Genomic DNA, 59,494 nt, shown 5'->3' on the forward strand with positions numbered 1-59,494 from the left:
ATACAGAATTTTATTCTACTAAATGCAAAAGCTTAATGTAAAATTTACAATCAAACAGCTTTACAATCATTTTCAAAATATATATGCTGGAAGTACATATATGTACGACTCACAGGCACTTGTAAATGCAGACATATATTGCAAAAAAAACAAAATTGCTAGAAAGAAAAAGTATCATACCTTGGCCTTAAAAAAAATTAAGCATGGGATCGTAATACAATAATTTACTCGTCTACAACATAACATTTTCATAAAAAAAAATATAATCATGTCCCACAAGTACCTCTGCTAGCTGTCTCTGAAAAGATAAGAATATTTTGCCAAAGTGTCCATTATTCATTATATACCTTCCAATTCTTGTCAAGAAGTCCTTCCCTTTGTCCGTTGTCTGCCAACCATCTGTCCACTTACATTCTATCTTTGTTTTTACTACATACAAAATGTATACTTCTTGAGAAGTATTGGAGGGTTTAAGTCTTCTGACCAAAACGGTCAAGTTGACCTATAGCCATTGTGCTTTGTCTGTTGTTGTCATCTGTCAGTAAACTTTTCACATTTCAAGCTTCTTCTAAAGTTCACCTGTGGGATTCAGCTCAGCCTTACCTGAAATGATCCTGGGTTCATTCTGACCAAATGTTGTTATTTTTTGGGTCAATCTGAAATCCAAGATGGCCACCTTGGCCAGCAGTGTTGGAGCTTTTTTAGAATCAGTTGACCATTAAGACTCCTGGGACTCACATTCTCAAACTTCATACCTAGGTTAATCCACTTCATCTCTATTTGTGCTCGTTTTAATTTTTAGTCTAATCCAGAAAACATAATAGCCAATAGGTGGCCATCTGCTCTGTAAAACAAGATGGCCGACAGAAGAGCGGTTCTAAATTTAGACAGTTGAAGACTGGTATTGCTATTTCTTGTTCACAGAAAGTGATATTTAGATCTCTCCCAGATTTCATGCATATAGGATCCCCTAGCTTGTAATGAAATCATTAAAATAGAGAAAAGATCAGTCTTCCAAAAAAAAACAATAACGATAATTCAATGCATTAATGCATCAATTCACTTAAGATGTTTAAAGGCTCTCTTGTCTTGTCAATGAAGTAAACCTTAAATCATGCTAGTAAACCTTAAATCATACTAGTAAACCTTAAATCATGCATAAAAATGTGAAAGCAAACATTAGGCAGTGAAAAAATGTATAATATATGTATAATATATATAATGCATATTTTTTTTATGTATATTTATAGGATTGGAGGGTTCCAGGAAGCCTTAAGGGCCGCTTTTTCACGTCCAGATGGAACATGCATTCAGCAGGGGTATGTTATTTTTTGTATTATTTTTAAACTCGTTCAATTATCAGGGCTTTTTTTCACTACTTTGGGAATGGGGCCTATGGCTTTGGGATTGGGAAAAATGCACGGCAACAGGTAACTTGGGGAAAAATGGACATGATGGTAAAAAGAACAAGTAGACACAAATATGGATCTATGCTAAATTTATTTAGACTCTTAGAGCATTATCTCCCTTTATCAGGCCAGAATAACCAATAATATGTAGACGGGACGTCACCATCTGGATTTTTAGCCCACCTGCCCGAAGCCGTGGTGCTGAGTCCGGCGTCCGTCCGTCCGTCCGTCCGTCCGTCCATCCTTCGGGCCGTCCGGCGTCAACTTTTTCATCTAAACAACTTCTTCTAAATAACCAAGAGGCCCAGGGACTTGATATTGGGCCTGTAGCATGCTGGGGTGAAGGGCTACAAAGTTTGTTAAAATAAATAACCTTCACCTTCATTGAAGGTCACATGGGTCAAATAGACTATAATCTTCAAACGACTTCTTCTCAATAACCAAGAGGCCCAGGGACTTGATATTGGGCCTGTAGCATGCTGGGGTGAAGGGCTACAAAGTTTGTTCAAGTAAATGACATTGACCTTCATTCAAGGTCACATTGGTCAAATAGGCTATAATCTTCAAACAACTTCTTCTCAATAACCAAGAGACCCAGGGACTTGATATTGGGCCTGTAGCATGCTGGGGTGAAGGGCTACCAAGTTTGTTCAAATAAATGACCTTGACCTTCATTCAAAGTCACATGGGTCAAATCTGCTAAAATTTTAAATCTGTAAATGACTTCTCAAACACCAAGAGGCTCAGTTACTTGAGGTTGGGCCTGTCTGTAGCATGCTTGGGTGTAGGGCTACCAATTTTGTTCAACTGAATGACATGACCTAGGCTATAATCTTCAAACAACTTCTTCTCAATAACCAAGAGGCCCAGGGACTTGATATTGGGCCTGTAGCATGCTGGGGTGAAGGGCTACCACGTTTGTTCAAATAAATGACCTTGACCTTCATTCAAGGTCACATTGGTCAAATAGGCTATAATCTTCAAACAACTTCTTCTTAATAACCAAGAGGCCCAGGGACTTGATATTGGGTCTGTAGCATGCTGGGGCGAAGGGCTACTAAGTTTGTTCAAATAAATGACCTTGACCTTCATTCAAGGTCACATTGGTCAAATAGGCTATAATCTTCAAACAACTTCTTCTCAATAACCAAGAGGCCCAGCGACTTGATATTGGTGCTGTAGCATGCTGGGGTGAGGGGCTACAAAGTTTGTTAAAATAAATGACCTTGACCTACATTCAAGGTCACATTGGTCAAATAGGCTATAATCTTCAAACGACTTCTTCTCAATAACCAGGAGGCCCAGCGACTTGATATTGGTGCTGTAGCATGCTGGGGTGAGGGGCTACAAAGTTTGTTCAAATAAATGACCTTGACCTTCATTCAAGGTCACATTTGTCAAATAGGCTATAATCTTCAAACGACTTCTTCTCAATAACCAAGAGGCCCAGGGACTTGATATTGGGCCTGTAGCATGCTGGGGTGAAGGGCTACTAAGTTTGTTCAAATAAATGACCTTGACCTTCATTCAAGGTCACATTTGTCAAATAGGCTATAATCTTCAAACAACTTCTTCTCAATAACCAAGAGGCCCAGCGACTTGATATTAGTGCTGTAGCATGCTTGGGTGAAGGGCTACCAAGTTTGTTCAAATGAATTGCCTTGACCTTCACTTAAGGTCATATTGGTGAAATAGGCTATATTCTTCAAATCACTTCTTCTTAATAACCAAGAGGCCCAGGGACTTGATATTGGACCTGTACCATGCTGGGGTGAAGGGCTACAAAGTTTGTTCAAATGAATGACCCTTGATCTACATTTAAGATCACAGGGGTGAAATCGGCTTAAATCTGTAAACAATAATTTTGCGATAGCCAAGAGCCTCCTAGACCAGATATTAGGCCAATAAAATGCTGGAATGAAGGACTAGGAAATTTATTAATACGAATAAACCTAGCTTACTATGATAATCAGCATAGTATCTGTAGAAATGAACTCAATCAACTTCAAAGTTGCTGTAGAGCCAGGTGAGTGATACAGGCCCATTGGGCCTCTTGTTACATATACAGACCTGTGTAAATTGACTGCCTTATAAGAAGATCTCATTATAGCGTAAAATTAAGGTCTATCGTCCTGATTTCAAACTTTTGATGCTTTTCATTTATTTTTTTAGATGTTATTAATATACATTTTATATTAATGATTAATTCTACCTTAGGCCTTGATGACTGTTAAATTTGTAGATTTTTTTCTCAAGTACACTGTATGTTTACAGTATATTTTAATGTTTATTATTTTATCAGACAAAATATTTTTAAATCTAATGTATGGTTACTTTACTAATATCTGTTAATTCAACCATGAAATCATTTCTAAGTACATAATCAAGAATCCGAAGTTTTGTATATTCTTATTTATGTTCTGTAAGAGCCATATAATATCTACACAACAAGTTATGTACATGTACCTGTATGTATAATTGGTACTCTCAGGACATGTCCGTTGACCTCTATAACACCTTACCTATATATATTATATGTATCAGATGAAGATCAGTCTAAGGGAGTGTAGAAACCCCCCCTGGACATTAGCCCCCTCAGACATTAGCCCCTAGGACAAAATCCCCTCCGAACAAAAGCCCCTTCTACATGTATATAAATGTAGTTGGTATACTTTATATAAATCTGTATATATATTGTTGTTTTTATCTCTGAAATTTGGAGAATAATTGTGTGGAAAATGAAGGTCCTTGGTTCAATGTAAGAGTATAAGCTTATATGTTTGTGGTTATAAACATCATAATTAAGTAACCTGAAAATTTCAGGAAAGCCAATAATTTAAAACAAAATGATTGAAGTTTGTACAATAAATTATGATGTTCTACCACAAACTTACTCAAAATTTCTGTCATATATGTTGCATACAGTTTTTAGCTCACCTGGACCGAAGGTCCGGTGAGCTTATGCCAGGGCGCGTCGTCCGTCCGTCGTCCGTTGTCCGTTGTCCGTCCGTCAACATTTGCTTCAAATTGCTACTAGTCATAAAGTTCTTATTGGATTTTGACCAAATTTGGCCAGAAACATCCTTGGCAGAATGGGAACAGATTTTGCATAAATGGTGATTCTGACCCCCGAGGGGCCAAATATGGGAAATAGAGGTAATTCCTCTAAATCTCTACTAGTCATAAAGTTATGAATGGATTTGAACCCAATTTGGTCAGAAACATCCTTGGGGGAAGGGGAAGAGATTTTGCATAAATGGTGGCTCTGACCCCCGAGGGGCCAAAGGGGCGGGGCCCAATAGGGGAAATAGAGGCAATTCCTTTAAATCACTACTAGTCATAAAGTTATGAATGGATTTGAACCCAATTTGGTCAGAAACATCCTTGGGGGAAGGGGAAGAGATTTTGCATCAATGGTGGCTCTGACCCCCGAGGGGCCAAAGGGGCGGGGCCAAATATGGGAAATAGAGGTAATTCCTCTAAATCTCTACTAGTCATAAAGTTATGAATGGATTTGAACCCAATTTGGTCAGAAACATCCTTGGGGGAAGGGGAAGAGATTTTGCATAAATGGTCATTCTGACCCCCGAGGGGCCAAAGGGGCGGGGCCCAATAGAGGTAATAGAGGTAATTCCTTTAAATCACTACTAGTCATAAAGTTATGAATGGATTTGAACCCAATTTGGTCAGAAACATCCTTGGGGGAAGGGGAACAGATTTTGCATAAATGGTGGCTCTGACCCCCGAGGGGCCAAAGGGGCGGGGCCCAATAGAGGTAATAGAGGTAATTCCTTTAAATCACTACTAGTCATAAAGTTATGAATGGATTTGAACCCAATTTGGTCAGAAACATCATTGGGGGAAGGGGAAGAGATTTTGCATAAATGGTGGCTCTGACCCCCGAGGGGCCAAAGGGGCGGGGCCCAATAGAGGTAATAGAGGTAATTCCTTTAAATCACTACTAGTCATAAAGTTATGAATGGATTTGAACCCAATTTGGTCAGAAACATCCTTGGGGGAAGGGGAACAGATTTTGCATAAATGGTGGCTCTGACCCCAAAGGGACCAAAGTGGCAGGGCCCAATAGGGGGAATAGAGGTAATTCCTTTAAATCGCTACTTCATAAAGTTATGAATGGATTTGAACCCAATTTGATCAGAAACATCCTTGGGGGAGGGGGAACAGATTTTGCATAAACGGTGACTCTTGACCCTAAAGGGGCCAAAAAGGTGGGGCCCAGTGGGGGGGAGTAGAGGTAATTCCTTTCAATCGCTACTAGTCATAAAGTTATGAATGGATTTCAACTCAATTTGGTCCGAAACATCCTTGGGGGAAGGGGAAGAGATTTTGCATAAATGGTGGCTCTGGCCCTAAAGGGGCCAAAAGGGAGGGGCCCAGTGGGCGGAAATAGAGGTCATTCCTTTGAATCGCTACTAGTCATCAAGTTATGAATGGATTTGAACCCAATTTGGTCAGAAACAGGGGAACAGATTTTGCATAAATGGTGACTCTGACCCCCGAATGGCCAAAGCATTGTTAGAGTTTTACAAATAAAACAAATTGAATATGAACATTATTTCGACATTTGGTCTTATCCAACCAGGTGAGCGATACAGGCCCCATGGGCCTCTTGTTGTTTATAGACTATAAGATAAAACAGCTTAAACTTAAACCAATCAAAGTAAGACATGAACAGGCCTGATGGAAAGGGGCCAGATGTTGCGGCCCAAATTAGCATTGAGGCAATGGGATACTAAGCACCAAATGTAAAAATGTAAAGATGATTATCTGAAACAAGTCCTGTGACTTATCTAAATATAGATGTTTGTGTAGTATATCCCATTGTTATTTAAAACATCTATAACAATGATGACTTAAACTATAGATATATACATCCAATAGGAACATCAAAGCAAAATGACAAAATTCATAATTAAAAAGAAATTTTATTTGCCTTTTTAACAAAATGACAAAATCGGATTGGGCAGAAGTTCTTTGTTGTTTAACATTGCATGATTACAATGTACATAAATAATGCAAATATTTTTAGGACAATTTGTATATTCATCTAAAATATATAGAATATCTCCATTCATATAAAATCAAGGTGTATTACCTAAATTGCTGTAAGAATATATACATGATTGAAAATAAAATCATTGAAATCTAGGAATGATTTACATGTACATGTATATGATATAGTAATGTATAAAAAACATATACTAAAAACATGAATATCAAAAGCACTTCTTACATTTTTCAAATAAAATAATTCCACAAGTTTGTTGAGAATAGTGAAATTGTAATGGCATGAGTTTCAATAGTTTCATGAAATCTATTTAGTGTAAAACTCAAAAATAAAGAGCAATATTGTAAGTGGAGGAATATCATAAAATTAAAGAAACCTTCCATTGAATATAAATTTAAGATCAAAATAACTAATTTTGATGGATTTACAGATATGGTTGCTGTTGAAAGTGAAAAACAAAATTAATTTCAAACTAAATTAACAATTTAGAGAATCTCCTTATAAGTGGAAGGCAAAGTATAAGTTTGACTGTCAGCACAATGTGTTTTAGTAAAGGTCTCATTGTCAGAGAAAAACAACATTATTCTAACTTGTACTTTTTTCATTTCCTTATCCCTTGGGCGGTCGCTATAGACAGGTTTGACTGTATCTTGTAGGTATCTCCCTTTCAACAGTAATTTCTTGCCACGGATACTAAGGTTGTTCAATTCGCTTTTATTTCGTAAAACGGTACAACTACATAACAATTAAATTTTGATAGACAACACTTTTAGATCACAGCATGAATTACATCAATTGATTGCACTCAAAAACATTAGGACCAAAATTATCAATAAAAACAAAAAAATATCACTTTGATAATTTTGGCACTTTTAAAATAAGAAACAATAAAATATAAATGATAAATATTTACCTAGAAATAAATATGATGTAGATACTAAGCGTAATACCACTTTATTCAAATATCAGAGTAGACAATAAAAATATGAGCCACACTCGTGAAATTTATTTGGTATTACTGAAGACACTGTTAGATATCCTTCATTTAATTGATCACTTTGTGTTTATTTCCACAAACTATATTTTTTTTTGGCCAGGAACAGTCGCTTACACTTGTGACATCATATGAATTGGTCCCATTGACAGCGCAAAATTTGACTTTGGAATGTGATAACAATGTTACAGGTTGAATATAAAAACAGGGGGCCAACAGGGCATTCATCGCTCTCTTTGTTTTTCTGTTGTTTTTTGTTTTGTTTTTCAACATTAGGTCTCATTTGCCAAATAATGCTCCAGAGTGAATTTCTTCAAAATCCATTTACGTGTTCAGGACTAGTAGCTATAAAGGCAATGTTGACAGATGAGCTAAAAGATAAATTAAAAATGGAAACACATGCAAGCATTAAAGTGCCTTCTTTGGAAAGTTATTGTGCGTTATTCAATTTGTCTGTAATGCTATGAGAATTATAAAAAACTTTCTGAAGAAGGCAGTTTGATATGCTTAAATAGAGGATCTGTCATGAGTTTCCCTTCATATTAGATTTATGATACGAGTTTTGAATTTTTTATTTTTGCGAGCCTCTGGCGAGCAAAAATAAAAAATTCTAAACGAGTATCATAAATCTAATATGAAGGGAAACGAATGACAGATTCTTTTTATCATATGACGTTTTCTTTCATCGTTCCCCATCAAAAACTGATTTTCTCTTTAGCCTTGAATCGTCACATCTCAACCAAATCACCCGAACCTTCGAAGTAGGTCAATTATACCGACGAGAGAAGAAATAGTTCTAACACAACTGACTCTTGAAAAGGATTCATTTTATTAAATACACGTCTCAAAACAAAATTTCAGCATTTTTTCATTTAATCTATAATAGATAAATTGTCCTTGGTGTTTGAAACAATGAGGAAAATATTTTAGTTTGAAAGTTCATGAGCGACTGTTTTTGATGTGACGAAGCCGTGACGTCACTTGGCGCGATAATGGAGGCTTCGTTGTACAAATGTCTATTCGCTGTCGCTGTCGTACAGAACCATTGTACGGCGCCTTTTCACTGCTTTGTGTTTATCCTCGTCCTCGCGGGAGTTTTTGGAGATGTGAAATGTTCCACCGTGAATATTCCCAATGAACATTGTGTTCAGACTGCCGTGAAAAGCGACTTTGGATGCCGATTTGTTGGCAGTGTTGTTTGTTTTGACATAACACGTGTTTGTCGACGACAGTGTCAGCATGTTATTCTGAGTAACCGTTGAAGGCAAGTTGTAACAAACTACATTGCCGTTTTTCATGAGGATTTTATTAAATAATGTTATTATTTGTTTATTTGAAAAGAATCTAGACTAGATATGTCTCATCGGACAACGCAACCGCAATTTTCTATCGGAGTTGAAATATGTTACTAGGGGTCATAAAATAGATGTTTGCCAGGCCTAATTTAACATCTTATAGTATAAATTTTATAATTAAAAAACTTAGGATGTTTACATCTTGGATTTTATCTTTGATTGTACAATATGTTATGTTAATAGACCAATTTGTCGTTCAGTTGATTTTTTTTCAAAGTTTACAAGCACTAGTCGCTATTTTTACGAGTCGTAGTAAAAAGAAGTAGGTCGTTCCCACGCGTATGAATACAGTTCTCACGGAACCAGCCAATCAGCGTAGCGAAAGGTGTTATTACACTAGTGTCATAAAGAAAATTTATGTGATGGGTTTATGACACCGTATATAATATATATATATCAATACTATTTGATGTCACAACCTCATCATGAGAAATTACACATTACACGCAAACAAATTAATAAGTAACCAGGAAATATGAATTCATATGAAAATGGGAAATCCATACAAAATTTATATAAAATTGTGAATTCATATAAATTCATATCGCGATACTACAACAATGTCTTTGTACATACATATGTATGTAACATGATAGTAAAACAAATGACCAAGGGACTCATGCAATTTAATCTTGATTGCAGTGCATATACATACATGGATGGAAATTAATATCATCATCATCATCATCATCATCAATGCCATCAACAGCAGCAGCATTATAAATCAATCATCATCAGTTATACATCATTTCTAAATATACCATTTTCATCATCATTCTCATATCAAAACATCATTTTCATCATAAATAACACACTTATACATCATCAATATACTTATAGATACAAGACATAAGTACATAGACAACCATATATACTCATAAATAAATAAAACAAATAAATTAAAGAATAGATATTCTGAAAAGCATACACACCCTCAGACACACATACATCGACCTTGGCTACTGGCTACATCACACAGAGAAAGTGGACTTTAAGTTTAAGAGAGACTGTTGAACATAAAAGTGAGAGAGAGGGGGGGGGGGGGGGGGGGGGGGGGGGGGGGGGGAGGGAGAGTCCCGTAGGATTATGTATATTTTTTTTTTACATGCATATTTAAAAGTATCTCTGTATAGTTTAAAGAAAGGAAAGAAAAACAAGGGCGATGATTCATAGAAAAACATGAATCTTTCTGATTGGTTGAGATTTCTTTTTTTTATACCACTATTAAAAAAATTCTGAAAATGGCACGAAAAATGTAGGGTCACAATACAACAATTGACGTTGCATATTGGTGAGACCCCAGGGTCTCAAGGATATCTTAGGCACCAACCGAATGACATTCACCATCATGTTGGTACCTCAGGTCTTTGGTGATCTGTTTTCAGTTACACTTCCTGGTATATTGTTCATGGAACCTTCAGCAAAAGGTAACAAGAGATCCCAGAGGGATCTTGGCGCCCACCATTGCATGATCTTTATAGGTTCCATGTCAGATTGATCTTTTCTCTACTTTTTCCTTCATTTTACTAATCTGTGCAAATTGAGACATCCCTCCAGTACTTTTCAAACAAGGGAATCCTAGCTATATAAGAAATTTGAGATTAAGTGATAATGGCTGTTTGTTTGTTAGGTTGTTTTCAGGACAGACTGGTCCCAAAATGCAATACGAAGGACCAAGGGGAACCTACATATGAAATTTAACCCTTTGCCACATGCAGGTTATAACACTTCAGCACTCTGTGCCAATAGTGCAAAGATACATTGTTGCAATGCAACATTATTGCGCTGACTGAAATATACATATACCATCTCAATGGCAGTTTTTGAGAAATTAAGCTTTGTTTTGATTAATTTTTCTAAACCTAATTTTGAAAGTGAAATAGTTGTTTTAGACATTTTTAGTAAGTTACAATTATGTTCAGAATTTCTTAAATTTTAATTCTGTGTTATTTTCTTTATAAAACCAACAACGCATAACCACGAAATCAGCTGTATACAAACAGAACAGACAAATTTCAAAATATTTTGACAATGTAATTTATAATTCATTGAATTCCTGTACATGAAATGATTCAACATTAACTCCCAAATGAAACAAACTGAATTTTCAAAGTTTTCACAAGAATATTTCAACAGTTCAGGCTTAAGCCTAGAATATTTTATATCCGATGTCGCGACGAAGGAATGTGTATCCGACCATTTTGGGTCAAATCTACCTTCGTTTTTCAAATGCCAGCGAGCGTAGTTATTAGTGTTTCGAGCTATGGTGGAAAACTGATTCTCATTGAAGAAAAGGTAGAAATAATCAATGGGACTTGCAGTATCAACATCAAAAGTTTCTGGAAGTACTGGCCCCGTTTCCCTAACAAAATCATTTACTTTGATCGGCGAAAAATCTCAGTCAACATTACCTAATGGCGACAGTACAACTAGTCGCCGTTCGTCCTCATTTTCGGACTCGTTATCTGTTGACAGTTTATTTAGAACATCGTTAAGATAAATATCTGACTCAATGTATTCAGGTCCAAAGCCATCGAACTCTAAATTATCATCATCGTCGTCAAAAACGTCGCGCAAAATCGTAGCCACAGCCGCCATCACGCCTCGTTGTTGTCACACTTTTCTACACTCATGACTCACACTTTCTAGGTTAATTTATTCAAAAACTTTTGTATGAATGACGTGTACAAATCTGATTGGTCGATGCATTGATATCTTCTTAAAATAGTATCAGGGATTTCCAGATAGGTGTCGCTCTCAATCACGGGATTTTCCATGTCTAAGTTTACCGAACCGGCATGGCGTCGAGAGGCGCTTACATTGAGATAACGTAGAGGCGTCGAGAAGCGCTTACATGGAGATAATGCAAAGGCGTCAGGAAGCGCTTACATGTGGCAAGGGGTAAAGGCGTCCAGAGGCGCTTACATGTGGCAAAGGGTTAAGAAAGATCCCTTCAGTACTTTCTGAGAAATAGCAATAACAAACTTCAATTGTCAAAATCCAAGATGGCTGCCTGTTGGCCATATTGTTTTCAGATAGGTCTCAAAAAGCAATATGCATAACAAGGCACCAAGGGGAACCTACATATGAAATTTGAGAAAGATCCCTTCAGTACTTTCTCAGAAATAGCGATAACAAACTTCAAATGTCAAAATCCAAGATGGCTGCCTGTCGGCCATGTTGTTTTCCGATTGTTCTCAAAAAGCAATATGCATAACTAGGCACCAAGGGGGAACCTACATATGAAATTTAAGAAAGATCCCTTCAGTACTTTCTCAGAAATAGCGATAACAAACTTCAAATGTCAAAATCCAAGATGGCTGCCTGTCGGCCATGTTGTTTTCCGATTGGTCTCAAAATGCAATATGCATAACTAGGCACCAAGGGGAACCTACATATGAAATTGGAGAAAGATCCCTTCAGTACTTTCTCAGAAATAGTGATAACAAACTTCAATTGTCAAAATCCAAGATGGCTGCCTGTCGGCCATGTTGTTTTCCGATTGGTCTCAAAATGCAATATGCATAACTAGGCACCAAGGGAAACCTATATATGAAATTTCAGAAAGATCCCTTCAGTACTTTCTCAGAAATAGCGATAACAAACTTCAAATGTCAAAATCCAAGATGGCTGCCTGTCGGCCATGTTGTTTTCCGATTGGTCTCAAAATGCAATATGCATAACTAGGCACCAAGGGGAACCTACATATGAAATTGCAGAAAGATCCCTTCAGTACTTTCTCAGAAATAGTGATAACAAACTTCAATTGTCAAAATCCAAGATGGCTGCCTGTCGGCCATGTTGTTTTCCGATTGGTCTCAAAATGCAATATGCATAACTAGACACCAAGGGGAACCTTCATATGAAATTGGAGAAAGATCCCTTAGGTACTTTTTGAGGATTAGCGATAACAAGAATTGTTGACGGACGGAGGGACGGACGGAGGGACGGACGGACGGACGGACGACGGACCACGGACGCAGGGCGATTTGAATAGCCCACCATCTGATGATGGTGGGCTAAAAAGTATGACTTTCTGATGCCATTCTACTCCTCATTGGCATCTCCCTCATTGTTTGGACTGTCCTCTCTCTGACCAGAAGTGGCCCCTACAGAAGAGGATGGAGGAATCTGAATGAAGTAGATAAAACTGAGAGATGTTGCGCCAGGATCCTCTTGGTCAAAACTCCAAGGCTCTAGGTCCCCATTTCGATTATTAGGGAAGAAATACCAGTTTCCTACTGGTATCCCATTTCTGTTAAAGTTGCCACCCTCATCAGGTCGAAACACATAGGACATGTAGTGTCCAGGAATACCTGATCCATCCTCACGTCGACCAAGTGTAAGTAGGAAAGGCATATATCTGTAATTAATGAGTCAATGATTAATAAGGTGATTTTGACAACAATAATTTTTTCATATTGAATATTTTCATTCTGTTAGAAAAAATAGTTCCCAGTATGCTCTTTTCACCATTAAGTTATATTATATCATCATATTACTATTAAACATCTGTATTTGATAACTGAATGGAAAGGGTAATTAATATAAATATCATTATTTTTTAACAACTAGGTCAAAGACGTATCTTGGTGTCCCAACATTGAATGATATTAGTCTGCTCTTTCTTCTACTTTAATGATTTGATAACAAGGGAAACCTTTATATGAAATCTTAAGACAGATCTAAGAACTTTCAGTAAAGTAGAAATAGCATTCATGCTAAGCTTCAACAGTCAACTTCTAGATCAAACACAGAATAAAATGGGCACATCTAGAGACCAAGGGGAACCCACATATGAAGTTTGAGACAAAGGAAATCTACATATGAAATCTAAGAGTGATCTAAGTTAAACTTTCTGTGAATAAGAAATAGCAATGCTAAAATCCAACTGTCAGCCATTCGGGTCGGATGACCTAAAAATATAACCAAGAAACTAAGTCCCTAGGGGTTGAGAAGACCACAGTGCCTATTTTCACAACCAGTGATGCTGGTTATAGGGTGGGGATATCAACGGTTTCAAAAATACAGGTAGCAATTAAAAGGACTTACTTCTATTCGGCCCCGTCCTTCTGGCCCCAAGGGGGTCAGAATCACCATTTATTAGTGATGGGACATCGGTTGAAAATCTGTTTCGATTATCGGATCACATCGGATAGGACAACCGATGTAGTCAACCGATTAATAATCGGTTAAATCACAAGTGTTTTGTTTCAGTTATTAATCATCATTTTGTTATGTAATGTGTATCAATAATTATCTTTTGTAAGTGTAATTATTCCTATTTCTTAGTTGATGGTGCACATGAATGTATGATTGAATGGTTAAGACAGTTACAACAACTGTTCTTTTGGTCAACAGCTATGACTTAAAAAATAGATATTAATGATCCAAGAAGAATGAAGTCCAGTAAAAGTATCTGGATTTCACAGATTTGTTTATAAAACATGAAATTGTCCATGATTATATACTTTTGTTAATAAAGTGACACTTTCATTTTCTACATGGTCTTTGTAACTTTTGTTCGTTGAATTCTAGATGCAAAAGTAGTAGAATACAATATGAGCAGGTACACATATAAAATCAAGAATTACAAAAGAGCAATGATGCGATGCCATAGAGCTTATATCCCATTGAATATGCATTGATGGATATTGCCATTATTTGCATTGGATATTCACATTGTAATTGTACCAGACTACCAGTGTTGTTTTTTTTGTTTTTTTTTTATTAATCATGCATGAAAATGCAATTATTAGCGCTTTTAATTTGTCTACCAATGGCCAAATAGTTGGGACTTCCAAAACTGACAAAGAAAGTTTCAGAAACCTATTTATGAGAAAAAATATTATAACTAGCAAAGTTTTATTCAACAGATTAAGCAACAACTAATTAACAAATCCACTTTCTTTGATTTAACAAAAATATAAATTGGAAGTTAATTTCAAATATTGTGGTAAACCATAAATTTATCTATTAATATTACAGTATGCAATTACAAAATATAAATAAAAATGTGCTTCTTTGTAGAATGTAGATTGTGTATTGCCTATTGCGAGATTATATAAGTATGCAGGGATTGAGCAATGTGGCTGGACTGTTTCCCTTATACCTAGCAGAAACATACCTCATTACTCAGCTAATATATATAAAATGTGCTAAAACTTATCGTTAAGAAACCAAATGTTTCCTCCAGGGCTACTTATTATCGAAAATAATAAACAGATGGAGTCATTTTATAAGTCTTTCACTATCTAATACTATCAAATACCGAAATGTAGCTACTTGTATTTTTGTAACATTTCTTACAAAGGCGGCAAACAGCGACCGTCATGTCAAGGTTTTTTCTAGAAGGACCCCATTCTTTTTTTTATTTTGCGGAATGCATATATAATCCATACTTTTGACTTTGCCTTTCCAACCCCGGGTGGTCGAATTATAAGCTCTGAATCAGTATCCGTTGTAGTGGCAATTGCAACGGAGTCGTCGACGACAAGGCAGCCGTCCGCCATCTTTATTCTAAGGTTATAACATTAGAGTGACTTCCCTTGATTCGGGCGCGTTCGATGATCGATTCTTGAAAAACGGAAATCGATGGTCGAAATCGAAGGTGCATTCGATTCGTCAACCGATTATAATCGATGATCGGCGCACCACTACCATTTATGCAAAATCTGTTCCCCTTTCCCCAAGAATGTTGCATTCAGTACATTGTGTTGAGTAGTGATTCAAATGATTTAACTCTATTTCCCCTATTGGGCCTTGCCCCTCTAGCCCCAGGGGGTCAGAGTCACTATTTAAGCAAAATCTGTTCCCCCTCTTCTTAGGATGTTTCTGACCAAATTTAGTTCAAATCCTTTCAATACTTTATTGTTAGTAGCATTTTAAATGATTTACTTCTATTTCCCCTATCCCCTCTGGCCCGAAGGATGTCAGAGTCACCATTTATGCAAAATCTGTCCCTTCTCCCCTAAGGCTCTTTCTGACCAAATTTGGTTCAAATCCATTCAATACTGGACTAGGAGCGATTTAAATGTTGCAAATTATGTTCCCCTTCCCCAATGATGTCTCTGACCGAATTTGGCTTTTGACTAGCAGTGATTTGAAGCAAATGCTGATGGTCGACAGACGACCGAATACGGACGACGGATGCCGTGCCATGGCATAAGCTCAGAAAAAGAGACCAAGGAATCTAAATGTGAAATTTGAGAAATATACCTCCAGTACTTTTCAAGAAATAGCAATAACAAACTTCAATTGTTATAATCCAAGATGGCCTCCTGTAAGCCATTTTATTTCCACAACCATACTAACAAGAGGCCCAATGGGCCTGTATCGCTCACCTGGCTCTACACCAACTTTGACGTTGATTGAGGTCATTTCTACACATACTATGCTGTTTCCTCTTTTTTCAAATTTCAGTGTATGCTTGCTTTTTTATATCAATAAATTTTCTAGTCCTTCATTCCAGCATAATATATGCCTAATATCAGGTTTCAGAGACTCTTGGCTATCGCAAAATTATTGTACACAGATTTAAGCCGATTTCACCCATGTGACCATTAATGAAGGTCAAGGTCATTTATTTGAACAAACTTGGTACCCTTCATCTCAGCATGCTACAGGCCCAATATCAAGTCCGTGGGCCTCTTGGTTATTGAGAAGAAGTCTTTGGAAGATTATAGCCTTTTTGACCTATGTGACCTTGAATGAAGGTCAAGGTCATTTATTTGAACAAACTTGGTAGCCCTTCACTCCAGCATGCTACAGGCCCAATATAAAGTCCCTGGGCCTCTTGGTTATTGAGAAGAATTTGTTGGAAGATTATAGCCTTTTTGACCCATGTGACCTTGAATGAAGGTCAAGGTCATGTCTTTGAACAAACGTGGTAGCCCTTCACCCCAGCATGCTACAGGTCCAATATCAAGTCCCTGGGCCTCTTGGTTATTGTGAAATTGTTTGAAGATAATAACCTATTTGACCCATGTGACCTTGAATGAAGGTCAAGGACATTTATTTGCACAAACTTGGTAGACCTTCATCCCAGCATGCTACAGGCCCAATATCAAGTCCCTGGGCCTCTTGGTTATTGAGAAGAGGTTGTTTGAAGATTATAGCCTAGCTATTTCACCTATGTCACCTTGAATGAAGGTCAGGTGAGCTAAAAATGGAATGGGCACAACTAGGGGCCTGGCCAGAAACCTACATGTGAAGTTTGAGGAATATCCCTCCAGTACTTTTCAAGAAACAGAGACAACAAGGACTGTTTATGGAAGAACCATGGACAAAGGGCAATTTTAATAGATAAATCTATCCAAGATTTTTGATGAAAAAGTGGTCATGTGTGACAGTTGATCTTTAACCTCGACCGATGACAACCAAATTGGAATCAGGTGGTGTGATGCTATTTATGGTGTGAATATGAACTAAGTCTGGCCAGGGGTTCACGAGATACCATGCACAGACATGCATGCACATGCATGCACACACATACACACACATACCGTATTTGACCTAATAAGGGCGCAGGGCGCGGGTAATTGACGGTGAGGGCGCCCTTATTAAGATTAGTTATTCTGAAGTTTTATGAAAGAGACTATACCTTATAGCAGAATACCCAAGGTTGTGGAAACGGTAAACTATTCAGAAGACATCTATTCATTATCATATATTAAGCTTAAACATCACTTGAATACTCCTGTAAACTTGTAAACCATGCCAGCTGATCTTTAGTCCGGCCTATCACAAGGAGACTTAACACGAACATACCGCAGCCTCCCACAACACACATACGCATTCACCACACGCCTGCATGTCGCACGCACGGGAGGCCGTCCTTAAATGACCTTAGATGTTAATAGGACGTTAAATAAAATAAACCAAACCAAACTTTAGACCAGAGAACCTGTGTTCCACCATTTATGTTCAAATGGAACACTTTTGTGTTCTATTTATAGAAACATGTGATTTCCCAGATCATATCAGACATCGTTTTCTTTGACCTAATAATTGATTTACAATGTCTTTTACTAGCTTTCTGTTCTGAACAAAAGTTATTTATCAACAAGAATGAAGTCATGAAGTCTTTACTTTATCTTCAAATAAAGAGGTAAGTTATTATTTGTATGTGTGTTTAGTTTTGGGTGCTCTTTGCACTGACATGTCATCTGTAGCCTGTAGGAATACACAAAATGTGGCGAAAACATGTGTTCCAGTTACTTAATTTGCTGAAGAAAATTGAACACATAAAGTAGCAAAATATTTCACATGAATTATTACTTTTGAACACCATTTTGACACTCAGTCAAAGATTTATTTCCTTGAAAAAAAGTAGGGGTGCCCTTATTAGGGCAGGCGCCCTTATTAGGTCAAATACGGTATATACACACAGAGATAGGATTAACTTCAGGTAAAGTCTCCTTGTAGTACTTGTAACTGGAGTTATCTTACAACAGTCCTATTAAATGATTTCCTGAGAAATAAAGATGATGTGTCTTGCCTGAGGACACAAACATATAACAGCCTGTGATATTAGCTTACCAAAAAAACATCCCAAACGGACAGGTTTGCAACACACAATTTTCAATGCTCTCCTGACATGAAAACAAATTTCTATTACATTTGAATATTTCTATTGTAGCATCCAACCAATATTTACCTTTCTCCACACAGGTTTACAATCTCACTTAGATGGCTATTGGGTATGCGGTAAGAAAGAAACTGCAGATTAGCGGCGATGATTAAAGCAGGTCTTCCACTTTCAAATCTTAATGTGACAGTTGTCTGGCCATCACACCTAAAATCACACAAAAACTGCAAAATATAAGTTACCCAATGGGCCTTTATTGCTAACATGGTATTCACTTCTTTGATGATTCTCTGCCTTTTTGTTAATCGAAAGATGAGTCTAGGCCTCTGTAGTAAGAGAATCAGTTTCACTTTCAGAATCGATAATTAAAAAAACTTGAAATTTGTTTCCTTTCAGCACAGAATTGCCTTTTACATGTCTAAGCCTTTGTCATCAATATTTCTACTACTGAACACAAAGAAAGCATTTAACAGTTGTTAATATATTTAAATCTCCTTAATCGCTTGTAAATGACCAGAAAATAACAACACTTTGTATGCCCGACTTCCTTAACAACCCTACCAGTTTTCAGCTCAATGTCACCAGTGGAACTGATGAGGAAGAAAATTAAAATGTGTTTTTCAAGATGGCTGCCATGGCGGCTTATGATCTTGGAGTTCGGGCAGACGGGATGTGTCTGGCTGAGAAATTAAGCTAAATCAAAATCAGTGTTTGGGAAGAAGTTGTTTGAGGACATTTTTTATGTATGTGTACAGAAGACAGATGCAACGATATGGCATAAGCTCACCATGGTACTTTGGCCGGACCAGGTGAGCTAAAAATCGTAATATCGACCATAGAAAATATGAGAAATGCTCCTACCTTGGTCTTTCAGTAATCAATGTAATGTCTACATAAGCTAGAATGTGTTTAAAGGATATAAGCCTTGAACAGTCTATTATATAGAGTATTGGACAGTCTCAGACACGTATTGCCAAAGACTGTCCAATGTTTTATATAATAGACAGTTTGAGGCTTTTATCTTACTTAATTATTAAACACATTTTGTGATGTCATCCATTGTTATAAGTGTACAATATCCAATAGAATTCATAGACATCACCTGTAGCCATCCAATAAGTTACCTGCAGCTGTCCAATGAGTAAACATTGTCAAAAGAATGCACTTATTGGACAGCTCCAGTTAACCTTTTGGATGGCTACAGGTAAGCTATCAAATCAGCACACAACACTATTCAATATAAATGGAAAACATAGTAAAAGAATAATGTGAAAATAAATATTGATAAAATGTAATTTAGAATTCAAACATCAACATTCTTAACAGTATACCCAGTATTCATTTTCCTATAGTCAGGTTTCCCATGCACTACAATTTTTCCAACCGATCTGAAAGACACATTTCCAGCAATAATTGTAATTTCGTTTGAATTCGTAATTTTGACAACAACACTTTGGAGTTCAGGACAGTTGCAATCTTGCATTTCCCCCACAATTTAAGTGAACAAAATTTCTTTTGTATCATCCCTTCGTGTATCATCCCAGATAGTTAGCTGTGATATATTTAGATAAAAATATTTTGGAGGAGGTGTCAAAATCTTGAATTTTCTCACTTTTTAATATTGTAGTTTAATTCATTTCATCTGCTCACAGATATAACCCCAGAAATATACTGAAATCAATTTCTTCAATAAATCAATCACATTTTTTAAAAATTCAATCCATTCCAATACTGAATGCTGATACTCAAAATGTACTGCACATGTATTGGACAACATTCTTCAGACAAGACTAAATTCTGCAGGGGCATATTCCACACACCTGTACAAAAGCATGCAAAGTATGCTACCGAACACCACTATCTTTTCTTGTTAGTTCACATTCCTTGTGCGTTGTGCATAAGCTTTTACTTTCAAATTGCTACTTCTCCTAAACACCAAAGTGGATTTTAACCAAATTTGGTCTGAAAAATCATTTCGGAAGATCTAGAAATACCATAATTTATATAAATGAGGCTGGTCCGACCCCAGAGGACAGACCTAGAGGGGCGAGGCCTCAAAAGGGGAACTTGGCTGAAATTTTTCTTTTAAAATATATACATGTATGTAATGTGAACAACACAAAAAAAACATACCCTGGCTGACTGCATTGCTGAGTTGGGCAGGAAATGGTGGATGTCAAGGCTTCCTGGAAACCTGTTGAACTATCATAAAATGACTATTATTAGACCAATATTAAAAGAATAAGAACAGTAATTTTATTTCTAAGATGTGAATACTTCTAGCAAACTGCTGTGGTCAAGGACACCGTTATGTTTTATGTTTATGATCTGTTAACAAGAGGCCAATGGGGCCTGTATCATTCACCTGGATATGTCAGCAATTGTGGTAAAGCTATATTACAAATACTTTTCCCATTTAGGGATCTGCCTCTGATTCCAAAGAAAATTCAAAGCAAACTAGAGTACTGACAGGTCAGCAAGGGCCCTGTCATGCAACTGTTTAACCCAGTTATCCGCCATCCGCCCATACCGCCAATGTTCAGTTTGACATTTGGACTTAAAAAGCAACTGCAAGTAGGAAGGGAAATTTACATTGATTTGACTCTTGTTTCCTTTCTGCTCCATATACATGTACCAGACACTGTACTCATTTGTAAAGTTTGATTTGTTTTATCTAATCCAGGGCCATTATTTGTCAGGAGATCACATTTGTCCTTGACCTTAGGACTCAAGTGACCTTGAAATTTGACCCAGTGACAATGATCTTTGGTTAGTTGACATCTTGTTTAAAAATCTCAACCAACTGTTCTTCATAATGTCATGATGAAATGCTCATCAGTGAAAAATTAGAAAATTTGACACTGACTTTCAACCTTTCGACTCAGTAACCTTGACCTTTAATCTCTTGATTCATTCCATGCAGATGTTTGGAAGGTGTTGCTCCCCAAATGCTTGAATTATAAACTTTTTGCAGAAGCATGATCGGTCTTATACTAAGCACAACAGGTTGCGTTTGGTAACATGTAATGTATTTGCATTGGCTGGTCATGAATTTTTGTCTTATATGTACAATAAGACATGAACAAGGGCCCAGAGACCAAACGTCAAAATAATGTCCATGTTGATGTCGAACAATGCTATACATGCTGTATATTGTTATCGGTTAGGGATCTCAACTACTTCAAACATAAAACCCAGAACAATTCCAGACTGAAGGTGTGAAAAGACCCCAAGGATGGATTTTACAACAAGGTTGTGTTTAAAGAAACTATGTCCTTTGGGGTGGGGAAAGATCCTTGGGCCAATTTTTACATCAGGATTGTGTTTATCTCTTGATGTCAAGCAATGCTATATATGGTTATGGGATAGGTATCTCAATTGCTTCTAAGAGATAACCCAGAAACTAATGTAAGCCCCAAGGGCGGGGAAAGACCTGAGGCTGGCCCCATACACTGATCAAGGGAACTAAATTTAACAATTTAAAATCTACATGTCTAGGGCATCATATATATGAAATATCATAGCTATCTGGCTTGTATATTTCGAGAAGATTTTTAAAGCTGAATACCAATAATAGCTTAAAGTTTGATCACTGGGTGTGGTCCCATATACTGACCTAAGGACCTGATTATAACAATTTCAAATCCACATGGCTCTTAGGACATCATTACATGATATGAATGAAATATCAAAGCTCAAACCTTTTCAAAAGAAGATTTTTTAAAACTGAATACCAATTGTGTATTTGATAATTTATATAATAGTTTGATCCTTGGCATGGCCCCATGTACTGACCCAGGAGCCTAATTTTAACAATTTGAAATATACATGTCTAGAACTTGATACAGATGAAACATCGAAGCTATCTATAGCTTACTGGTATACTTTTCAAGAAGAATATTTTTTTTAGAAATTTGTCTAAATTCTCCATTTTGGCCCTGGCCCCTAGCCCCCAGTGGAAATAGGACATTTTCATGAATTAATCTAACGCCACACGTGCCAACAATGCTTTAGGCCAAATTTTGTCAAAATCTGTCAAGCAGTTCTATACAAGAAGCTGTTTAAAGAAAACGTTAACAAGGGACACTAGCTGCGCCATGGCATTAGGTTCACCTGCCCAAAGCACAAGTGAGCTAATGCCATGGCGCATTATAAAACTGATATTTTATAATCCAGATATAGTTTCAGTACTGAACTGGAACTTCCTGTTAAAACTGATGACAAAAATAATACATGTAACCCATGATATAATGTCAACAACTTCAAATAGATTATACATAATAAACTTACGCATTAAATTCAAACAGGATGATGTCTTGATTAGGTGTTGACTCAGAACAATGTTTACATGTTGTGCATATTTTTGTAATCCTACGACGCAGTTGGTTCTCGATCAGTGGCATCACCATCAGTCCTTCTGCACTCAGCAGATTGTATGCATTCGGTACAAGCTTTAACTTGGCTTCTGCAAATAGCCCTGCATCACACAGGAAGATGGCCTCCAACAGTGTCTGAAAGTACAATGATGTTAAACTGATAAGCATCTTGTGGATGATGTGGTGTTGCCATTTAATTCAACACAAGAGGCCCAATGGGCCTGTATTGCTCACCTGGCTCTACAGCAACTTTGAAGTTGATTGTGGTCATTTCTACAGATACTACGCTGATAACCACTTTATTCAAATATCAGTGAGGCTAGGTTTATTCATGTCAATACATTTTCTAGTAGTTCATTCCAGTGCAATGGCCTAATATCAGGTCTCTTTGCTATCGAGAAATCATTGTTCGAAGAATTCAGCCTATTTGACCTATGTGACCTTGAATGTGGGTCAAGGTCATTTATTTGAACAAACTTGGTAGCCCTTCACCCCAGCATGCTACAGGCCCAATATCATGTCCCTGGGCCTCTTAATTATCGAGAAGAAATTGTTTAAATATTTTAGCCATTTTGACCCATGTGATCTTGAAAGTAGGTCATTTGAAAAAAGGGCTTTATCCTAGCATGTTACAGGCCCAATATCAGTACCTTTGGACTTTTGGTTATTGAAGAGAAGTTGTTTGAATGAAAAGTGTATGCACGATGCATGACGCACGACGACGGAGGAAGCATGGTGACTATAGGTCATCCTGACCCTTCAGACAGCCAACGGCTAACAATTTAACAATCTAACAATTTCTATTTAGATTTAGATTGATATAGATTTTTAAAAAAACAGATATTGTATGTTTGTCTAAATGGTAAATTGAGACCTACAATTTAATAGGAACATTAGGAAAATGATTGTGATAATTTTTTACAAAAAAAATAATGATAATGCTTCCTTATGTGGATATATAGAACAAGAGATCCAAGAGGGATTTTGACACCCACAATTGAATGATCTTTATTTGTTCGATGTATGCTCTTTTCTCTACATTAAATGATCTGACATAAGGAAGCCTTCATATGAAATCTAACAGAGATCTTAGAGAAGAATTTTCTGTGAATTAGAAATAGCAATTCTACACAGCAAATGTCAACAATTTTGCTTACTGGACAGGGCTCAAAGTGGTGCCTATTTCAGTGGTCATGGCACCTTAAATTCACCAAGGGTGACCAGTTATTGACCTATAATGTACCTGAATGGCCACTAAAAATATTTGCTATTTGGTTAATCTTTCAAAGGTTGCAGTCAATGCTAAAATGACCTTCACAAACAAAAAGTTTGAGAGAGATGTTATACTGATCTAAAGAATTAAAAGATTTTTTTCCTAAATTAAAGACAACTAGGCCAGGCGACTAACTTTTCAAATTGGCGCCTAGAATTTATGACTTGGTAGCCAAATAGGCCACCTGGTAAAAATATCCCCTTTGAGCCCTGCTTGATTGGACTCGAAATCAAATGAGGTCAACTACTGAACTAGGGACAAAGAGAAACCTACAAATGAAGCTTGAAACAAGGGGAACCTACAAAAAATCTAAGAGATATTTAAGAACTTTTTGTAAATTAGAAATCGTAATATGTACCAGCCATTGTGTTTTCTGGATCAAACTCAAAATAAAGCTACAACATGCAAACTGATAGGTCAGCAAGAGTCCCATCATGTGGCAGGGTAGCAACACATCACCTCCATATCTGTTGGGCTAACAGAAATGGAAACACCTGTATAAAACTCTTTTGTTCAATCATTGTCCTTTACTTTTGACCCAGTGACCATGATCATTGGACTGTCAGTTGATTCCTTGTTTAATTCCAACCAATTTTTGCTTTATAAGGTCTTAAAAAAATTTTCATTAATGAAAAGATACAAATATGACTTTTGATCCAGTGACCTTGACATTTGGCAAGAACTCCTTGTTTAATTCTGACCAAATTTCCTTTATAATGTCTTAAAATGTTCATCAGTGAAAACATACAAAATGTGGTCGTAACTTTTGACCCGACATTGATCTTTAGTAAGATGATTCCTTGCAATTGTTTAATTCTGACAAACTTTACTTCATCATGTGTTAACAAAATATTCAGCAGTAAAAAAAAAAAAAAAAATGACATTGACATTTAAAACCACGACCTTGAATTGGCCTTTGGTCATTGTTTAATTCTGAACGCCATTCAATATTCCTTCATAATGTCATCACAAAACGTCCAGCAGTAAAAAGATACAAAATGTGACCCTGGCCTCTGATCCATTGACCTTAACCTTTGGTCAGCCTACTTCTTGTTTAATTCTTCATAATGTATGAAAAGGTGTTTAGCTGTGAAAATCTACAAAATTTCCGCTTGATCTTTGACCATGTGACCTTGATGTTTGGTCAGTTGACTACTTGTTTAATTCTAACCAACACTGCTTCATAATGTCATCACAAAATGTCCATCAGTAAAAAGCTTTAAGCCTCAAAATCAAACCTTGACCTCTGTCCTGATGTTCTTGACCTTTGGTCGGTAGACTTGTTTAATTCTGAACAACTTTGCTCCATCATCTCATAACAAAATTTGACCTTTACATATGACACTGAACTTAAATTTGGTCATAAGACTCACTGTTTATCAGTAATTCTCAACAACTTTGCTTCATCATGTCAAAACAAAATGTTTATCAGTAAAAAGATCCTAATTGTACCTTGACTTTCGAGTCTGATAATCTTGACCTTTGAACTTGATGTTTTAGCTGATCATGAGTGTGCATTTCCATGAACTACACAACTTTACCAAGTTTCATGTGAATCGATCAATAAATATGAAAGCTATATAGCCATAAATAAAATTTGTGGACTGACAGACAGACAGACAGACAGACAGTGTTTACTATAGGGCACCCGTTTCTTCAATAAAGGGCCATAAATAAGGGACCAAGGGGAACTTGCATACGAAAACTGAGAAAAAAATCCACCACATTATAGTATAACCCTAGTTATCTGTAACAGATAACAAATTTCAACTACAGTAAAACCTCACTATTAAGACCACCTGGGGGTCCGGATCAAAGTGGTCTACATAGCGAGGTGGTCTCAATACTGAGGTGGACCAAATTGAGCTAGACCATCAGGAACCGTAACTCTTAATTGACTGAACTCAGGTGCAAGTTGTATAGATTTGGCTAAATACATGCCATAGTCTTAACTTTAGATAAAAACAAAGACAATTGTTTGTTTCTTACAATTTGATTAATAATAATCTCCATTTAATAAATAACATTTCAATATATGCTCTTAAATCATTACAAGCTTGAAAAGACACCAATGACACTATAATTTATACATGTACTGTATGTCCATTCGGCACTGATACAAAAACATCCGAGATTTTGGTAAACACTTGCACTTGACAAGAAAAAAAATCAAACGGGTCTTAAATCGACCAACAGCCACAAATCAATTATTTTAATACCATAATTAATAAACAAATGTATGGTTATTACAATTTTCAAGCCCAGATAGATAATCTGATCACTTGTGTATTTAATCCGTCACAGCGCCACCTAGGAAGGGCGATCAACCATAACGGTAAACAAAAGACTACAAACCAAAACCCGGCACATGTTGGCTTGTTACAAACAATGAATGTTTGTTTTACCTTCCGGTCAGTGTGAAGATTTCAAAGAGATTAATAGCCATTTTACTCACCTGTCGATACACTGGTCAGTAAACAAAAGATCAATAATTACGTATACACACGCCAATGGCTAATATGGCACGCATTACCGTAAGCTGTTCACGGCTGGCTATACACCAGGTAAATTTTTAGACACGACCAACTGGTAGTAATTGTGGGGGTAATTAACGTTAATTAGTGGTCGTTGGGACTGCCCAAGGTGGTCGTAATACGGAATAGCGGGTGTCGTAGTAGTGAAGCGAGCAATACAAAGATATATTGAGAAAAAATCGGGACTGAAAAAAAGTGCCCGTAACAGCGGGGTGGTTGTAATTTTAAGGTGGTCGTAAGGCGAGGTTTCACTGTATCTACATCCAAGATGTATGCCTGTTCAACTGTTGCTCAATAGTTTTCCCCAATCAGTCTCAAAATTGAATGGATACAGGTCATGGCAGCTGTCATGACCGACCAACCAAAAAAATTGTCTGAAGTGATCTAAAACATTATATAATTACCTACCCCATATGCAGTAGGTGATGATTCTGCTAATGACTGTAAAAGATTTCTGAATGGCGGTGACCTGCATATTTGATGCAGGCCATTTAGAAACTGGTCCAAGGGACAGGTATTACTCAAGGAATTTTGTTCATCTCCTCCGTGAGGAACACCTACAACAATGAAGAATTTACAATGTCAAAAATATGCATCCAAATTAATGGGCCTCTATCGCTTGACTGCTTCAAATGCAACTTTAAGTTTGATCTAGGTCAATAATGGATCATGCTACCACCCCTAAATCAGGAATCTTGGGTTTTAAGAAGAAAGCATTTAGATTTTTAGCAAAACTAGCACTTGTAACCTTGAATGTGGGGAAGGTCATTCATTTGAACAATTCATGTAGCCCTTCACCCAAGCATGCAACTTGCCCAATATTAGGGGTCAGGGCCTCTTAGTTATTGAGAAGTCATTTAAATAGTTCAGCCTTTTCTACCCCTGTATCCTGAAACGTTGGTCAAGGTCATCCATTTGAATACACATGCATGATAGCCCTCACTGATCAAACTACAGGCTCAATATCAGGCCTCTGTTCATGTTGGTCAATATTAATGTCATCTATTGGAATAAACATGCATGATAGTCCTCAACTGAGAATACTATACAGGCTCAATATCAGGTCTCTGGTCCGATTGGTTATTGAGAGGAAGACATTTAAATGATTTTTACATATTTGATGCCGCTGACCTTGAAAGTAGGTCATGGTCTTTTACTTGAGCAAACTTGGTAGCCCTCCACCCTAGCATGCAACAGGACTAATACATATATCTGGGCCTGTTGTTTATAAAGAAGGAGTTGGTCACCTAAGTTCTGACATATTTCAGTCAATTTGATCCTTTTGGGCCCTGCTCATCAGCCTCTAGCGGTCAGATAGGGCCAACATGAGCATACTATCAAATTGCAATCCTATAATGTTAATTCTAACGAAGTTTGCATTATTTCTGATGGCAAATAAACAAATCATGTTCAAAAATGTGATCTCCCAATACAAATTAATAAGCATAATAAATGCCCCCACCTATCAGCTCCTGGGGGTCATTCAGGGCCAACATGTGCATATATATATACAATGTACCATCAAACTGTTACCCTATACTAATAATATTAACTCTTTCACCCCTACTGACCATATTGGACTTCAAATTATGAAAGAATGGCAAAGTCCACTGAAGTTTCTTAGGGTTGAAAGGGTTAACTAACTTTGACTTAAATCCAATAGAAATTCAACAAATGAATCATTTTTTATGCTTTAAGTTGAAACATTGTACAGAACTATATAAGAGTGTATTTTTCAAAATGTGATCAAAAGATACTCTTAAGAAAGAATCTTTATTTTATTTTTTTATTTTTCGATCACTTGACGCCCTGGGAGGGAAGATTCTTGGTCAGATTGAGATATTTTTTAATCTATTATTTTATGTTCATATATAGTGGGTTTTTAACAAGAGACCCCAGAGGGATCTTCATGATCAGGTGCCCACCATTGAATGTGAATGATCTTAATTAGTCCAAGGAAAGAATGATCTTTTCTCTACTTTTCGCTTAATCCCATCTTTCATTCCTCTTAAATACATAGGGAACATGCATATAAAGTCTAAGACAGACCAATGATAGTTCAGTATTCTAAATATAGGTCAGTTTAATTATTAATAAATATTAATGACTATTTATACCTTGACATCTCACTGACATGTCCCGGGTCCCAGAGTGAAGCTGTTGCATACGAATAACATTGTTTTCATCATTACGAGGATGGTTCTGTTGGCGTCGAGGAAGGTTCTGTTGGCGTCGTAAAATCTCAAAAAGGCTTGCTTGTTCTTCCGGATCTGACTCAGGTTGACTACCAAGATTGTCTCTTCTGCGTCTTTGACTTAAGTCTCTCTCATCCACTTCATAATACCTCTGTGATTGCACGGGAAGATTACTGACGCTATCAACAATTGATGTACACTGTCTACATGGATCTTCTACATCATATGGAGCTGGATTATAACAGTTATAAAAAATAGCAAAAACGTAAGCAATCCACATTATTACCCATACATAATACATCATCTGTTCGGTAGGAGCCACATTGCTGGTTTGACATGAAGAATGGGTGGCATTTCTCATCGGATCCCCACTGGTTTCGTCATTTTCTGGACGAACTCTTGCTGAAATATCTGCCACATGTCTAGCTGAAGATTCGGTAGTTGCTCCAGCTGAGACAAGCATATCCTGATCATTGGAGATATCATCAGATCGATCATCACTACGATTTTCCTGCCCCTCATCAATGTCATCAGTTTTCACCGACTCTGAACTTCCTACACGAATTGATCCGCCCGATGCCATTCTGTAAGTAAAATAAACAAAGTATTACTTCTGAATTGTCTGTTAAATTTTGTTTTAATTTCTTTCCATTCAGTAAAATATTCAATTCATGCAGAGTTAATTTGAGTCTGTTTAGTATTTTTTAGACACAAACAAATGATCAAGAATCAATGTTTAATAACCTAAACAAACCATTACCTAGCTACATGTAGATGCCCCCTGGTGTTAATTAAATCACTGATCAACTCCTTGAATGTGGCTCATGTTAGAGATATTATACAATTAGCCAGTTTCCAAGACCCTGGCACAAAGACCAGACATTCAACATGATATATAGATAAGTCTCAAGTGTGAAGAAAGAGCTCATGAAATTCTTAGACATCATTACGTTTTAGATTTTGGTACAAAGTGAATTTGATATAACAGCTAGACCACCTACGATGTACCCGACATTCTGTAAACACCCATAATTCAAATCAGCAGTTTAATTACTAAATTTTAACTCATGACTTCAATAGAAACAATATACATCTCTCCCATGATGGTTCCAACTTTGATTATTTATTTAATTGAACTTATTTTAGAAAGTTTGAATATGTCAAATGAACAACAAAATGTAGGATTTGTTTTTGGCAAACTCATTTGAATGCTTGGCCTAAAAAAATCCCAACTCTTTGATCAACAAACACATTTGGGGTAATGGCCCAGGTGGTATCTGTGATTATTGCAGAAAAATTGTGACAAACAGTAATACATCGTGCACAAGACACCTAAAAGTAAAATTAGGCCCCGAAATTCAAACAAGACAACATAATGTTCCAGAAGAGGAGACCATAATGAAGACGGTCAGGAGAACATAGCAGTTGTTTCTTTCAAAGCAGATACTACTAAATTGATAATTGAATTATACAGGTGCCCGTCGTGGCTTTAGACGGACCTGGTCAAGATTTTGTTCATCGAGGCTGCAAGGCAGAGATGAACAAACTCTTGACCAGGTCCGTATAGTCTTGTGTACACCGATCACAAAAGGCAATACCGTAAATATTCGGGTATAGTGCACACTCGCGTATAGTGCGCAGGTACGTTTTTGAGGTTCATTTTCAAAAAAAAAAAAAATGAACATTTTTTTTTCAATATTCAACTGAGCGGTAGATGAATTCTAAAGCATATGATGATATGAATGTGTAACTTATGAAAGCTTATTTACCACATTTAATTGGAATCATCGGTCAGATTTGACACAATGGATTGACAGGTTGTTTACATTATACCGCCACAGGCCTAGTCAGCTTGCAAATTGTAGCAGTCCCATCTACGCTGTTGTACAAACAAAATAATTAATCCTACCCTCAATTACCTTGTGATTTTCACGCAGGTATGATCTCTTGTGGTATCTGTCCATGAACATACAAAGCTAATTAAGCTCAATTATAACAAGATTGACTAGTAAGCTGACTGCTACGTAATGTAACACAGGCCGCCATTTTGTATACAGTACGGAAACAAGTCTGCTGTCGTCGTGGTGGTCACAACTTTTATATCAATGAATTAACATGTGTAATGGATAAATCTACAGTGCAGACGATAAATAAGAGTACCCTGGTAGTTTTCACAGTCAGATCATATTTTATATGGCCAGTTGGTCAGTGACTGCTGCACGAGACCAAGGCATTAGTGTTACCCTTGCCTAATTGCGCATGCGTGCTGTTACAGCTTCCGTAAATAAACAAGTTGAACGTTATCAGTTTCTGGAAGTACTCTGGATTTATAAGGTGATTAATTTAGAAGTATGAAATAACTAAGTACTGCTATATCATTTCAAGTTTTGTTTGATGTTAATTGAGATGTTATACATCGTTTTGGACCTGAATATGGGAACATGCTCAAGTGAGATCGTATGTGTACGGAACGTGTGGCTCACGATCGACTTAGATATCCACGTAATTGCTGATAAATACACAATTTCAAGAAATTAAGATAACTATTCATTTCTTTGATTATTTGTTAACTATTACTTTCTTAATGCTTTATATATGTTATATATATATATATATATAAGTATTAAATCAATCCTGCTGTGGAAGGAATCGATCGCAAATCTCTGTCAAATCACGTTCATTCTGATTGGGGAAAAGGCTTGTACTTGCGTATAGTGCGCAGTGGTCTTTTTCATTTGTCAATTTTTGAAAAAAAGTTATGAAAAAATCCCAAGGGTCGATCCAGTCCAAATCATGTTCACTATAAGTCGGCATCACTGCAGCAATGCTCAACCATTTTTTCCCTTAATATATGTTTATATAAACTGTATTTTATTTTGTTTATCTATGTTTTCTCATTACAAAACAGAAAACAGATTGGAAATCGGTTGAAAAACAAATTTTCTATGCGATTTTTAAAACACGAAAATCCACTGTCCTAAAATGGTATTTTTTTCAAATACAGTCGAATCTGTATTAAGCGACCACTCAAGGGAAGTTGAAAAACGGTCTCTTAATGGAGAGTGGTCTCTTAATAGAGATGGTATCTTAAATTCAATAAATGTTCATAAGCTTTTTATTCGCTTTATAAATTGGCAATAATGATTTATAATATATATGAACAAGAGATCCCAGAGGGATCTTGGCGCCCACCATTGAATGTTCTTCATAGGTTCCATGTCAGATTGATCTTTTCTCTACTTTTCTCTTCTTCTAAGTCTTACTAATCTGTGTAAATTCAGAAGAAACCTCTAGTACTTTTCAAACAAGGGAAACCTATATACAAAATTTAAGATTTAGGCACCAAGGGGAACCTATATATGGAATTTGAGAAAGATTCCTTCATTACTTTCTGAGAAATAGCGATAACAAACTTCAATTGTCAAAATCCAAGATGGCTGCCTGTCGGCCATGTTATTTTCCGATTGGTCTCAAAATGCAAGATGCATAACAAGGCACATGGGGGAACCTACATATGAAATTTCAGGAAGATCCCTTCATTAGTTTCTTAGAAATAGCGATAACCAGTTTCAATTTTCGAAATCCAAGATGGTTGCCTGTCGGCCATGTTGTTTTCTGATTAGTCTCAAAATACAATATGCATAACTACGCACCAAGGGGAACCTACATATGAAATTTCAGGAAGATCCCTTCAGTGCTTTCTGAGAATTAGCGATAACAAACTTCAATTGTCAAAATCCAAGATGGCTGCCTGACGGCCATGTTGTTTTCTGATTGGTCTCAAAATGCAATATGCATAACTAGGCGCCAAGGGGAACCTACATATGACATTGGAGAAAGATCCCTTCAATACTTTCTCAGAAATAGCGATAACAAACTTTAATGGTCAAAATCCAAGATGGCTGCCTGTCGGCCATGTTGTTTTCCGATCGGTCCCAAAATGCAATATGCATAACTAGGCACCAAGGGAAACCCACGTATGAAATTTGAGAAATATCCCTTCAGTACTTTCTCAGAAATAGCGATAACAAACTTCAATGGTCAAAATCCAAGATGGCTGCCTGTCGGCCATGTTGTTTTCTGATTGGTCCTAAAATGCAATATGCATAACTAAGCACCAAGGGGAACCTACATATGAAATTTGAGAAAGATCCCTTCAGTACTTTCTCAGAAATAGCGATAACAAACTTCAATGGTCAAAATCCAAGATGGCTGCCTGTCGGCCATGTTGTTTTCCGATTGGTCCTAAAATGCAATATGCATAACTAAGCACCAAGGGGAACCTACATATGAAATTTGAGAAAGATCCCTTCAGTACTTTCTCAGAAATAGCGATAACAAACTTCAATGGTCAAAATCCAAGATGGCTGCCTGTCGGCCATGTTGTTTTCCGATCGGTCCCAAAATGCAATATGCATAACTAGGCACCAAGGGGAACCTACAGATGAAATTTGAGAAAGATCCCTTCAGTACTTTCTGAGGATTAGCGATAACAAGAATTGTTTACGGACGGACGGACGGACGGACGGACGGAGGGAGGGACGGACGGACGGACGGACGACGGACCACGGACGCAGGGCGATTTGAATAGCCCACCATCTGATGATGGTGGGCTAAAAATGAACCACCACTTTGAATAAAACAAAACAATTTTTTTTTTTTTTTTTGTGTGTATTTTTTTTTTAATAATTATTACTGTGCTAATTTTTCATCACTATATGTATTTTTTGAAATTCTTTCAGTATAGCAAAATACATCGATTTAACATGAAAAATATATTTCATTGGTTAATTAGATTACTTTCAAATTATTTATATATTTTTTTTTAATTCCTGAAATCTTGGTCCGGATTTCCGCTCCGATTATTATTTACGTTCATGCATTTCCTACTTTAAAAACGGTGACTTTTTCACTGGCAAATATCTGTTTTAATGTCTCAAAAAAGATAACAAATCACGATTTAACAGTAAGTTAACTATTTATGCATTCCTTCATTGTTATATTTCGCATGCAAATTGATATATCATATATAAAACGTCTGAAAATCGTCAGAATTCCAGACGGTCACTTCGCCTCATCTCCCGTCCTTTTGCACAAAAAGTAAAAATACTTGGGTGTTATTAAGGCGAAAATGGTTATGTAAGGCATTTTGAAGACTTCTGGTCGCTTATTGGAGAGTTATTTTTATCACGGGAACGAAAAATTGTGGTCGCGTAAAGAGAGGGTCGCTTAATAAGAGTTAAAATATATAGCGAAAACGCTCGGGAGGAATTGAAACGGTCGCTTAGAACAGAGGGTCTCTAAACAGAGATGGTCGTTTGGACAGATTCGACTGTATACAAAAAACGCGTACTCCATGCATCTTGATAAGTTGAATATGATTTTGTTTGTATAAATTGTGTAAGAATTGGCTAATTGTAATATTCTATCTAAAAACAAAACATTCTTCTATTTGTCTGCAAGATATTTAAGGTAAAATGTTCCATCATGACCATTCTATGTCTGTGAATGCGTATACGTATGTTTAAACTAGGTCAAGTTGACTTCGATATATGACGTTGAGTCTTCGTCAATGAAATGGTGTGTTCATCTGTTATTGTAAACGTTTCATTTGTTTAATATCGATGCTTAAATTGATTTAATTGTTTGCTGTGTAATTCAAACTAATGGATTCCATACAAAACTACAGAGAAAAAGTGTATGGTGTACCACTGTGATCAGGGTCTCTCGGCACTACTTTCGACCGACATCTTTGATTTTACGATATTTTTCAGTGACACCCCCCCCCCCCCCCCCCCCCCCCCCCCCCACTACAGAGAAAAAGTGTATGGTGTACCACTGTGATCAGGGTCTCTCGGCACTACTTTCGACCGACATCTTTGATTTTACGATATTTTTCAGTGACACCCCCCCCCCCCCCCCCCCCCCCATCTCGAATAAATGACATTTTCATGTGTTTCCCGGGATTGTCATGCATATTATTATATACCCAAAAAATCAGAAATGCCTAAGTAATACAGCAAGTATGGTCACGCCGTTTGACCATAGGCGTCTGAAGTTCTGACAGTAAACCGAGATATAATACCATATCAAAGTACTGAAAGTACTGTAGGAGGCGTTAGTCAGATGTAAAAGGAGATATTCGAAATAAAGCAAGAATACAAATTAAACTGATATCAACATGACTAAACATTTCCACTTAAGTGTGTCAAACCAACCGGACATAATGGTTTTCACAGTCCTGATGAATGTAATGGTTTAGACTGTTCCGATATACATAATGGTTTTAACCATCTTAAAGTTTCAAACCTACTTCTAAAAGTAGTTAAACATTTCTTATTTCAATCAAACCTTTACTTAAGAAGTCAAACATTTTAAATGTTTTCAAATCAACTTCTACTTAGGTACATGTCATTAACATTCATACTTTAAACCATCTTTTATATTTAAGTAGTTCAAAATTTGCATTTATGTGTTTAAAACAAACTTATATTTTATAGGCCTGGGTATTAGAAATGTCGAAACAATATGATATGCATTTCGATAAGTTATAACAATACACGATATGTATTCAGACCTGTCAAGTGCCCTGCATTTTGCGGGTCACTCCCGGAAAATCGGTCTATAACCCGCTGACAGAAATAGCTCCCGACGGGTGTTTTGATTCTCCCGCATTTCAGTAAGATCTCGTTTTCGTTCGAGCTACCTCGGATTTTTTCTTTGACGCGTAGGAACACAATTTCAGACACCGAACAGATAATCCAACAACAACAAAAATGGCGTGTACGAAGGCTTGTACAGGTAAGTGTTAATACTTACTGTCACAGGGGTGTAAAAATCCACTTGCCCGACGCCCGGGACAAGTAGTTTTTGAGTTCGGGCAAGTGAAAAAAATATTGTCTCTATCTTAACTTTCATGTTGGATTTCCAGAATCCCGTGTTATATGTGATTCAGAAGAATTATTGTAGTGTTAAAAACGTAACAATTAGCTATTGAAACTACTTTATTTTCGTGTCTGAAATGAAAATTCTAAAGCCGAGGAAACTAGGTCGCCAGAGGCACATTCAGTTCAAAGACATTTTAAGGACATTTATGCTGATAAAAATAATAGAAACTGCATCTGAAGTATGAAATAGTGATGCACAGAGTTAACTTACTGTAATCTATGCCTAAATGTTCTTATAAGACAACAGCAAAAGGTTTTAACATGTGAAAACGATCTTTGTTTATGCTTGCTGGAAGTACAATTTGGCAACTAATAATGAAGACAGAATCCGGACCAAAAGTTCCGGAATTGAAAAATAATATAGAAAAACTAAAATTTTAATGCTTGTGGTTCACAATTAATTATAAAAATAATTCTTTTAATTTCAGATGAATATTTTTGAAGGAATGAAATACTGATTGCTGTGATTATCAACCTTCCACCAATGTTTTGAAGATGGCAAAAACAGCTACAACAACTTACACTGTAAAACATTCATGTAAATGAATGAAGTATGCATAGAAATGCTTATTAAATGACACATGTTGATAAATTTTTTCAGTTTTATTGTTTTTATTTCAAGTGAAATGCCGTTACGCGCAATGACCTGCATTGGAGTGCTATGACCTGCATTTTTATGAGTAATGACCTGCATTTTGTTCATGAGAACTTGACAGGTCTGTGTATTGAAAATACAGGGAGTGTCTGCTACTTTTTTTGTTGAAAGTGTGCAATGTCTTTCAATATCTTGTAAACAAAATTGTTTATTCCTTTCTATTTTGATCTTAGAATAATATCAAAATTAGATTGACGGCTTTTAAAAGTTATTACACTTTTTTTTTCAACAAAGACCTCATTTGTTAAGGACAATTATTTTAAAATTAGATATCAATTCCATCTATTTTAATAGATCCAATGTCAATATTAACAATAAACTGTGATTTGTGGCTTTTTAATTTACCACCAAGATGTAGATAATAGCCTAGTAGCTATAGGTACTGTATATATATAAATATACAGCGTTTTACATGCAAAATATTGAAGAAAACTTTCATATTTGATCAATTCAATATGATTGTATAAGTCCCTTGGGGTGGGGAAAGAACCCTGGGCCTATTTTTACATCAGGATTGTGTTCACCTCTTGGTCAATTTGGCTTAATTGACATAATAACTTCTTCTCTGAAACTAAGCAATCGATATAGCTCATACTTGACTGGTAGCATCATTTTGGGTAGGGATTCAAAATTGTAAAAATGGTGGGGTTGACCCCTGGGGGGCAGGGTCAAAAGGGGTCAATTGGTTTCTCTGAAACTAAGTTATGGATATAACTCACATTGGTGTGGTAGCAATCCCTATGGGGTTGTACCCGAAGTCAATTTCATTTCATGGATTAATTGCACAATTTGATATAAAACCTACATTTGTATGGTAGCATGGTTATGGGGTGGGTATTCAAAATTGTACGAATGTTGGGGTTAACCTCCCGGGGGCTGAAGGATGGGACCAAAATAGGTCAATTTCGCTAAATTGACATTTTTAGAATAACAATAAACCAATGTACATGTACCCATATAAAATGCTTATGATATATTGACATAGAAATACCAGCGACAAATTAACTTAAGCATCATTCTTGTTTCATATCTCATAAAACCAGGTGAGCGATACAGGCCCTCTGGGCCTCTTGTTTTATCTGTGAAACCATTCAGATCCCAACTCCATAATCTTGCTGGACACCCCTTTTGAGCCAACAATTGAATTGCAATTTATGGATAATTTTTAATTTTGGCAAGAAAACATTCTTTAAAGGGCATGTCTGCATCATTTTTAATAATTTGCCCTTGAAACTTCGCACACACTTTCATAAGAGCTGGTTCTTTAAAATGTGAATGAAGGTCATGGTCAGAGAGATAAACTCAATATTTGTAGCCAGTCACACATGTTACATGTATCTGTTTGCCAAATATCCAGCCTTCATGTGTATGTGCAGTTTTGGGTCATTTTTTCATTTTGGTTGGAATTTCTTTTTAAAAGTGCCATATCTGCGTCATTTTGATTATTTGACCTTGATACATTGCACACACCTTTAAAAGGGCCGATTCTTTAAAATGTGACCCAAATTAATAATTTTGAAAGAACTTTGATTTTTTTTCATCATTTGACCCCCGTGACCTTGAATGAAGGTCAAGGTCAAATATAAGTATAACATTTGTAGCCAGCCATACGTTATCGATGCGCCAAACATCAAGCCTTCATGTGTATATAGATAAAAGAGCAGAAACCTTTATTCTGCAATTTTGGATTATTTTTTAATTTTGGCTGGAGAAAATAGCTTTATGATTCTTTTCCAAGTGCCATATCTTTCTGCCTTATTTTTATCTGATGACAATAAAATATGCACATTCTGTTTCAGTGGAATATGTTCTTTCATATGAAATGAAAAAAATAATCAATTTGAGATTTTTATTTTTGACATTCGAACCCATAACAAGTCGTTGGCCTTGACATTCTCTGACAATATGTCATTGAGAAAAGTTTGCCCTAACCACGTGCTAACCAATTTCCAATGAAAATGAAACAAATTATGCTAAAATATGTGTGATGAGTTTCCTATATAAACTATAGTAAAATGTATCCTCTCCCCAGGGAGAATGCGACACATAGGGGGCCATGAAATTAACAATTTTGATAAAACAGCTTAAGAACCTTTTGTACACCATTCTGCGATATCTTGGTCTTAAGAAGAAGACCGACGCATGACGACAGATCAAATTATAATGGTGTATATTATGAGCTGAATGTCAAAGGATTGTAAACTCTGTACAAATTGTATTATATTATCAGGCAGTCAGCCTAAATGTATGTTTCATATCTACCATATTAGAAGTTTGAGGTTTTGTACGATATATATATATACTTAATTTTTACACATACATTAAATGAGTTAGATACTTTCATAAATTAAGATGTTTTTTTCTAGAGTTTACTAGGCCGGATGAAATATGATCATGAGCAATCAGTATGGTCAATATGAGATTTGATAAAATGCCTCTCGTGGGTCAACCACTCATGATCACTCAACTTCTTTTTGTAGGAGTCAATATTATATGTACGAGAATTAAACTCTCGCGATGTCTGTTGCACATAAGTACAAAGAAATACATTATCACTTAAGCCGAAAAAAATTCACACTTAAGTAGCAATAACACATAATAGTCAAAAACCCAATATATGTTATCAGTGATAAGAAACAGTACTTATAAGCATTTTTGGCAATTTATCCTGAAACAGCTATAGCCTTCCATATTTGACATCCCACAGATTGTTGCTTGTATATATATATAGTTTTAAAGGTCAACATTGGAAAAAACCTAAATGGTTATACATGAATTCATAATAAATAGAATTATTGACAAACAAGTTTCATTTATTTTCACACTTTCTGGAGACCAATAAGGAGATTGATGATTATTTTAAGGGATATGTTCGCGACATGAAAATCAAACATTTTTAATTAAATTTCAAAAGCAAATATAGATTTATTTTGAAAGTTATGAGGAATATTGATATTTGAGAAAGTCTTATATTATATGGATTTGATATCGATTGCCAATAGATATACATGTATTTATCATTTTACATGAAAACAACAAAAAGTTATATTACATGAAAACAACAAAAAGTTGTACTAATAGGTTAAAATGCAATTGATATACATTTTGTTAATCTACAATTACTTTGTATTATTTAAATATTCTATGTAATACAAACATTTCACAGCTTGGTGAATACAAATGTATATATATATTACATGAAAACATTTGAAAAGGTTGAATCGTGAGCTGAATAATATATAAATAAGACAAGCTGGTTCAATAATAATTTAGCATTTTCATATATATTACGAGCGCGAGTAGCTACTGCAGTAAACCTTATCACAGAAATCCAGATTCTGTATATTGTCTCTGTCGGGGAAGGTACAGCACAAATGACCACCACGACAGATATGTGCCAGTTTTCTTAGTTTTAAAAAATAAACGATCGAATTCCATCACGCCATCACGTAGGTCTACCGATTCATGGATTTGAAACACAGGGACTTCGATCAGTTATCGCAGTAATCCGAAGGGTTCTGGGGTTGATATCGCCTTAAAGCTGATTAAAGTTTGCATATAGTATATAGCAAGATCGTCAGAAAATTTGGACTATAATCGCAGTAGATATTGTGATTTTGTGGTCTGGCCAGGCTTGAACAACTTATCGTAAACAGTTTCGTGCTTAATAAACAAACACTTATTTCAGTGAGTCAACAAACAGATTTAAACTTTGTAAGCAACTTGCCTTTAATTCATGTTGATAGATATTAATTTCTAGCGACACATCATTTTGATGCTTCGTGTGAAGCCCGTGTCCACGTGCTTCCATTTTGACAGAGTGCTCGCTCACGTAAACAGACGGAACACGTGATCGCTAAATATCGGACTAAATCTCATAAAATCTCGTGAACAAACTACCAAGTTGTAAACAAAAGAAATGTTGTTAGCCAAAACCTAGAGGGTATTATGAAAATCAGGAATTTGTTTGCACTTGGTTGTTATGCCATCCTTATTTCTGGTAGTTAAACAAGTGTCCTCTGTAAGGTAACGTCAGAATCTCGCAGTTATCTCCCTTCAAACAGTATTTTCAATATAGATTTGCAAAAATTGATGCAGGTGTAGATATTTACAAGACATTATTCTTATTGTTTATTCAAAATAATTCCTGAAATGTTCAAAACATTATCAGCATAGTTAATACATTTCTGTGCACATCTACTTTGAATGACGGACTACAATGACGTGCCTCATACTTGGAACTAATTATAAGCGAATCATTACCCCTAGTTACAGAAATTACCACCAGAGGTCTCAAATTCCGGGCTTCCGCTGAAGAGAAATTTATACTGAATATACCTTTTTTCATGTAATAGCACTTTATTTGTAGTCTTGATAGTTTTCATAAATGTATATATAGTTCAACTACATCATATATGTACCGAAAGAAACTACAAACTGAACTGTGAAAGGAAATATAACGAAAATGAAAGTGAGAGATTGTGACGTCACAACTTGTAGGTGATTGTAATATGGCAGGCGTAAACGCCTCCATTATAAAAAATAAGAGTACCTACTATAGATAGATACTCTTATTTTTTATATGGTATTATATCTCGGTTTACTGTCAGAACTTCAGACGCATGTGGTTTGACTCGGCCGGAATCACAGTAATATTAAAAAAATCGGCATTCCTTACCCTTTTGCCAATTTTAACATACGAAACATAGTTAAATTACGGAAGTCACATGTCCCAACACATGACTTGCTGCAAGTTAAGACATAGCTAAGTCGTTATTACGAGATACTAAGTCGTTATTAAGACATAGCTAAGTCGTTATTACGAGATACTATGTCGTTATTACGACATAGCTAAGTTGTTATTACGAGATACTAAGTCGTTATTACGAGATACTAAGTCGTTATTACGACATAGCTATGTCGTTATTACGAGATACTAAGTCGTTCTTACGACATAGCTAAGTCGTTATTACGAGATACTAAGTCTTTATTACGAGATACTAAGTCGTTATAACGACATAGCTAAGTCGTTATTACGAGATACTATGTCGTTATTACGATATAGCTAAGTCGTTATTACGAGAAACTAAGTCGTTATTACGACATAGCCATAGCTAAGTCGTTATTACGAGATTCTAAGTCGTTATTACGACATAGCTAAGTCTTTATTACGAGATACTAAGTCGTTATTACGACATAGCTAAGTCGTTATTACGAGATACTATGTCGTTATTACGATATAGCTAAGTCGTTATTACGAGATACTAAGTCGTTATTACGACATAGCTAAGTCGTTATTACGAGATACTAAGTCGTTATTACGAGATACTATGTCGTTATTACGACATAGCTAAGTCGTTATTACGAGATACTATGTCGTTATTACGACATAATATATTTTTTCGCTGTGACCCCAACTGGCTTCCGTATCCCAGTGGGCACACAACGTCTGGAGAACGTTGCAGTTACGTCAGGATGCAACGTTGCATTTAGGTTGTAGTAATGTTGCAAATGAAAGTTTGGGGAACGTTTTCATACAACGTTCCCACAACGTTACTGAGTTACGATGTGGCAACGTTTTATTTACGTTGTATAGACGTTGTCACAACGTCATATTTTTTTCTTTTCTGCTATTGTTACATATTATGTACAACAAAAACTCAAGTTTTTTTAAACATTATTTTAATGTCTTTATTTCCATGTGCTTGCACTCCTCCCATCACTCATATCTCTGATGTCTCCGGTTACCTCGGTGCATCCAGTTATCACCATTTAATCTGTAAATAGAAAAACAATCAAACAATTATTATTGATATACCGTAAACTTTTCGGCAATATATCATAACGTGCTCGGTTAACAAATATGCCCGGTGATACCAAAAACGTACATCCGTTGTACGTACGTGAAGATAAATCATAGCATGCCCGATCTGTTTGTAAATAAACACAAGTCAAAATCAAACGCAGTGTAATTAACAAAATACGAATCATATAGAACTTACCTTGAATTACTGATCTGTATTCGAGAAGAAAGCTGATTCCATATGTTATTTTGAAAGCAAATACATAATCCAGTATAGCAAGTCAACCGTCCGATTGAAATGTGTGTGTACGGCCCACGTGTGTTTGCAGAACAAAGAACCGGAAGTTAAAATTACCGCGCAAATATCAATACTCTTTTCCCGAAAATAATTGCAACATTTTCAACCAAAACATGATATTATCATGCAGTTAAAACTGAAATTAAAGTCGTTTAAAAAAATGTTTTTGAAATGAATGCGAATGTTTGCATTGCCCCCTGGCGGATATATATTGCAACATAAAGGGAGGTAACACCGATTTGTTATCGTAACCTCGTAAGTTCGTTTGATCACATTTATTTGTATTAAAGGAGGTCTTACAGCAAAATTGGATCAGGAAAGGATCAATGATCGATATTATATAATTAGGGCACATTATAGGCGACGTAGGTTGCTTTTAAACTAATCTAAACATATTCATTATTGACAAATAAAATTTCGAGCAAATTAGATAATTAAATTTATCTTTATCATGAAATTTGATGTTTTTGTTCGGTATGTCTTTGGCATTTATGTAAACTTGCAAGCCGTTTAAAATGAACAACAAATACACAAAGTTTGCATTAAAACCTTGTTACAACGTTGTCACAACGTCAAAAGCTAACGTTGCACTAACGTTTGACATAAAACGTTCTCACAACGTTGTAGGAAAGTCCCGGACGTTGTGACCTGAATAGGACGTTTTCCGGACGTTTTGTGTCCACTGGGATTAAATCAATAGGATTCCTTATGGATATTTTTAAGTAATTTATGCGTTTGTACAGAATGATAAAGACAGTTAAATCCTCCAGATACTAAACCCTATAATTGGGGTACGTGTTTTAAAGCGTTTCTAAGATATTGATACGAGTTACCTGCCCTCTGCTTGAGCATGGCTAATTATGGGCAAATTTGTTGCAAATAAACTGGTTTAGGTTTGGGTTTATGGTTTAAACCTGGTTTTCAAAATGGTTTGTAAACTAAAACTGGTTTGCTCTTGAGAAACAAATGCAAAATTCTAGTTTTCAATATGGTGTCTTTGGGAGAAAAAGCTTCAGAGCAGTATTTGAAACGTTAATACCTCCTGAACGCACAAAAATCCCCCGAATCCCAATATATGTTGAAGACATACTTCCACCATTCAATGCAATTACAGGGAAACGCATGCAGTTCTAACAGACTTTCTTTCAAACACAAGGGAACACTGTCATACCAATGGGAAAACAATTATTAATATTTATAATTCATATTTTATTTGTCCAGTCAAATGACACTACAAGCCATAGCTGGCAAGTTTGGAGCACGTAGCGCACTTCAAGAGCACATTCTGCATGTGTTTTGACAACATTCGCCATCTTGTTTTCAGAAACGAAACCTTCCAAACCACAACCGGTGGTGGTTTGAATGGTTTAATAAACTAGTTTAGGTTTATCAGAAACAAATGAATGAACCGGTTTCAGTTTAAATGTGGTTTGAAACTGGTTTACTCAACAAATGGAAAGTTTACAGAACCGGTTCGAAACTAAAACTGGTTTTAGGAGAACAAATTCGCCCATATAAGTCACGAGACTCAGATTAAACAAAGTTCTATACATCGAAAATACATCAAAATACTTCACGTGAAAATAAAAATATGTGTACGATAGTGGCAAATAATATCAAGCTGACAAATTAATATGAAATTTAGGAAAGGATGGGCGACGGTTATCTAATTAATTTCACAGATTAAAAGTAAACACCACTTACCCTGCTAACACCCGGGTTGTATTCGATTCAGCAACTCTACAGTGACTCGGGTTGTGGCTTGCACATGCGCTCTATCTAACAACCCGTGTATCGAATCGAACGGACCGGAAGAGGGTAGAGCGAAAACAACATGGCGGACAGAAACATGGTCATGAGCTTACTACGGGTAATTATTGATGATATCATGGACATAGAAGAAGAACTATCAATTATGGATGAAGAAGAGATCGAAGAACTCGTGTTGGTCAATGTTGGAAGTACAAACCGCAGAATTATCCCAAAAGTTATTGGGTTTGCAGAGGAAGTGATACCCCAATACACGGAGACAGACTTCCGACGTGACTTTCGTGTTTGTAAGAATACTTTTGAAAGACTTATTGCTGAGCTTACGCCTGCTATTGAATACACAATACGGGAAAGTGGAAAGGAAGGACTTCCGGTAAGGAAACAACTGCTAGTGTATTTGTGGTACATAAGCAATCAGGACAGTATTAGAGAAATTAGCCGTTTGTTTGGTGTGTCAACATCAACCGTCCACAGATGTATTCGACGAGTTTCAAAGGCATTGTGCAGCATGCGCCAGCATATCATTAGGTGGCCAGATTTTGGCACCCAAGGCCTAATATCTGAAGCTATATCTGAGCGTGTTGGTCTTCCTAACGTCGTGGGTTTTATCGATGGGACACATATTCGTTTAAGTCAGATTCCCAATGGCGATACCGATTACATCAACCGCAAAGGATATCCATCTATTGTACTGCAGCTGGTTGTAGATGATCAACTTCTCATCACAGACTGTTATGTTGGATGGCCTGGTTCAACACATGATGCCAGAGTGTATCACAATTCACCGTTGCATGACAAACTAGTGAGAAGGGATATTCTTGGACAAGACAACTTTATCATAGGTAAGATTATTGAATTGTTTGGTCTGTTTTAAAATTCTTAAATGTCTTCATCAACAGTTATGGTGTGGTCCTTAAAGTTTAAAGAACCATCATTATGTGGGAAACAATATTGGTCTCTTTGTTTCCTTGCAATTATACAGTGATTGATGATCTATCCGAAGGGTTTCCGACTACTGCAAATATGGAAATTTACGTGCAGGGTAAATTTACTCTAATTATGCGAATGTTACTTTACTGCGAAAAATTCTCCCACGTGAATATCATGTAATGCGCTAAATAAAAATGCGAAGGTACAGTATATGATCGCAAAATTTACCCCCACGCGTATTGTTTACCTATCGAAATCGTGAAATTAACCCCCCATGGTAAATAACCATGTTTACAGTATCTGATCGGCTGTATATTAATATCTGAAAATAGATTAATTATAAAGTACACAGTTAATAATAGCATTGTACAAATAAATTTCAGGTGATGGAGCTTATCCACTTTCAACATCATTGATGACACCCTTTAGGGACACTGGAAGATTGACACAGCCACAGAAGCGATATAATCGCATAGTTTCATCTGTACGGCAAAGTGTTGAGAGAGCAATTGGCCATTTGAAGAGCAGGTTCAGAAGGCATCAGAGATGTGTACTGCAGCGACGTAGCTAGTGTATGCGACCTGATCATGTCAGCCTGTGTTTTGCACAATCTTTGCATCCTTTGTGATGATGGAGTGAATGATTATTTTGAGGATCCAGTCATTAACAACGTTGTGAATAATTACCCAGCTGTGTATAGAGACACAGCTGCTGGTGTGGCAAAAAGAAATAACCTTGTTGATTTGTTATCTGGACAAGAGTGAATGTTTAATTCAATACATCCAAGAAACTTCATACTCAACTGAGATAGAACCAATTATGCTACATTCTGTTTCAGATTTAATATGTGAAAATAAAGCATTACTGAAATCTGTGAAACATATCTGACATGTATTTTCTGTTTATTTACTATGCATTATGCAATTGCCAATTTGACTCGATATAAATCTACCCCTTTTTAGTCCCCTGCCGTTTGAAAACGGGGGGACTATAGGTTTACCCTCCGTCCGTCCGTCCTTCCGTAAGTCCCTCCGTCAGTCCGTCCGTCTGTCTGTCTGTCACGCAACAGTTGTCCGGACAACTCCTCCTAAAGTACTACTCCGATTTTAATGAAACTTGGTATACATGATCAGTATAACATGTAGTTGTGCATCCCACATTTTTTTTTTCAGAAAAAATAATTTTCAAAATGGCCGCCAGCTTCTCATTGGTTGAGGCTTGTCCGGACAACTCCTCCTAAAGTACTACTCCGATTTTAATGAAACTTGGTATACATGATCAGTATAACATGTAGTTGTGCATCCCACATTTGTTTTTTTCCAAAAAACATTTTTCAAAATGGCCGCCATCTTCTCATTGGTTGAGTGGGTAGGCAGGGGACTTGGTATTGCTGTGCAATACTATCCAACCTTGTTATATATGGGCCTTTTGGTTACAACAGAGCACACCTGTGACCTTGAATGTTAGTCAAGGTCAAAGGATTTATTTGAACAAACTTGGCAGCACAATGAGATAAATAAAAATGTAGGTACACCAGGAATAAAATAAAATGTAAAAAAAAAACTACATAAAAAGTGTAGTAAATGCAACAAATACTTTTGTGAATTGAACAAAAACATCAAAACTCACCATAAAATAAAACAAATCACATACCTTGTACTTTATGTAAATAATATCATAATGGCTTTCAAATGACTAGAATGTCCATTTAACACATATACATGGAAATTAAAATTTGTATTAAAGTAGATTGCAATCTGGTCATAAAGGACACATCCAATATTGTCTGCAGACACCCATACCTGTGCTTACTGGAAGAAGGTGCTAAGCACATCTTTAGTTATGCCAGTAGGGCACTGCCAACTATATGCACTTCTGTCACAACACAGCATTTTTGCAGGGATGGTGTCTATGATACTGTGGCCAAATGTAACTTGGCCTACAAGTTCATTTAGTAGTTTTGCCCACCAAATCTTGTCCTCCTCTGCGACAAGGACAGATCCAACAATAAATCTTAAAGATGGAATGTTTTTCAAAAACAATAATACTTGAGCTGGTGCGAGGCATGAGGTATTGTAATTAAGCTAATGAAGGTCATGATATATCAATTTAAAATCTTACAATGATGAATCAAATCAAATATTCACTTCAAGCCCATGATAATTTAGTGTAGCCCTGGTAAAATTTACAAGCTGTAATATGCAATACACTGTTCAGTTAGATAACTTCTCTTTAGCTCATTTAGTAGAGAGCCAGAGGTCAATCCCTATCCCAGGCAGTGAAATACATAGTAAATAGAATAGATCTTTCACTACATCAGCATCCATCAATAATTCTTCACCTTTAACCTGTGAAAATCTTTAAATGCTACCATTAAACACATGCTTATTTAATTACTGAAAATTAAAACTTGCAGAAAGCTAAAGAAAATGGACAAGTGACTCCAAAAATACAAGAAGACTTACCGATGTTTGAAAGCACATCACCACTCAATGATCCCCATAAACTGATAATGGAACCAGTCATTTGATTTTAAAAGATGTGACATTTTAACTTTCAAAAACCTATTGCCAAGAGGCAAACTATGTATTATAATATATATGATACATTTAATATGATATAATGTTTCTTTTGCTTTAATTTGTTCTATTTATTGACTTAAAATACCTCTCCCACTACGAGTTAAGGTCATAATGAAGGAATCCACTTTTTTCTTGACCTTTGAACTAAAATGACCCTGACCCTTGTGATCCAGTGATCTTTAACTTTATTAACATGATGCCTTGTTTAATTGACCTGTGAACCCAATGACCTTGACCTTGGAATTTTGTTAACATCATTTTAGGGATGGATGGACCACGGACGACAGGCGATTTGAATAACCCACCATCACTTGGGTCCAATTGAACAATCTATGATAAATCTGGCTTTTCAAGTACTTTCAAAAATCTCTCCAAAAGTTTGACTTTATCGTCATGCATCGACTTTAATACTTTCATTCTTTCCTCTTGCCTTTTTTCAATTTGCTCCAAGACACTTGTTGAGGATGCTGCTGGCCTTTTCCTCGTCTTTTTCCTCTGGTGTACTTGTAGAGGTGTCATCGACAGAAAGACTACACAATGTAGCCTCTGGGGTAGTTCCTGCTCTACAGCCGTACAGCTGATCAAACTCCTCAAAAAAACGGCAAGTCTTCGTTCCATTACCACTCTTATTGTTGTGGTCTTTGGCAGACTTGTAGTCTTTTTTCATAGCCTTAAACTTGTTGTCACATTGATCTGGAGTCGCAGTAATATTTTGTTCTTTAAGCATTGTGGAAATCTGCTTCCACAAGCTTTTGTGTGTTTTCATGGACCTAAATTCTCCATCCATGCTAATGCGATGGAGAAGCAGGGCCCTAGCTTCATCTTCTCGCCATGACTTGGCCAATGGAGGATCTGTAATGTACACACAATAGAAAAAGTTCATTATTGAAATATAAATCAAACAAAAATAAGCAAATTACAGACATCCATTGGAAATCATATCATGCCAAGAATGTACAGATGATGAATTTTTTAATATGTAGGAATTAATTCTACACACTGTATTTTTGACATAACCACTGTATTCAACAATTAAATATTAAACTGCATTTGATGGTATTTATATAAACAAATTCAGAAATATCACTGTTTTCGGTAGGTTATGAATCTGAACCCATACCCAAACTTGAAGTGACGAGTTGTGTAGCAGATTTGACCCAAACTAACTTTTTCTTTGATGTAGGTCAAAATTTACGGTAGTGTGACCTACCTAATTTTGATACATGACACACTTCCTAACACAGATGAACACTAAGAAGTTCCTGTGACAAGTAGCATAGGAGATATAGTTCGTACAAGATGAGTACAAAAAGACACACAGAAGGACACAAACAAAACTATAGTCCCGTCTGGTTCTTGATAGGAGACTAATAAAAAAAAATCTCCAACACAAATACCTGAGTACAAAATTTCCTATTAAAAATCAGTTGAAGAGTTAACAATATTACTTATTGGAAAAATGTCCGACCAAAGATATGCTGAAAGACCGATACGCTGCCAACAGTACCTCCAACCCCCATCCACTTCTACGCAAAAATAAATTTCAATGCTTTATACACGATTTAATATTTTCTTACTTTCCATAAATGTGTTTATATGCCTAATTTGCAAAGTTCTGGTCCAACAGTGATTATAGGAGATAATTCCATTTTTTTTTATAATTCCTGGGTATAATAGGGTGGGGGCCAAAAGGACCAAAACGGACCAGGTGAGCTAAAAACAAATTAAACAACAAAGTAAGGTAGGTTGGGAAAGGAAAACACAATTCTGTTTTCTTTTGACCTAGTACCTGTTTCACTGCTTTCTTCGATTTCCTTGCTGTTATCCAAACTGTTTTGATTTGTATCTGTAACAAAAACAAAGAACATTAAAGGTTATCAATATCTTATGGATCACATATTAAAGGTTTAAAGGTTAATATCAATATCTAATGGATCACATATAAGTACACATGACTTAATCCCATTGTCGATTGATCATTATGACAGCTGTTAATATTGGAACTTACCAGAAATTGCATCAGCATTTCTCATAAGCAGAACAAGCTCTTGCTGAGCATCCCTTTTCACTTCTTGATCTGAAATGAAGAAAATTAATGTTATATAATATATTTATAGAAAAAAAATTAACAAACCGTGAACGATGAAGTACATGTATTTGTATTTTGTTGACGTTACAATATATGAAAGGGACATGTTCCTTTAAACATAAGCTAAATAGTCTGATTTCTGATTTATATCCCTCATCAACATGGTCCTACTGGAATTAACAACAGATGTACACAGGATATTCAGATGGACAGACATCTGTCAAAATGTCTATTACGTGAATTTACGTCTAGTGTTAGGGCCAGAGGAAACTTGGACTAGGTCTTCCTCAGTCAAGTACCAATAAATTCTATGAATTGCTGTCGGCATAAATCAGGAGAGAGAAGATACAACAGGACCAGACCAGACCACGATTCAAACCTGGACTCTTGTGAATTCTAGACACATGGTTTAATAATTGTAAGTGATCTGGAGGTCAGACCCTGGAGTTGAATAATTCCTTCAGGGTAAATATTAATATTATATTGGAATGTACGTCCATGGAAGCATGTCTAAATGGCCATTTTAACCAATTGTGCATTGAGTTAACGGCTGGTTCTTTATAAAATACCATTTAACTTAGTATGAAACCCTGTGGTTTACTGTGTATAGTCATGGTTTACTGTGTATAGTCAGTCATAATACAGGGAAAATGTTAACGAGTGTACTGGTGTCCACAGCAGGTTGATTAGTTCTCTTACACTACATTGTAGATAGTTTAGCATTATTTGTGCAATGTAGTGTTGTATATAGGGGCCTGAGGATACATATGACATAATTAAATATTTTTCAATATATGTATCATAAAATCATAAAATATTGTGTATTTATTATGAAACAAAGTCCCTTTTTTAAAAATCGTTTACCTGTTGAGTTCAACCTGGCTACAAATGCCTCTGGTACCGAGACGCTGTATTTTTTTCCATCCATGGTCACATTTATAACCCTGGAAACAATAATGTTAAATAAGAATCAATCAAATCAAAATTATATTTATTTCATTTCGGCCATTATGTAGACAGAGTGACCAGTCAGTCAGTTCCCGTGTTCTGACCTGGGGTTCCATGGCAAAATACGTCCAGAAAACCAATATACATGTAATAAGAAGTTTATTAACAGCAGGCATTGACATTAATGTAAGACCGGGGCCAGACCCCTAATAATCAGGAAGGGCCCCCTGATCTCCTGTCACTGGTGCACGTGTGGCACCCGACTACTGTATATTCGTTAATTACGACGAAATGTCACTGACAATTTACCTCATAATATCATATTTTTACATAATCCGTTGATTAACCTTAATAATTGCTTATAAATTTATGAAATGATGATGCCTATGCAATTTATCACTTTGTATACTTACTTTTCGCGCACCACGGACGCCATCTTGAACTCGATTGATCCCGGTAAAACGGGGAGCACACTCTTGAACTATGACCCCAACCCGAGACGACCAACCCGACGCGTTCGATTGACTGTCTGGGTCTTTCGGGTTACTCGTGTCACCCATTCGAACACAGCCTATAGAGACGAGGTTAGATGGAGTTACGGAATCGGCCGAGATGTGACGAGTGATTAAAACCTGTCGGAAATTTCCTATTTCATCAATATTAATTATAATGTCACTTCCGGTTAGGAGTCAAGGTCAAAGTCAGCGTATTCTTGACTACTCGAGCGTAAATCTGTCATCGGGTACAAGCCGTGTCGACGACAACAATGATAATTTATGGGTGTCATGTCCCGCTCTCAGTTGAACACGCACACAAACCCCTCATTGTACTGTTTAATTTGCACTCGCCGTGTAATATAATCACTTACGACACTCATGGACAGCTATGGTGTAACAGATTTATCAGCTTGTCGATTTCTTCATAGACATACAATAGAAATTTAATATGTGCAAGTTAATAAAATACATGTACATGCATTCTGTGTTAAACGCACAGTGTCTAGTAACAGAAGCATAACAAACACCAAAATATTTTGTTCAAATTTTTATTTTCCCCAAAAAGTTTATGGACACTTTATGGGCCTTGCACCTTCCAAATGTTTTTTATTTCAGATTGGGGGTCTTGGACCTAGTTCGTGAAGAAGGGGGTGAGGGGTATTTAATCCATGGAAAAACACATGTATTTAGTAGTCAAAATAAATTTTGAAAAAAACAAAAACAAAAACATATTCAAATCTGTGTTTTATTTTTTCTTTCATAGCAGTTCCTTTTACTTTGTAATGTGAAGGAAAATATACGTTACCTTATTTCACCCTCTGCAGACCTCGATTACAATGCGAAATGTCCCATTACATTTCAGTAAGTCTTCTTTTACTTTCTGTGCAGAAATGTGAAAAATTACCGGCTTTTTATAGAGAAAAAAAAAACAAACAAAAAATTGTTTAGACATTTCACAATATATTTGGACCAATAAGAAGCGAAGAAATGGATGGCCCGATCAGTACGCAAAGGTTCAAGTGGTATCGGCTATACCACGTGACTCGACACAACCTGTTGCGCACACCATTGTTAGTATCATCACAGGAGTTTATTAACTGTTGATTACTATCAGAAGCTGTGTCTTTGTGATGTGTATGGAGGATATAAACCATGTGTTTATTCCGCAAAGGAATTTCGTACAAAAAACTTTTCTTCGTGACAAAAGGATTAAAAAGGAACTTTTTTTAACAAATAAAAAAAAGGTAAATTGACTCATTGTTAAAAGATGCAAAGAGTCTATTTTCTATCATTCATGTCTGAGGTATTAGTGAACCGATTGTTCAAAAACAAAATGGTATAATTTTAGTTGGACTTTAAACGTGAATCAGTGTAAAAGTAATACATTTGTACATAGAAAATGAAATACAAAACTAAAAAAACAACAAAGACACAATCAAGTTCAATATGTTTAATTCTTCCATTGTAATGTTACAACGATAAACTTCATACTATATTTGGTCATGAGTATTATAAAATAAAATCAACATCTATGCATTCAATAAACATTATTTACTATTGACTACACTATATACACGTGTACTTTCAGTCTTCATACGTGTAGTAATTCGACAAGTAACTCCCATACGTAAAAGCATCACATATAGTTTATGAATGATAGTTGATATGCATTTCTTGAGCGTGTAGACTTCCACATCTGACTGCATTACATCATCTCGGTAATAAAGTTCTTATAATTCATCTTTGACATTTAATATTGAAAAAAAACACACACACTGTCTAGTTCAGTACCTGATTCGGATTACATTCAGAACACCGTAACATTCCTTCTTGGTTTTGATGGTCATTTCTCTTTTCACAAAATTCTACATTTTCAAGAGTATCTCCGATGTATTCAGGCATGATTAACATACAGTCTTTCAATCTTCTCCATTGTTCGAAATTTAACGCCACACCAGATCTAGTTGGTTGGAGCCTTGAATTGCCGTCAAAGCTGGGCATGAACCAGCGTCGGATGTTCACTCTAGCATAACCGGTCTTCAGTGACACGTAATTATTACACCCCATATGTATCATTAAGTCCACGTCTTCACCCCTAATGTATTCCTCTATGGCTTCGTCAACGGCTTTACAGTGCCAAACCTGTAGTTTTTTTTCCATTGTTGAGGGCTGAGAGCCACGCCTTTCTTTGTTGGATATAATGTCCCTGGTTTGCCCGTGTCATACAGTCTGACATGAATTAGGGTTTTTCCTCGGAATTGGTTTGCGACTACATAACAGTCGTTTCCGATATCCAATCTGCAATAATCACCATTGGATTGTTTCGATAGCATATCTGTGTTTTCCTGTTCAAATGCTTTCACAGGGTCGTCTTCGACAGTCATCTGTGGAGTAGATTTGTCAGTATCTCCACATTTTGTTTCCAAACTGTCAGAACGTACTAAAACATTTGTTGCCATGTCTTATAAGTCAGTGATAACGTTTTTCTTCAGAGAGAAAATGATGTGTTCGACCAGGAACATACGACTTTTATACACCATGTAATGACGAAACTCTATTCTCATCCAATGAGATTTTAAAAAATACTATACATAACCACTACCTCTACCCATAGACAGTACCCCTATTCTTCCTATAAACCACTATCCCTACCCTTATACATAGCCACTACCCCTATAACCCACTAGCTCTACCCTATACATAGTCACTACCCCTACCCTTATACATAACCACTACCCCTATAACCCACTACTACCCCTATAATCGTCACTAACCCTATAATCGTCCGAGTACCATTATACATAGTCACTACCCCTATAATCGTCCGAGTACCCTTATACATAGGTACATACTACTGATAAGTGACGCTCACTGTGGGCAGACATATATATGTCTCTGCTGTGGGTTTAAAAATATTGTATATACCCCTACCATATATAAAAACAACTGCCATATACTTAGCTCGACTTCGCTTGGTTGTTTAGGTTCTTTTTTCATCTAAGTTACAGGACGTACGCCGCTAAAGAGTTAGAAATGTCTCTCCAGTTTGTATTGGTATAATGAAAACGGTTTAGTATGATCGAGGTTAAGGGATAGCAAGTTTCTGGTATACTTCGTCCTTCCATTTCCCTCGTCCATGCCTATTTCCCTCTCAATACCCATTTCCCTCGTCCGTGCTATTTTCCTCGTTCATACCTAGTTCCCTCTCAATGTTCATTTCCCTCGTTCACGCCATTTTCCTCGTCCATGCCCATTTCCTCGTCCATGCCTATTTCCTTCGCCCATGCCTATTTCCTTCGCCCATGCCTATTTCCTTCGTCCATGCCTATTTCCCTCGTCCATGCACTTGCTTCCTCTCCGTGCCTATTTCCCTCATCTTTGCCGATCGACAATGCCTACCATATGAGGAGCGGAGACATGGGTAAAGATATAGGAGTCTATGGACTACCACATCTACATTCAGGATAATTAATTAAACTACCTCTGAAAATAAAAAACACGATATAATGTCTAGTGTCTTACTTGATTTGTCCATTCACTATACAATTTAGTTTGTCTAATATACACTGCTATTACGCAATGCCCGCCAATTGTGCAATGTATTGATTGTTACATGTTCTGACGAGCTTTTCTATGTGTTTCTATATATAAACTTTTTTTATACGATCCATTATCTCTTTATTTGGCATAGCAGTCTAATTTTGTTTTGGCCCCGGATATGACGCGACAGGTTGCGTTCTGGTCAAATGTAGCGGTGAACAGCCGAAATTTCCAGAAGGAATAATATAGTTCTTGATGACGTTATTAATAGCAAGCACATAAGAACGTTTTTGTACAAATATGGCTTTATTTTTTATTTCATATACGCTTGTAGGTATCGCCAAATTGTTCACAATTGCATAATATCAGATTGTTCAAAATCGAAACCGTTTTTTTCTGCGCAATGATATAGGGTTAACATTTAGTAGTGATGCGGTTCGAACGGACACTGCCAGGACAGATTCGATTCCTCGGAAACGAAGAAATAGGGAACGATTCCAAGGATATTTCGTTCGAAACAGATTCCAGTCTAACCGATCAATTCAGTGCAATTGTCGCTAGGCTAACTTGGCAGTTCACAGGAGTTCGATTTTGTAAGGTAGGCCTTTGACAGTCTAGGAGTTTATGGTAAACCATGTCCGTCCGTAAACAATTCTTGTTATCGCTATTTCTGAGAAAGTACGGAAGGGATCTTTCTCAAATTTCATATGTAGGTTCCCCTTGGTGCTTAGTTATGCATATTGCATTTTGGGATCGATCGGAAAACAACATGGCCGACAAGCAGCCATCTTGGATTTTGACAATTAAAGTTTGTTATCGCTATTTCTGAGAAAGTACTGAAGGGATCTTTCTCAAATTTCATATTTAGGCTCCTCTTGGTGCCTAGTTATGCATATTACATTTTGGGACCGATTGAAAAATAACATGGCCGACAGGCAGCCATCTTGAATTTTGACAATTGAAGTTTGTTATCGCTATTTCTGAGAATGTACTGAAGGGATCTTTCTCAAATTTCATATGTAGGTTCCCCTTGGTGCCTTGTTATGCATATTGCATTTTGGAACCGATCGAAAAACAATATAGCCGACAGGCAGCCATCTTTAATTTTGACAAATGAAGATTGTTATCGCTATTTCTGAGGAAGAACTGAAGGGGTCTTTCTCAAATTTCATATTTAGGTTCCCCTTGGTGCCTAGTTATCCATATTGCATTTTGGGACTGATCGGAAAACAAGATGGCCGATATGCAGCCATCTTGGATTTTGACAATTGAAGTTTGTTATCCCTATTTCTGAGAACAAACTGATAGGATCTTTCTCAAATTTCATATGTAGGTTCCCCTTGGTGCCTTGTTATGCATATTGCATTTTGGGATTGATCGGAAAACAACATGGCCGACAGGTAGCCATCTTGGATTTTGTCAATTGAAGTTTGTTATCGCTATTTCTGAGAAAGTACTGAAGGGATCCTTCTCAAATTTCATATTTAGGTTCTCCTTGGTGCCTAGTTATGCATATTGCATTTTGGGACCGATCGGATAACAACATGGCTGATAGACAGCCATCTTTGATTTTGACAATTGAAGTTTGTTATCGAGACTTCTCAGAAAGAAATGAAGGGATCTTTCTCAATTTTCATATGGAGGTTCTCCTTGGTCCGTCGTATTGCATTTTTGGACTAATCTGAAAACATTGTCGACAGACAACCATTATCGCCAAATCTCAAATTTCATATAGAAGTTTCCCTTGTTTAAAAAGCACTGGAGGGATGTTTTTCAATGTATACAGATTAGTAAGAGGAAGGGAAAAAAAGAGAAAAGATCAATCTGACATGGAACCTATGAAGATCATTCAATGGTGGGCGCCAAGATCCCTCTGGGATCTCTTGTTAGATGTTAGGAAAGTATTGTATCAGTGTAAAATGTCGGCTTATAACTTAACATCGACTTCTCACTTCAAACGTTTGACTGACGATCACGAGGACATGTGTTACAAAACTGAACACTCCAACATAATCATTCACTGTTGTGTATCAGTGAAGTCAGTGGCGTAAAGTTTTTCCTTCGCTTTACTATATTATGGAATCAATGTAGAACGAAACGAAAATGCAGTCCTTGGCCTTGGGACGATCTACAAAAATTCTACATTGTGTAGATTTGTTTTTCATTTATTATTATGTTCATTTGGAGATGAGTTGACATCGTGAGAAATTATCTTGTCCTAGTTAATGGAGTATTCTACTCTTTCTTGTAATATTAGAACATCCGTGTTTGTAATATGTACTAACCAGTTACGCAACTTACGATCATTCTCACCTGTTTCATTTTTTCCGGCTGAAGACAGCTGCTATCGTACACATTATCAAACATGTTTGAGCCTTATTAATATTATAATAGTATCATGTGTGATACTTTACATAAATCAAACAGACAGTCGAAAACTGTCAGTTGAAATCATGTTCAAATAAGTTGGAAACGACGGTACATAGCTAGCTACATGCCGACTCACCTGTTTTTGCGTACCGTGTACATCATGAAGATATACACAAGATGCAAGCTAAAGTTGAATTAGATACAAGAATGTACTTGGTTTGATTTAATTGTATTAAACTCATTTGAATCTTGGATATCAAAAGAGTAAACTGCACCACATACTTAAACTGTCAAACATATATATATACACTACGTCACTTGGACATGAACAACAACGGCATGTGCAAACATAGTATGACTGTAAAGGATTAATCGATTAGTAATCGATTACCTATAATTATTAATCGAATACAAAAATTGCTAATCGTTGCAGCCCTACTTTTATTGTTGTCGTATCTTGCATTTCTGAAAATTCGGAACGAGCCCCTGTGAGTGTGATGACATTTACAATTTGATCATATTTCGTATAGATCAAGAGTGGCACTTATGTGTTGACTACGTTTTTAGCTCACCTGGACCGAAGGTCCGGTGAGCTTATGCCATGGTGCGGCGTCCGTCGTCTGTCGTCCGTCGTCCGTCCGTCAACATTTGCTTCAAATCGCTACTAGTCAAAAAGTTTGAAATCCATTCATAACTTTATGAATAGTAGCGATTCAAAGGAATTACCTCTTTTTCCCCCACTGGGCCACGCCCTTTTGTTCCCTTTGAGGTCAGAGCCACCATTTTATGCAAAATCTGTTCCCCTTCCCCCAAGGATGTTTCTAACCAAATTGGGTTCAAATACATTCATAACTTCATGACTAGTAGAGATTTAGAGGAATTACGTCTATTTCCCATATTTGGCCCCGCCCCTTTGGCCCCTTGGGGGTCAGAATCACCATTTATGCAAAAACTGTTCCCCTTCCCCCAAGGATGTTTTGGACCAAATTGGGTTCTAATCCATCAATAACTTTATGACAAGTAGCGATTTAAATGAATTACTTCTATTTCCCCTATTGCGCCCCGCCCCTTTGATCCCTTTGAGGACAGAGCCACCATTGATGCAAAATCTGTTCCCCTTCCCCCAAGGATGTTTCTTACCAAATTTGGTTCAAATCCATTCATAACTTTATGACTAGTAGTGATTTAAAGGAATTACCTTTATTTTCCCTATTGGACCCCGCCCCTTTGGCCCCTCTGGAATCCCTTTATGAATGGATTTGAACCAAATGTGGTCAGAAACATCCTTGGGGGAAGGGGAACAGATTTTGCATAAATGGTGATTCTGACCCCCGAGGGGCCCAAGAGGCGGGGCCCAATAGGGGTATTAGAGGTAATTCCTTTAAATCACTACTAGTGTTAGAGTTATGAATGGATTTGAACCCAATTTGGTCAGAAACATCCTTGGGGGAAGGGGAACAAATATTGAAAATAGAGGTAATTCCTCTAAATCTCTACTAGCCATGAAGTTATGAATGGATTTGGTCCGAAACATCGTTAGGGGAAGGAGAACAGATTTCGCATAAATGGTGGCTCTGTCCTCAAAGGGATCAAAGGGGCGGGGCGCAATAGGGGAAATAGAAGTAATTCATTTAAATCGCTACTTGTCATAAAGTTATTGATGGATTAGAACCCAATTTGGTCCAAAACATCCTTGGGGGAAGGGGAACAGATTGTGCATAAATGGTGACTCTGACCCTAAAGGGGCCAAAAGGGCGTGGCCCAGTGGGGGAAACAGAGGTAATTCCTTTGAATCGCTACTAGTCATAAAGTTATGAATGGATTTGAACCCAGTTTGGTCAGAAACATCCTTGGGGGAAGGGGAACAGATTTTGCGTAAATGGTGATTCTGACCCCTGAGGGGTCAAATGGGCGGGGCCAAATTTGGGAAATAGATGTAATTCCTCTAAATCTCTACTAGTCATAAAGTTATGAATGTATTTGAACCCAATTTGGTCAGAAACATCCTTGGGGGAAGGGGAACAGATTTTGCATAAATGGTTATTCTGACCCCCGAGGGGCCAAAGGGGCGGGCCAAATATGGGAAATAGATTACCCAATAGGGGAAATAGAGATAATTCCTTTAAATCGCTACTAGTGTAAGAGTTATGAATGGATTTGAACCCAATTTGGTCAGAAACATCCTTGGGGGAAGGGGAACAGATTTTGCATAAAACGTGATTCTGACCCCCGAAGGGCCAAAGGGGCGGGCCAAATATGGGAAATAGAGGACCCAATAGGGGAAATAGAGGTAATTTCTTTAAATCGCTAC

General features: G+C 36.6%; 4 protein-coding genes across 6 annotated transcripts in view; 2 read left to right on the forward strand and 2 right to left on the reverse strand.

Moving 5' to 3' along the window:
* Positions 1-1,584, forward strand: part of LOC117326319 — a 42,696-nt gene extending 41,112 nt beyond the window's left edge. For all 3 annotated transcript variants that reach the window (XM_033883017.1, XM_033883016.1, XM_033883018.1), the window contains one exon: positions 1,251-1,584. In XM_033883017.1, coding sequence (XP_033738908.1) covers positions 1,251-1,434 — 184 coding nt within the window. In that variant the 3' untranslated portion in view covers positions 1,435-1,584. The remainder of the gene's footprint in view (positions 1-1,250) is intronic.
* An 11,132-nt stretch (positions 1,585-12,716) lies between these two features.
* On the reverse strand, positions 12,717-44,218 carry LOC117326318. The gene is made up of 7 exons (XM_033883015.1): positions 44,162-44,218; positions 28,677-29,338; positions 26,968-27,116; positions 22,667-22,887; positions 20,510-20,578; positions 18,446-18,583; positions 12,717-13,150 (listed from the first exon to the last, which is right to left on the reverse strand). The coding sequence occupies exons 2-7, from the start codon at positions 29,335-29,337 to the stop codon at positions 12,835-12,837; spliced, it is 1,554 nt and encodes a 517-aa protein (XP_033738906.1). The 5' UTR covers position 29,338; positions 44,162-44,218; the 3' UTR covers positions 12,717-12,834.
* On the forward strand, positions 43,154-46,040 carry LOC117326321 (putative nuclease HARBI1). The gene is made up of 2 exons (XM_033883021.1): positions 43,154-45,069; positions 45,541-46,040. The coding sequence occupies exons 1-2, from the start codon at positions 44,292-44,294 to the stop codon at positions 45,726-45,728; spliced, it is 966 nt and encodes a 321-aa protein (XP_033738912.1). The 5' UTR covers positions 43,154-44,291; the 3' UTR covers positions 45,729-46,040.
* A 622-nt stretch (positions 46,041-46,662) lies between these two features.
* LOC117326322 lies at positions 46,663-51,014 on the reverse strand. The gene is made up of 4 exons (XM_033883022.1): positions 50,693-51,014; positions 49,748-49,816; positions 49,529-49,585; positions 46,663-48,591 (listed from the first exon to the last, which is right to left on the reverse strand). The coding sequence occupies exons 1-4, from the start codon at positions 50,754-50,756 to the stop codon at positions 48,176-48,178; spliced, it is 606 nt and encodes a 201-aa protein (XP_033738913.1). The 5' UTR covers positions 50,757-51,014; the 3' UTR covers positions 46,663-48,175.
* Positions 51,015-59,494: the final 8,480 nt, after the last annotated feature.

Source organism: Pecten maximus, chromosome 4 (assembly GCF_902652985.1).
Source record: "Pecten maximus chromosome 4, xPecMax1.1, whole genome shotgun sequence".
NCBI lineage: Eukaryota > Metazoa > Mollusca > Bivalvia > Pectinida > Pectinidae > Pecten > Pecten maximus.

Coding starts and splice junctions, on each gene's coding strand:
- LOC117326318 (XM_033883015.1), bottom strand. CDS start 29,337: ATGGCATCGGGCGGATCAATTCGTGTAGGAAGTTCAGAGTCGGTGAAA. Junction 27,117..28,676: donor CATGTCAGTGAGATGTCAAG/GTATAAATAGTC, acceptor TCATTGTTGTAG/GTGTTCCTCACGGAGGAGAT. Junction 22,888..26,967: donor CATCACCTACTGCATATGGG/GTAGGTAATTAT, acceptor TTGTACTTTCAG/ACACTGTTGGAGGCCATCTT.
- LOC117326321 (XM_033883021.1), top strand. CDS start 44,292: ATGGCGGACAGAAACATGGTCATGAGCTTACTACGGGTAATTATTGAT. Junction 45,070..45,540: donor ACAAGACAACTTTATCATAG/GTAAGATTATTG, acceptor AATAAATTTCAG/GTGATGGAGCTTATCCACTT.
- LOC117326322 (XM_033883022.1), bottom strand. CDS start 50,756: ATGGATGGAAAAAAATACAGCGTCTCGGTACCAGAGGCATTTGTAGCC. Junction 49,586..49,747: donor AAATGCTGATGCAATTTCTG/GTAAGTTCCAAT, acceptor TTTTTGTTACAG/ATACAAATCAAAACAGTTTG. Junction 48,592..49,528: donor CGAAGAAAGCAGTGAAACAG/GTACTAGGTCAA, acceptor TGTACATTACAG/ATCCTCCATTGGCCAAGTCA.